Source organism: Castor canadensis, chromosome 3 (assembly GCF_047511655.1).
Source record: "Castor canadensis chromosome 3, mCasCan1.hap1v2, whole genome shotgun sequence".
Taxonomy (NCBI): Eukaryota; Metazoa; Chordata; class Mammalia; order Rodentia; family Castoridae; genus Castor; species Castor canadensis.
The window spans coordinates 33,361,783-33,430,139 of record NC_133388.1 but is presented as its reverse complement, the minus strand read 5'-3'; the positions used below and the strand labels follow the sequence as shown (position 1 = coordinate 33,430,139).

Genomic DNA, 68,357 nt, shown 5'->3' with positions numbered 1-68,357 from the left:
GATGCTATCTGTTCAGAGCCACTTGAGCAAGACCAGGATGACAGGTATAGTAAGGGCAAGAACAACCTTTATAAATTCCGGTTAAAAATAAACCCCAATTAAGTGGAAAATATTGAGCTGTGTCAGGCTTGGTGGTGCATACCTATAATACCAACACATGGGAGGTTGAGGCAGGAGGATCATGAGTTTGATGCCAGCTTGGGCTACATATTGAAACCCTGTCAAAAAAAAGAAAAAGAAAGGGAAGGAAGGAAGGAGAAAAAGAAAGGAAAGAGAGAGAAAGAAAGAGAAAAGGAGAAAAAGAAGAGGACTTAGAGTGATGTCTGGATATCTGAGGAATTAAAACATGATATGTCTTGGGCTTTTGTAAGTACTAATACTACTTTTTTGATAGTCATTTTTCAAAGAAGTAGCATTCAAGTTTCCTTTCATGTTTCTTTTAGTCCAGAGGGGCAAGATCCCACCAGAGAAAGCTCTATTTCTTGGTTTTGGAATCCTCCACCCCCTCACACACATCATTCTATACACAATTCCAATTCCAACTGGATTAGAGAAACAAACAACTGGAAGAGAAGAAAATCACTCAGAAAGCAGACAAGGGCTAGAGCTGCCTGCCACTGGCAGTTGGAGGCAAGCCAAAACAATTGATAAGAGGTGGTTTCCTGAGTTAGGGATCCCAGAGGGTGGAGGCTGACAAGGATAAAGGCGTTAGAGAGAAGGGAAGGGGAAGAAGAAGAGAAGAGGAGGAGGAAGGGGGATGGAGGAGGAGGAGAGAGATAAAGGAAGGGAGGGAGGGAGGTAGAGAGAGAAAGAAAGAAAGAGAAGCAAGAGAAGACGAGGAAAAGGAGGAAATAGAAGAAGAAGGGAGAGAAAGAGAGCAAGAGAGCAGGCCAGGTGAGAAAAAGGTAAGGAAAACTAGAACTAGAACAGAGTCTAGAAGCCCATCAGAGTGTTGAGCCAGCTCAGAGTCCCGCCCCTGCCCCTCCCTGGCTGTGGACTTTACACCGGGTTGCATAATTGCACCAGCAAAGTGCAGTATCTGCTGCTGGTTAAAGGGGAATGGTGCCAGGGCTCCACCCTATGGGACTCTTGTTCCACTGTCACCTAGAAATTCTCCCTGCGTTCAAAGTCTGGTTCTCTGGCATCAAGGCAAAGCTGACAAGAAAGGACAGATTCATGCAGCCAGCCAAGAAGTATGTATCTTCGTAAAGGTGACCACTGGAAAAAAGTTCTGGTTGAGCAAAGGGAGACTGCCTGGCAAAAGACGTTTTTACAGTTCCAACCTAGAAGTTTCCAATACAGGGACATAACAAGCAGCTTTCCACTCAGGAACAAGACACTGTGGTTTCAAAGTTCAAGACTCTGTTTGATAAGTAGGAAGAAGAAGAAAAATAAAATCAATCAAAGAACTGTTCTGTCATGCAGAATCATTTGCTTTCTAATTCCAGGGCTCATGTGATTTTTAAATATCACACCATGCGTTGAGGATGTCTGCATTCACTTTTTTTTTTTTTTTGCAGTGCTAGAGTTTGAACTCAAGGCCTACACCTTGAGCCACTCCACCAGCTCTTTTTTGTGATAAGTTTTTTCAAGATAGGATCTCATGAACTATTTGCCTGGGCTGGTTTTGAACCGCCATCCTCCTGATATCTGCTTCCTGCGTAGCTAGGATTACAGGCATGAGCCACTGGCGCCCGGCTTGTATTCACTTTTATCCTTAAGCAAAGCTATGTCAGGCTAGTGGGGTGACTTAAATGGTAGAGCACCTGCCTAGTTAAGCCTAGCAAGTGTTGAGGCCCTGAGTTCAAGCCCTAGTACTGCAAATAAAAAAGTTAGCTCTCAGTTTGTTTTGTTTTTTAAAAAGAAGAAGAAGAGTTATGCTTGGGTTGGGGACTTGGCTCAGACTCTTGAACCTAATATTAAAAAACTAAAAATCCTGGCTCTGCCATTCACTAACTGTGTGACTTTGAGAAACTTGATTCAGCTCCCTAAGATTCAGTTTCTCATATACAAAATGGGATGTGTATTAGCTATCTTTGCTGCATAACAAATCATTTATTATTTCACCATTTCTGTGGGTTCAAAATCTTGCAACAGCTTAGCTGGTTCTGAGTTATCATAAGGCTGCATCAGCTCAAGGCTTGGTTGGGATGGATCTGCTTCCTAGCTCACCAACATGGTCATTGTCAGGATTCAGTTCCTCACAGGCTAATTTAAATTAAGACTTTAGTCCCTCAGGGGCTGGTGGATGCAATCCCCCTCAGTGCCTTGCCTCCTGGGCCTTTTTATAGAGCTTGACATTACATGGCAGCTTAATTCATCAGAGCAAGTAAACCAACCGCAAGAAAGAAGGACAGCCAGCCAGAGAGTGCTAGCAAGACAGAAGTCACAGTTATTTGTAATCCAATCAAAGAAGTGATATCCCATCATTTTTGCTACATTCTCTTACTTAGAAGTAAGCCATTGGGTCCAGCCTATGTTCCAAAGGAGGGGAATATACAAGAATGTAAATACCAGCAGGAGAATCATGGGCAGGTACAATTTTAGAAGCACCCTACTTTAGGATAATAACACCTACTTGTAAGGCTCATTTAAAAACTAAATGAGAGGGCTGGAGGTGTGGCTCAAGTAGTAGAGTACCTGCCTAGCAAGTGGCAGTACCAGGGGAAAATAAATAAATAAATGTGTATTTCTAAAAACTAAATGAGAGTCAGGCCCAGTGGCTCACACCTATAATCCTACCTACCTGGGAAGCTGAGATCAGGAGGATGGCCATTTGAGGTCACCCCAGGCAAATAATTCTTGAGAGCCGATCTACAAAATAACCAGAGCAAAATAACCAGGCTGGAGGTGTGGCTCAAGTGGTAGAGCACCTGCCTGGCAAGTGTGAGGCCCTGAGTTCAAACCCAGTTTTTTGGGACCCACCCCCCCCAAAAAAAGAGAGTGGGCTTAAGTGGTAGCAAAGACTGTGGATGTAGGCTCAATGTAGAGTGCTTGACTGGATTTGCAATGCCTTGGAATTTATCCCCAGTACTGAAATAATAATAATAAATGTTTTAAAACTAAATGAGAGGAATGGGAGACATGGTTCTGGTGGAAGAGCGCCTGCCTAGCAAGTGCAAAAGTCCTGAGTTCAAACTCAAGTATCACAAAAACAATAACAAAAAACCTCAATGAAACAATATGTTCAATTTGGGGCCAGCATATATAATGCAGTATGTAACTGATATGTATGGCCACTGTTACTACTAATGTTTTTATTAAGTATATATAATGGCTGTTTTTTCCTCCTAACTACTAGGAGAAAACCTTTTATGAGGAGTACATGAGATAACACATAATTCAGGACCTAACACATGTAATAACACAATAACCATTACTGATCATTGACATAATTAATGTGGGATAGCTGGTTGCCTTTCCAAGCTATTGGAAATACCAACAATTCTGGTAACTTTTCAAGATTGATCTTATTTCCGCTTTCCCTGCAAACACCCGATCTTGCCAGAATACAATTCCGAATTTGAGGTTCATAAAATATGCCTAACAAAGCCATGTCCCAGTCTAATTTCCTGCCTGCCCTATACCAACAATGATATGCTCAGCTGATCACTGGTGGTCACACCTGTAATCCCAGCTACTTGGGGAAGCTGTAATTGGGAGGACTGCAGTTCGAGGCCAGCCCAAGCAAATAGTTCTCAAGACCCATCTCCAAAATAATTACAGCAAAAATGGACTGGAGGTGTGGCTCAAGCAGTAGAGTGCCTGCTTTGCAAGCACTAAGCCCTGAGTTCAAACTCCAGTCCCACAAAAAGAAGAAGAAGAAGAAGAAGAAGAATGGTATGTTCAAAACCTGAAAAACAGGCTAATTATGGCAGCACCTCCTATTTTCAGAAAAGTACAAAGTTGGTTCATCCAGGTTCCAAAGGAGGGGAGTGTACCCAAAAGAATGAGCAGGGACTTGGCTGTGTGACTTTTGTCCCTTTCAAAAGTTGCTGGTAGAGCTGGGGGCATGGCTCAATTGGTACAGCGCCTGAGGTCCTGAGTTCAGATCCCAGTACCACCAAATTTAAAAAGCTATGCTGGGCGCTGGTGGCTCACACCTATAATCCTAGCTACACAGGAGGCAGAGATTAGAAGGATCGTGGTTCAAAGCCAGCCTGGGCAAATAGTTCGAGAGACTCTATCTCAAAAATACCCATCACAAAAAAGGGCTGGTAGAGTGGCTCAAGGTGTAGATCCTGAGTTTAAACCCCAGTACCACACACACACACACACACACACACACACACATACACACACACACACACACAAAGCTAACTGTGTAGTCTGCTGAGTCACTCTTGCTGAGGAAGAGAGAATGCAGAAGGTTGCACAGCTTCTACCCTACAGGAGAATAAGGGCACTTCCACACCCAGGTGGGAAGCAGTAAGAACCATGAGACTGAATAACTGATGGCAATTTTATCATTTGAAAGTTGGAAAAAGAAAGTCTTGCAGCATGATCACTAAGAGGTTGGAATGACCCAGCATGACTGGGACGAAGCTGGCTTCCTTATAAGGCAGGAAGACATTGAAGGTTGGCCTGTGGCCAGGGAAAATGAGGAACTATAATTAAGAAAACCCCATTATTTTGACTTTGAGTCATTTCTCAAGGCTTACCCATGATTATTATACAAGAAAGGTTGGGGAGGGAAACGCTTGAAATATAAACGATTCTTAAATCAAAACTCTGTAAAAAGACAAAGGTCTAAGTCTTTGCAAGGCCATAGGAATCTATCAACTTCCCCACCCAACACACACACACACACATCACAACTGTCTTCCCTCTCTCCCCCTCTCCTTTTCCATATCTGTACACATTCTTTCCTTCCGTGTTCCATGCGGAAGAAAACTGTCATTTCAAGGAAATGGCTCAGGAATCTTAAGGTTGAAACTATTTCTAGATCCAGAGCTATCTTCTCTAGCAGCACTTGCTTAGAACCTCAATAAACAGTCACAGGTAATGATGGTTTACACCTCCACTTCCAAATTAAGTCACTTGTGCAGCTATGATTTAAAGAAACCCACTGGTTTTTTTTTTTTTTTTTTTTTTTAAGGTACTGGGGATTGAAGAAGCTCTGAGTTTGCTTGAGCCATGCCCTCAGCCCTTTTATTTATGTTTTGTTTTGCTTAGGCTGTTCTCAATCTTGAGATCTACCTCGCCTCCATCTCCAAGGTAGCTGAGATTACAGGTATGCTCCAACACACTCGGCTCCCACTGACCTTCCGAGATATATTAACCCTGACCCTTTCTCCTCCTGACACATTCCCAAACATTACCACATTTGTGCACAAAAAGATTCAAAGCAGAAGTTGCTGGGAAAGTTCCAGAAGGGTAAAGGGAAGGTATGTGCCAATATTGAGTTCCTCTTCTGATGACTCTTTCTTCTCTCCTTCCCATCCTGCGTTTCCTCTGTGTAAGTTTCAATACCTCTTAATAACCCAAGAGGCCCTGTGTCTGCCCCTGGACGAGTTGGCTAGTTTTAGAAGAAAAGGTCTGACTACACAATAGGGATAGCATGTTTATTTATTCAGCCTTTTCCTATGCTGCAGCCAGAGCAGCAGCCACTTCATTTTGCCCTCAGGAAGTGTATTTAGTGGAAGGCTTTCTTTCTTTTCCTGTTAGTTTCCTGCAAAAGGACATCAGTGTCTCAGTCAGTCCAGCAACTGATAAAAAGGATGTTGTCAGTCAAGTGGAACCAGACAAACATATTTTCCAATATACATCCAGATCATCCCAAGAAAGAGCTTGGAGAATGAGGTCTGGATATGGAAAGAGCAGAAGAAACTTATTTTCATACTTATTCACAAAATGCTATCCTCCTTTCCTGAGATACTTTCTCTAGTGGGATATAATAATTACAACTTCCACTTGAGTGGTACTATGGCTGTTGTATAGAGCAGAGTTGGATGCACGGTAGTTGGCATAGCTTGGTAGTTACATTGAAGGATTAACACAAGGAGGCAGCTCAGGGTTTATGTTACCTGGAGCTCTTACAAATCATATAGGTTTGCCCAAAGTTGGATTTCATTTTCTAGCTCTCATTCATCCTACACTACACCTTCAAGGTTAGTTTCAGGGGGACCTCCTAACATCCTCTTTCCCAACCACCATTGGGTTGTGTATCCCTCTAATACCCACTGCATTTCCACTTTGGATACCCATGTCCCATGGGTAAACTTGTTCAGGGCCTCTCCATCCTGCAGTGTGTCAGCCCTGTAATACCAAGGAGCACATCCTTCCTGTTCCTGGCTGCCTAGCACAGGGCCTGGCCAGCAGTAGATCATTAAATATTTACTGAATGAATGAATGAGTCAGGAATTGTCTCTAGGAGCAGCCTTTGCCACAATCATTAATTTTAGGGTGGTGCTCCGCAAGTTATTTAAAAAGAGGCATGTGTTAATTATCATATTGTGATCACTAGTGGTTACAGTAATTAGTAGGTAAAAGCATAGTAGAGAAGCATGACTAGATACAGCTCTTCACTAGTATGTGCGGGGCTATCTCTGCAGTCTAACTTTGGAATCCTACTGCCCATCTCTGTGGGACTCCTGTAGACAGGGCCATTCCTGTTGCCTGCCTGTTGCTCTCTCCCTGTTGCCAATGCTGGGAACAGGGAAAGCTCAATTTCCCTTGACTCAGTGAAATCTTTCTGGTTTGAAATTAAAGACCAGACTCTGTTGCTTTCCCTTCAGGCTGTAAGACAGATTTCTTCACCAAGGGTCTGTGCTGAATCACCCCTCCTCAGAGAAAACAAGTCCACTCCCTCAGGGTGGGTGAGGGAAGCAAAGACATTCTGCTAATCTCCTCCTCCACCCTTTGAAGCAGAGGTTCACAGCCTTGGCCCTGGGTCTGGGAACTAGAGGGTAGCCGGAGTAAAAAGAAAAGACTCTTTGGTCCTATTCCTTTCTCCTTCTCAAACTCATGATCGTTTTCTTTTGCCATGGGGAAGTGGATGGAAAGAGAGAAAAAGGAAGAATAAGGCAGATGGTATAGTACTTTGATGGATGGGAGAGGGTGAATTGGGATGAAGGATAACAAGACATGAAGAATCCCTGGAGCTGGGCGCCGGGGGCTCATGCCTATAATCCTAGCTACTCAGGAAGCAGAGATCAGAAGGATCACAGTTTGAAGCCAGTATGGGCAAATAGTACTGGAGACCCTATCTTGAAAATACTCAAATACTCAACACAAAACAAGGCTGGTGGAGTGGCTCAAGCATAAAGCCCTGAGTTCAAGCCTCAGTACCACCTGAAGATTTTTTTTTTTTTTTTTTTGTGTAATTGGGTTTTAAACTCAGGGCTTCACATTTGCAAAGCAGGCACTCAACTGCTTGAACCACACCTCCAGTATATTTTGCTCTGGTTATTTTGGAGATGAGGTCTCATGAACTATTTGCCAGGGTCTGGTCTAGAATGGAGATCCTCACAATTTCAACCTCCCAAGTAACTAGGATTACAGGTGTGCACCATTGGCGCCAGGTTCTTGGAGATTCTTCAACAATTCTCACATCTAGGACAGCTAAGGCACAGCTCAGTTGCCAGGACACTGGGGAACCCAGAAATGCAGTCAGTGGGAGGTGATGACAGCAAAGAAGCAGACATACCTGATAAATGGGCCCCTATAAAGAGCTATGCCCCGTGGAAGCCCCATAAACTGCTTAAGATTGGATAGGAAACACAGGGAGTGGGTGTTCAGTGTGAGACCTTGAATCAGGAGGCCTGCACTCTATTTCCAGCTCACTGGACAATTTATGGGCAGGACCCTGAGCAAAAGATGAATGTCAGAGATGTGGCTTAATCAGCTGCCTAAGGGATGAGCAAATGTTTTCAGGATGCTTTGAAATCTCAAGATGAAAGGAAAGGCCAGAAAAAGCTATCATTACTTTGAGTACTGATCCTAGAGGAGCCGGAGCATCTTTGAGTCCCTGGATTAGAATCCAAGGCTACAGTACTTTTACCTAAGGTCGACCAGTTCCTGGAGACCTGTTTTCTAATAACACCAGTTGAGAGCAGGATCAGCGGAGAGGCCCCTAAAGAATACAACCAGAAATTTCATCACTGGAGTATAGCAATTTCCAACCAAGCTCAAACAAGTTTCTATGTAGACTGATTTTGACCAGAGCTAACTAGCCTAGGGGGATGATGTACAGGCTATGATCTATAACACTTCCCCCCCCCCCTCTTTCTCTCTCTCTCTCTCTTTTACATGAGCACAAAACTACTTAAAAACTTGCACTTGGTTTGGCCTGGTAAGGCAGCACACAGCACTGTGAGGTTGAGGCAGGAATATCTCTTAATTGTAGGAGTTTGAGGGCAGCCTTAGCAACATAGTGAGGTCCCCTCTCAAAACAAAAACTTCGACTTACTGAAGGATGCTTTAAAATTACAAATGCTCATCCCAATTGCAGCATTATGGTTCTCCATCTCCAAATACAGCCTCCCAAAAAAGGAACAAGATGTACTGTCTTTCTGTTTGGCAGATACATTACCTGGTGTTTTCCTTTGCTATTCATCCTCTTGTATACTTTACCATAAATACTCCTGTCCCACTCCCTCTTCTTTTCTTTGTTCCACGAACCATTCAGGTTGTCATTCCAAAGGAACACATTTATCATTAAGCTCTCAAGTAAAGGTACACATCCCTTCCTGGTCTCTCCAAAGCTAACAGGCTGACTAGACTAAGAACAGACCTTTAATCCAAACCTGTGACAAGCTCTTACCTGTCTGGAACAACCTAAGCTGCGGTCACCCTAGGTCACAATTAGAGAAACAAATGACTTCTTGCTCTTCCATGAAGTGGACAAAGGTTGTCTAGCTCATGCAGGGTGAATCACTTGATAAAGCCAGAGCTGCATTTAAACCAAAAAATAAATAAATGAATACATCTCAAGAACAGACATGTCTTCTAGGCCAGGTCTTGGGGTAGAAGTGAGCCAAGTCTATAGTATCATAAATGGCATGGGTAAAATCATGGTCTCATCTTTTAAATCTCCAATCCTAGGATTTCAGTGTCACAAGGTTCCAATAAAATTAAGTTTAGGACTTATAAAAAAGGAATGCTTCTTTAGACTATAGGTAATAACCACACAGAGATCATTGCCCAGGGAGGGAATGTAGCAGATACAGAATATATCTAAACAAATACATAAATCACAAAACCATGAATAAATAAGGCTATGTGCACCTTGAACTAGCCCTCATTCTATGTGAGAATCCCAGGTTCCTCTTCTAGTTCCAGGGATTCCAGTTTAGTAAGTTAGGATAGAGTCCAGGGATCTGCATTGTATTTTGGTAAAGCTCTCCAGTGATTTGGATTATAACTGGGTTACTAGAATAACCTTTTCCCCAAAGTAAGAGACTGTTGGATGGATCACAGGTCTGACCCATCTGGTAATCCCTATAGTCCTAATTATCAAACTGCTTAGGTGGTGAATGATAACCCAGAGACAGATACAGCGGTAGTCTTGTGACATGGGAACAAACTCCAAAGCAGCCATTAAATTCTGAATTCATGGATCCAATAAGGCAATATAGTAGTCCTCTGCTATGTGGTTCATTTAGAGCCTTCTCCAAGATCTGTGAGGTCTTTCCCACCTCAGGGATAAATCAGCTGGGGCTTTTAGAACAAGGAACTATTTGGGGGAGGAAATAGATTTGCTTATCAGGATAAGCTGCTGACTTCTTTATACATTTCCTTCATGACTTTTTACATGGTTTCTAACACAGTAGTCAGCATTTATTTATTCAGTAAATATTCACTAATTAAAAATTAGATACACACACTAGACCAAAAGTTGGTTGCCACGGATATAAATAAGCAAGACAGTGGTAAAACACCAGTCTAAAAAGTACCTAGTCTCTTAGTTGTCTATTGGACTTTCAAAACCTTATTTTGAAACCTTATTTTGTGGTGGCTATAGACAGTGGAACAGCCATCATAGAAAACTTTTTAAGAGTTATTTTACCCTCTTATGAACACAGCATTTAAGTGCTTCAGAGATTGCACTAATCTGAGGCCAAGAACAACTGTAAAAGGAGGAGCTCAACTTTTCTTCTCAAATGTACCTATAAGTGAAGGACAAAAATGAACTTCCAGGGGATAAGAATTATGTGCACAGTGCTCACTTGTCCTAAATAACCTAAGCAGCAGGCATCCAACATCTCATCATAGGAACAGATAGGATTCTTCTGCTATCGCACAGTACCTTGCGCAGAGTTAAGTGTTCAATATTTTTGAGTGAGGGAATAAATGAGGCTTGAATTCTAGTTCTGTCACTTCCTGTATGTCCTTGTACAAGTCATGATTTTTTTTTTCTTTTAGAGAAAGGGTCTCGGGGCTGGCAGAGTGGCTCAAGTGGTAAAAGTACCTGCCTAGCAAGCACTGAAGCCCTGAGTTCAAGCCCCAGTACCGCAAAAAAAAAAAAAAAAAAAAATTGTTAGCGACAAGTTCTCACTACATAGCCCAGACTGGCCTTGACTTTGCTATGCAGCATGGGCTGGTCTCTGACTCATGATCCTCCTGCCTCAGTCTTCGAATGCTGGGATTTCAGAAGTTCATCATCCCATCTGGCACATCACAGAGTCTTTGACCCTACCCTTCATGACTGAGACAATAGCTACTTTGTCCACTTGTAATATGAATAGAAATGACATGCTTTAATTGGCACTATTTCTGCCATACTGCAGGTAAAAACCGACAAATGGCTGATATGGTACATGGTTGTTCTGAGAACAGGTAACCAAAAGCTACCAGAAACTAACTTGTATGGCCAAACTGACACCTAGTGGCACACTTTTAGAAGATATACCAAAAGTGTATTTCAAACCATTGATGGTTTGAAATTTAAATTGGGGTATAATTAATAATTAACAGAGGACCTATTTTACGTAAGTAATAGTATTAATTCTCACTAGTGATTGCCAAGCTTGGAAGCATATTTGAATGACTTCATAAGTCTCACACTCAGAGATTCTGATTTAACTTGCAGGAGGTGCAGCTCAGGCTGTGACATTTTTAAAAAGTGATTTTAATATGCAACTGGATTGAGAACAGACACATGAGATAATTATTATTCTTATCATTTTACAAATGATAGAAGTAAAACTTTAAAGTCACATAGTAGCAGGAAAGAATTTGAACTTGAGTCTAACATTTTCCCACTACATCATATTGTCTTTGCAGAGGCTTTTGGAGATCTGACATACCTACACTTAGACCTTCTGCTGCAGGAGTTTCAACACAGGGACACTGGAGAATTGCCTGGCCCTATGAGCTGAAACTCTGAAAACAACAGCTTGGTGTTGGTAGGGTAGCATGGCTCAATGAAGGCACTTTTTGACTAGCTGCTTCATTCAATGATTAATTAGCCCTGCGAGATTTTTTTAGTCTGAATTGGATAGTTGCAAGATAAATTTAAAACCATTTTTTCTTTCATAAGATCATAGATGTGTTAAAGACAACACAGATTAAACTAATCACCAATTATTGAGGTACCAGAAAGAGCTGATGATACTGCTGCTACACACTTACCTGTTTGGTCAAAAGCAGAGTTGCTGGGCATTGGCAGGTAAAGGAAAATGAAAGGATTCAAATACTAACACCTGAGACTTTGTCCTAAGTTGAACTGTCAAAAATATCCTCAGAGGACAGATGATCTTGGAAGGCCAAAGAAGCCCGTCTGTTCTAACCCATCCTGTAGAAACTACTGCAGGGGCTCCCTGGGGCAGTGAGGAAGGCAGCATTCTAGAGATGGACAGGAAGGATGCCAATGTCTGCCAGGGTCTGGCTCAATTACTTGCTAGGACAATTTACCTAAATTTTATGGGGAATGTTTTTTGATGAATGTTGGGGAGCATGTGAGAGCAGATTGAGGATGCTAAGGTTCAGCCAAGTAGCAACATTCTAGAAATTCATTTGAAAATCCTACATTTGGGGTCACAAACTGTTAGTTTGATGGCTAAATTTGGCTTATAGATGTTTTTGGCACAGTGTTAGCTTATAGTGTTTTTAATATTTTTTAATTAATTGCCAATGCTTAACACTGGGGAGATTTCACATAAAAATCCACATTTTGATTATGAGATATAACGAAGATAAATTTCTTTTTTTGGTGGGACTGGAGTTTGAACTCAGGACGTCACACTTGCAAAGCAGATGCTGTAACGCTTGAGCCACACCCCCAGCCCATTTTCCTCTGGTAATTTTGGAGACAGGGGTCTCAAGAGCTATTAGCCTCGAACTGCAATCCTCCCAGTCTCAGTTTCCCAAGTTGCTAGTATTATAGGTGTGAGCCACCAGTCGGGCTCTTTATAAAGGATTGTGGAACTTCTGGAGTATTTTGTCATTATAATATTTTGTTAGTATGAATAGATTAGCAAAACCATGAAGGTGAGGTCATTCTTGTCCTCACTCTAGAGGTGACTAGCTTTTAAGTCTGAGCCACTCCATCAGCCCTATCTTTGTGATGAGTTTTTTTCGAGATAGGGTCTCATGAACTATTTGCCTGGGCTGGCTTCAAGCCGCGATCCTCCTGATCGCTGCCTCCTGAGTAGCTAGGATTACAAACATGAGCCACCAGCACCCACCTAATAAATCACTTACTATGATCGTACTTTCTTTGGCTGCACCTGTGGCAGCGTCCTAATCTTAAGCTTTATACCCAAGAACCCAGAAACATCTGGAACATCTGCAACCACTAGTGACACTTGGATACTCAGAATGGCAGCTGCCAACTCCATGATACCAGCAAGATTGCTTTTTACCCTTTGACAACTTTTGCCTAATTTACATTTTTATATTAAATTCTTTCATTATTGTTGTTTTTGGTGGTATGGGGTTTGAATTCAGGGGCTCATCCTTGCTAGGCAGGTACTCTACTATTTGAGCCACATCACTAGCCCTTTTTTGTGTTGGGTATTTTTGAGATAGGGTCTCGCAAACTATTTGCCTAGGCTGGCTTCCAAATGTGATCCTCCTGATTACTGCCTCCCAAGTAGCTAGGATTACAGGTGTGAGTCACTGGTGCCCAGCAACATTTTTATATTTAATTCTTAAAAGAAAAACAAAACAAACAACAACAACAACAAAAAACCCTTGAGGGTGAGAAGGGTAGCAGCTTCTTTATTGTGAAGACACTGAGTGAACCATACTGGCAACAGGAGAGGAGAAAGCAGCTGTCATGGACCTCTCCAATCCTATTCTTTCTTCTAACACTTTCTCCTGTCCTTCCCTCACCTGGAAGGTCCTCCTACCTCTCCTCTGCCTATCTAAGTCTTGCGCAGTCTCAGATCCAATGAAAGCACACAATCTTGCAAGAGGACTCCCATGCCCTTCTCCCCTGAACTCCTTCAGCACATCTGCTGTGTGGCACACAATTCCCACTAGATTAAGCATATTGTCTTGAAAGGTTCTTGTATGTGTGTATTATAAAACTCCTTGTAAACTCCTCCAGGACAAGGGCCATTTCTTCTGCTGTTGCTATGTCTCCCACAGTGCTAATGGCCTAACAGACCCTCTGTATGGCCTTGCTGGCTCACTGACTGGAGAATTCAGTGCAGCTCTCTTAAGCTCTTGCCAGCAATGCAAAGAGTGCACAATACAGTTCTTTCACTATTAAATGACAAATTCAAAGATAGAAGGGCTGAGAAAGTTCTCATACAGAATTCATCATTGTCTCAAATGCCTCATGGGAGCCAAAGCCCAGAATCCTCAGGTTAGAGGTGGAAATAACTTTGACAGACTGAATGTGATGGTGCTTTTTAGATTAGTATTTCACTTAGATGAAGTGTATAAAGTAGTAAATAAAAGCATGAGTCAAGGAAAGGGAAGATTTTCTGTGAACTGATATTCTCCAATGCTCTCCCATACTATGTTTCATAGCTGGTAGTTTATGGGGGGAAATAGTACTTTTTATAGTTCAGTGATAACAGAAGAGAGGATGTGATTAGGGGGAAGAAAAGGAGAGAGGGGTTCACACTGCCATTATTTTCCTCATTGAATATTTCAGTGTTTTTTAGGGTCACACTACTTGGAATTCTCTTTGGATCTCCTCTTTTCCATGGCTATTTTTGGAGTCTCAAGTGTTCTAAGTGAATCCCATCTTATGATACAAATATAGTTTGCAGCTGCTCCACAACACCTAAATCTTTTAAGCATTACTTACACTGAAGTTCATGAGAATTGCTAACCCACCTAGAGAAACAGCAGAGTTATTTCCTAGGGATTTAAATGTGCTCATGCCCACTCATACAGTATGAAGAGGGAAATGATTGTGTTGGCTTGGTTTTTTGTTTGGTTGGTTGGGTTTTGTTTTTTCTTTCTTTTGATGTAATAGTTCTGTGACTTGACTTCCACACTGCCCTGTAGGTTGAAGTTAAAAGAGCTTCCTCTAGAATAAGACTAGACTTGCAGATTTAAAAAACAAAAAAAGTCACTTGAGCTGTTTCTTTCCTAGACAAAAGGAATTCTAGTTTGGATTTCAGAGGGCAATTTGTACAGCTTGCAAAATACACTGAGTCTTTCAACATTGATATTCTATTAAAATCTGTAGCTCTGACCCAGATTTCGTAGTGACCTTTCAGGGGTATGGGAAAATATACTCAGTCACCTAACATGATACCAGCCTTCTGGTTTTCTTTTCTTTCTTTGTTTTTAGCAGCACTGGGATCTGAACTCAGGGCCTACATGCTTGCTAGGCAGGCACTCTTAACTGCTTGAGTCACTCTGCCAGACCTTTTTTTGAGATAGGGTCTCACAAACTATTTGCCTGGGACTGGCTTCTAACCATGATCCTCCTGATCTGTGCCTCCTGAACATCAAGGATTACAGATTGAAGCCACCGGTGCTCAGCTGTCAGGCTTCTTTAAAACTGTATAAATGACCTGGGTGCTGGTGGCTTACGCCTGTAATTCTAGGTACTCATGGTTTGAGTACCTAGAGGATCATGGTTTGAAGCCAGTCTGGGCAAACAGTTTGCAAGGCCCTATTTTGGAAAAAAACATCACAAAAAAGAGCTGGTGGAGTGGCTCAGGATTTAGGCCCTGAGTTCAAGCCCCAGTTCTGCAAAAACAAAACAAAACAAAACAAAAAACCTGTGTAAATGGTGCACATCAAGAGATCAAGTCGACTGTTAAAATTTTTTCTTTATAAACATAGTGACAACAAGATTGTACAATGTCAATGAAAGAGACAGAGGGTGACCCAGTCCACTGCTGCCTGTGTCTTGAAGCAAGAGAAGCATTCAGCCTCCCACAGAGAGAAGACTTGACACTAGGAAAAATATCTTCTGAATATTTACCCAGCTAGGGACCTGGGCTGGGAGATCCAAATGGTCCCATGTCAATCCTTTTTTCCCTAATGGTGCGTAGATCTTTGACAAGTGGAGACCGACTTCTTCGTGTGGTTAGGTCTACTACTGGACTTTGTAACCAGGGATTCGGTGATCGAGGCAACATGGGCTGTAAAGAAATATTAACCTATGAGCAAGTATGTCAAAGATGATGTCATGAGACGGTAGGCCCAAAGTGACAATCTCTTTACCTATGGTTTGTTAGGATAACTCTATGAATTACTAAACCTAGTAAGAATGCAGAACTTACGGGTTGGTTTGATGCCAGTCACCCTTGACTCTGGTCAGAAACCTAAGTGGCAACAGGCCTGAACTGCTCACCTGGGAAGATCTGGTCACTTGCATGGTGATCTTTGTTTGGGACTAGCTTATGTTTTTTTGTTTTGTTTTGGTTTTTGAGACAGAGTCTCACTTTATAGCCCAGGCTGGCCTCTCTGACTCATGATCTTCCTGTCTCTGCCTCCCTAGTGCTGGGCTTACAGATGGGCACCATTATGCTTATGTTTTATATATCTTTATCGAAAGAGGCAGAAGCAGCAGCAATTATGGGACACTTCCATTCAATTTTGCCCATTTTCTTCTTTCTTCGTCTTTTTGTTTTTCAACATGTAGCTCAGACTGACCTCAAATTCATGATCCCTCTGCCTCATGAGTGATGGGATTACAAGTGAGTGCCACCATGACCATCTCCCTTTCTTTCTTTGTTCTTGTTTTATTTTGACATGAGACACTTTGTATCTCTGAGTAAAGACCCTTATTCTTGGGATGTACTGAGGAGATGGATTTGTTCAACATCAGCCCACCGCTCTATTTTAATCCATAAACCATGTAGTCATCACCAGGGTTGGTCTTTTATCTGGGTTACAGCTTCTTCAGAGTACATGTACTTCTAATATCAATCCAGGTGTCCACTAGTCCGTGGAATAATGAGGGAGATGTCTTCCTTGCTCCCAAATTAATTCTCAGGTTGGGGCAAAAGTACAAAGGGAAACCAACTGCCATATGAATAAATGTTTAAGTGTTATATGTGTAAGAATTTAAGTGTTATAAATTAAACTAACAAACAGTTGGGTAAAATATGTTGTTACCTACCTTGACAAGGAGAGCAGGTGTGAATTTAGAGTTCTTGGACTCTTTGGAGTTACTTGCCAGAACAGGTTGGTGCAGGAATGCTGACCCGCAACCCCTCCACCCCCATTTCTTTCCATTCCCAGCTCCATTCCACACTCTGCCGACCTTCAACTGCACCTGTGGACACTCCAGGCTGCATGTCCAAGTTCTGTTCTTATGCTCCTGCCAACAACCACCTGCTGACCCCTCCTGGAGTTCAAGTGTACATATGAGCAATGCTGCCCACTCTGGGGAAGACAGCCCAGGCTACAGGCTTAAGAGTAGGTGGGACATTCCGGAGTGTGTGTCCAGAGTATGCGGTCTGTAAGGCCAACTGTGGGCTCTGGTAGGACATACCCACAGACCGCTTGCCCTAGGGGCGGGGGTGGGGGGCATGTGACCAGAAGTAAGAGCTGAGGCCTCAGGGCAAAGGCCTCACTTGCTCCAGGGGGTTATTGGCTAAGTGACTGCTAGCCATCTTGATATAAGTTTGCCTTTCAAGGAAGTCTACTATCCAGAGTGCTGGTAAACTGCTGATGTGACAGGAAAGTATAGGACCACAGGCTAACAATGTGCCCTATGGCCCAACACTGAAGAGTGTTGTCATAGAAGAAAAATAAGGTTTAAAATGTGTAGGACCAGAAGCTAGCTTACGGAAAATTCTCCTAATTGTCATATGTTTAAAATCATAGGCTGGTCAAGGCTCAGGCTTATAATCCAGTCACTCAGGAGGTGGAGGTGTGGAGGATAGCAGCTTGAGGCCCAGCAAAAAGTTAGTGAAGTCCCATCTCAATCAATAAACTGGGCATGCATGGTGTTTGTATGCCTGTGTTCCCAGCTACACTGTAAGAGGATTGAGGTCTGAGACTGGGCTGGACAAAAACTCAAGAGCCTATCTGAAAAATAACTAAAGCATAGAAGAGGGCTGGGGATGTGGCTCAAGTAGTAGAGTCCTTTCCTGTAAAGTGTTGAGGCCCTGAGTTCAAATTCCCACACTGCTAAAAAATGATAAAAGAAGGGTTTAGTTCTTGATATCTAGTCAAGAAGTTCTCTCCTGACAATGCAGCATTGTAAATGTACCTTTCCTTTTGCTCGTTTGGTAGAATTTATTAGTATTTGTATGCTCATAAAACAAACTGGTAGTGGTATTACAGTGAGTTTGTCTTTGTGTATCTACAGCTTCCTCTCCATTAAATAATGGGAACATTTTTTGTTTGATGGGACTGGGGTTTGAACTTAGGGTTTCATGATTGCAAAGCAGGTGCTCTACCACTTGAGGCATGCCTCCAATCCATTTTGTTCTGGTTTTTTTTTGGAGATGAGCTTGAGCTTTCACAATCTACTTGCCCAAGCTGGGCTCAAACCATAATCCTCCTTATTTCAGCCTCCCAAGTAGCTAGGATTATAGGTATGAGCCACCAGCTCTTAGCAATAAGAACATTTTTATTATGGTACCTTATGAATTTGACGGAATTATTTCTGACTTTTATGCTTGGTTATTCTTATGATTGATTAATCTCAAAAACCTAATACCCTAGATAGGTGCCAGTGGCTCATGCCTGTAATCCTAGCTACTCAGGAGGCAGAGATCAGGAGGATCTCAATTCAAAGCCAGCCCTGACAAATAGTTCCCAAGACCCTATCTTGAAAAAACCCTTCACAAAAATAGGGCTAGTGGAGTGGCTCAAGGTGTAGGCCCTGAGTTCAAGCCCCAGTACCGCAAAAAAATAAAAATAAAAAGCCTGAGTTTTCTCCAAACATTTTTGAAGGTTTTTAAAATTGTTTCATATCTGGTCAAGTTAGCATTTTAAGTTTATTTTTGATTTGTAATAAAAGTTACAACTTAATTTTTTTCTTTGAAAAAAAAAAGTCAAACTGCAAGTGCCTATTAATAAAGATCTTTAAAGTTAGACCAGGTTCCAGTGGCTCACGCTTGTAATCCTAGCTACTTAGGAGGCAGAGATCAGGAAGATCTCCGTTTGAAGCCAGTCCTGGCAGATAGTTCGTGAGACCTTATCTAGAAAAAACTCATCACAAAAAAGGACTGGTGGAGTGGCTCAATGAGTTCAAACCTCAGTACCAAAAAAAAAAATAAAAAAAAAAGACTGTTAGCTGGAGGTGACTCAAGTGGTTAAGCATCAACACAAAGCCCTGAGTTTATACCCTAGTACCACACACACACACACACATACACACACACACACACACACAGAGTAAACTGTAATCTGTCTCCTGTTTGCCAAACCCAAGGCTTATATCCCTAAGTCCTTAAGAAAAACATAAATGTATAAAGTCTATTGTGAAAGTTCTATAACCAGTAAAGTCAGTGCACAGAAGGAATTTCTATGTTGTTTGTCATACATATCTTTCCAGATGAAATTCAACTGTGCAAACATGCTCACATGCAACACATAGTGTTTTATTTATTTATTTTTATTTTGTATTTTTGTTTTTGAGACACGGTTTGCCATGTTGTCCAGACTGGCCTAGAACTTGTGATCTTCCTGCCTCAGCCTTCTGAGTGCTAGGATTACAGGTATGTGCCACCATACTCATACATAACACACAAGGTTTTAAAGAAAAAGATATAAATGCGTAATTTGTGACTTTTTTTTTGGAGTACTGGGGTTTGAACTCAGGGTCTCCAATTTCAGCCACTCCCTTTTTGTGATGGATATGTTCAAGATGGGGTCTCCAAAACTGTCCGGGCTGGCTTCAAACCATGATCCTCCTGATCTCTGTCTCCTGAGTAGCTAGGATTACAGGCATGAACCACTGGTGCCCAGCAGTTGTGACTTTTTTAAACAAAAAATAGAACAGCATACTATTCTCCAATTTGTTGGTTTTTGTCACTTTACGATACATTTTATACATCATTCATTGTCACTCTTTTAGTGGTATGGGGGTGGGGGTGCTGAACTCAGAGCATCTGTCTCTCTAGGCAGGCACTTTAGCACTTGAACCCCTGCCAGCCCAATTGTCATTCTTTTCAATAACTGCCTATTAATAGGCATTTGAGTCATTTCCAAATTGAAATATACAAGTAATGATGTATATTTATATATTATATGTATAATTATATATATATGAATTTTGGGTTTTTTTGTTTTGCAGTACTGGGGTTTGAACTCAGGGCCTTGCACTTGCTAGTAAATTTTTTTTTTTTGAGACAGAGCTTTACTACATTGCCCAGACTGGTCAATGTAGATTAATTGATCCTTCTGTCTCAGTCTCCCCAGTAACTGGATTACAGGTGAGTACCATCACACCCAGCTTATGGGTGAATTTTTTTTTTTTTTTGCATTACTGGCGCTTGAACTCTGGACCTTCACCTTGAGCCACTCCACCAGCTCTATTTTTGTGAACAGTTTTTCGAGATAGGGTCTTGAGGAACTATTTGTCCAGGCTGGCTTCAAACCACAATCCTCCTGATCTCTGCCTCCTGAATAAAGGTTAGATTCCTAGGAGTAGAACCACTGGGTGAAACATCTAACAGTTTGATATTGATCACTTGTTCTCAAAAATTTATGCCAGGTTTCTCAATAATAATCACTGTTAAATATTGTGACATAAAGATTCCCAAAATTGTTCCAACAGGACGGGTGGAGATATATATATTTATATATATGCCTCCAAAAGGATGCTAATGTAAATCTCATCTTGATTTTTCTCCCATTCAACAACATTTTAAGGACATTATTCCAAATCATTAATATATATTAAAATATATGTATGTATATATATATATATATATATATATATATATATATATATATACATATATGAAAATTGCTATTAATAGCTGTTGCTTTTGTAGTGAGGACTAAGTAAAGCCACAGGAAAAGTGATGAAATTAAAGATAAGTCAGATTCCAAAAGGCAACTCCTCATTACATGGGAAACTAGAGGAGAGAGATATCAACAAGACTCTTTGAGGAAACCACAAGATGTTGAATAAAGAAAAGGATGAGGTCACAGGAAAGCCTGGGAGGATGAGATAATTTGTATAGCATGTGGAAATGACCCACTTATAGCCCTCTTAGTAGCTGAGTACAGCCAGCTTTTCATGCAGAGAAGCATAGTACATTCCCCTAGCTCACTGTAGGATATGTCCTTTGTCAACTGAAAACCACTCTTTTAGAAAGGGTTAGTCAATTCCCAGTGACAAATGTAACTTGTCCTCCCAAGGGATCCCATATCAGGGTTCTATCAGCAAACACTGTTGTTGTATCAACTGGGAAGAGGGCTCCCCCTCCTGCTGCCCCTGCTTCATGACCCCTTAGCCCTGTACTAGGACACAGGACTTGGGAGAGCACTGGTTGATTTAAATCCCTTCTGTGATCCTCTGCCAGGTACCTTTGTGCAGAGCAGTACCTACACAATTTCACACAATGACCTCAACTGATATGGTTCCTACCAATTTGCTGAAATTTCCATGTGGGCATGTGCAGAAATAATTGTAAACTCCTAATCCCCCACTGCCACCCGTCCCAATCAAGAACTCTTCCCCACCTGTAATCCCAGTGCTCAGGAGACTGAGACAGAAAGATCCAAAGTTTGAGATGAGCCTGGGCTACATATTGAGATCCTGTCAAACAAACAAACAAGAAACTCCGTCTTGCCTAATCCTACCCTCCCATCCTTCCAACTAGGCCAGTGGCAGATAAACCACCATCCTATTGAGCTTTGCTCCATAATAAAAAATTATTATTATAGCTACCATTTTAAGTGTTTAGCTCTGTATTAGGTTAAGTGCTCACATGCCTTATTTTATCCTTACAACAACTCCATGAAGAAGTAGGTGAATTATTACCTCCATTTCACATATATGATAACTGAGACCTGAAAGAGTAACGTGTGTGAACTAATGCCAGAAATGCCAATGCTGGTTGATCTGTTTCCCACAAACATCTCCTGTGTATCTTCTGTGAGAAAAACAGGGTGCTAAGTACAAGAAAGGCTAGAAAAAGGCATAAGGAAGTTCTTTTCTTGAAGGAGTTTACAGTTTAGGAAGGCTCAATGTGCTAAACTCGTGAAAGGGTCAAAATTCTCAAGGCAGACGGTAGAAACTTTGGGGAGGAGATGGAATGTGAAATGACCTTTATTGAGGGCCTTAAGAGAAGATGATTGGAAGACTGCATTTAGAGGGACTCCCACCAGAAAACATATGGAGGATGACACAGGTAAGGAACAGCAAATAGCCAGCTTGTAGCAGTAGAGTTTAGCCAGATAAGACATTTCTGACACTGGCTCTACCACTTGAGCCACACCTCCAGCCCACGTGATGTGATTTTTAATATCTAGTGCAGAAGCTTGAATTGAGCAATGCGGCACATGGATAGGTTTTTGACTAGGGTGATGACAAGTTTTAGGATATACCCCGAGAAAATCTTGTAGCTACTTGTGGTAGCACGGGAGAGAGCAAAGGTAAAGAGACTAGTTGGGAGGCTTCCAGGGTTTTTAAGCCTTAGCACTATGGATATTTTGGGTTGTATAATATTAATTGTGTGTGTGTGAGGGGGTGTCCTCTGCATTGTGGGATATTTGGCAGTATCTCTAGCTTCTACCTATCAGATGCTAGAAACTCCCCTTCCCACATAAGACATTGCTAAATGTCACTATGGAGGCAAAATTATCCTCATTGAGAACCATGTAACAAACTATGTGGGATATAAAGAAGAGAGGGTGGATGCTACACATGGGTAGCATGTAAAAGCTTTGGCAAATGTTTGGATAGGGGTGTGATGAAGGAGCATTGTAAACTCAAACAGAATCACAGAAAAGATCCTAGAGGCTATGTAGTCCGAAATGCTTATAATTGCCTACAACATTCTAAACCTCTTTGGAGGGTAATTTGGTATAGCCATTTGCCAAACAATTTACCAAAACCTATTCATAATCACAAACATTATCTTGCCCTTTGAGTTAAAATTCTGTTTCTGGGATTTTATCTTAAATGATTCAAATAAAGATTAGTAATCTTTATATACAAATCAATAATAGAGGGTTGGGTGAGGTGGTACGTGCCTGTAATCTCAGCCTCCCCAGCTGAGACAGGAGAATAATGAGTTTGAGGACAGTCTGGGCTACATAGCAAGACCCTGTCTCAAAACCAACAACAAACATAAACAAAAACAACAATAGGTGCATGAAGACAGTGAACATGTTTTTAAAAATTACACTGTCATGCCTGTTAGGGTGGATATAGGGCAACCACATTAGGACCAGAGCCCTTCCCCCTTGCAGATGGCTTACTGGGTAAACTCTTCACCCAGCCCTAAAGCATAACAAACATCCATCTTTAGCCATTTACCAGAAACTCCTCACCCAACCTGGAAGAATGACCCATCCTTAAACCATTATCTTGGGAGGGTCAGAGGGCCAACTGAGGATTTTCCCACTCAGGGTTCTTCCTGAGACTTCTCCACCAACCTCCTATATCTACCTGCAGTCTGTAAGCGGCCTTTTGGGCTTCAGCTCTCTTGTTGGGAACCCCCTCCACAAGTTTCTTCTCCCCAATAAAGCCTCTGATGACATAGTGTGCCATCTCCCATCTATCCTTCCATGCCTTTTTTCAGTCTAACAATGCCTACCATATTGCCTGTTAAAAGAGAAATAAAGAAACAGAGGAGAGGGCTGGGTGCATGGCTCAAGCAGTAGAGCACTTTCCTAAAAAGTACAAGGCCCTGAGATCAAACCCCAGTACTGCGAAAAGCAATAAATAAAATAAAAACAATCAAATGAAATGAAAAGATAATTGATATTTAATAAAAAACAGAATCAGAGGAGGTAGAAGATTCTCAAGAGAAGTTGTAGCTAATGAACAAAACCTCAGATGGGTGGGAAAGGCAGACATCAAGAATGCATGCACTGAAATTCCTAATTTCTCTTTTAGAGAGGATAATGACTGCAAGGATTTGTATGGGAGAAAGGAAGAAGGAAGTTAGGGGAGGAACTCTTCAGAGCTTCAATCAGTGAGTGCAGAGCAGGAAGGACTGATTGAACCTGGGATTCTTGTGGAATCTCCAACTTTGCCTTATGTCATTCCTTGAAAACAAGTATTTTCTGGTGTGAAGCTGCCAGAGGAATACTCAGGAGGTAGACTAGAAGGAAAAAGAAATTAAGTGGCCAATTGTCTTTCTCTTGGAGTTCCTAGAAACTTTTTAAATTGCTCTCTGAGGGTTTTGGGGGTGAAAATGATCAAAATGCTGCATACTAGAATATGAAAACATAATAAAACCCATAAAAACGTTTAAAAAGGGGAAGTAGGGATAAGAAAGTAATAAGAGGTGGTGAATTTGATCAAAGTACATTATAAGCATGTACGGGAATATAACAATGAAATTCCTTTGTACAATTAACATATGGCAATAAAAAAGGGAAAAAATAAATTGCTCTCTGAATACGTAATCTATGATTTGTTGGCAGGGATTCTGCCTCTAGTGTGAGCCACGTGTTCAAATGAACGTAAACTTTACTCACAAACCCAGCGGGCGGAGCCGGGTGGAACAGTGGGCGTGGCCATCCCAGAGGACGCAGGAAGTCCCTCCCCTTCCCAGAGTGCACCGCGGCCTCCGCCAGGTTGAGTTTTTTTTTTTTTCTCGTGTGCGCTCACCGGACTCAGAAGGCCGTCCCACCATGAATGGGCTGCGGGCTACTGCTGGGCTGTTGAAGCGCGGGCGTGGAAGGCGCCGGCGCCAGCCTCAGCCACACAGCGGGTCGGTCTTGGCCCTGCCCTTGAGGCCCAGGAAGATCCGTAGGCAGCTGAGGAGAAGCGTTGCGTCCCGCTTGGCCGCACGCAGGGCTCCGGCGCTGCTAAGCGAGGACTCCGAGGACTCGAGAGTGGAGTCGACGGCCGACGGTCTAGGGGACGCGCTACCCGGTGGCTTCGGGCCTACAGAGCTGCTGGAGGCCACGACAGCCGTGCGCCTGGTGCCGACTGCGGCGCCCCCTCCGCGCTTGGTGGAGGTGCGCGCCTCGGAGGACACCGCCCGGCTGTGCGCTGCCCAGCATTTGGGGGCCGCCGCATCGCCGGGGATTCCGTCTACGCTGTCAGAACCGGCGGATGACGCGGGTCAGGAGCTGCCCTGGGACTCGCCGCTACAGCGCGTCTTGGCCGAGCTGAACCGCATCCCGAGCAGCCGGCGGCGGGCTGCGCGCCTCTTTGAGTGGCTCATCGCGCCATTGCCGCCCGACCACTTCTACCGGCGCCTTTGGGAGCGGGAGGCGGTGCTAGTGCGGCGGCAGGACCATACCTACTACCAGGGACTTTTCTCTACCGCCGACTTGGACTCCACGCTGCGCCACGAGGAAGTGCAGTTCGGACAGCACCTGGACGCCGCGCGCTACGTCAACGGGCGGCGCGAGACCCTGAACCCGCCAGGCCGCGCCCTGCCCGCCGCCGCGTGGTCCCTGTACCAGGCCGGTTGCTCCTTGCGCCTCCTCTGCCCTCAGGCGTTCTCCACCACCGTGTGGCAGTTTTTGGCTGTGCTCCAGGAGCAGTTTGGAAGCATGGCAGGCTCCAACGTTTACCTTACGCCCCCCAACTCTCAGGGCTTTGCCCCTCACTACGACGACATCGAGGCTTTCGTGCTGCAACTGGAAGGCAGAAAACTCTGGCGGGTCTACCGACCCCGGGTCCCAACTGAGGAACTGGCTCTGACATCCAGCCCCAACTTCAGCCAGGAGGACCTTGGGGAGCCAGTGCTGCAGACAGTGCTGGAACCTGGAGATTTGCTCTATTTTCCTCGGGGCTTCATTCACCAAGCCGAATGCCAGGACGGAGTCCACTCTCTGCACCTCACTTTGTCCACGTACCAGCGCAATACCTGGGGCGACTTCCTGGAGGCCGTCTTGCCTCTGGCAGTGCAGGCTGCAATGGAGGAAAACGTGGAATTCCGGAGGGGTCTGCCCCGAGACTTCATGGATTACATGGGGGCCCAGCATTCGGATTCTAAGGATCCGCGAAGAACCGCTTTTATGGAGAAGGTGCGGGTCTTGGTTGCCCGCCTGGGACACTTTGCTCCTGTGGATGCTGTGGCGGACCAGCGAGCCAAAGACTTCATCCACGACTCTCTGCCCCCTGTGTTGACTGACAGAGAGAGGGCACTAAGCATTTACGGGCTCCCAATTCGCTGGGAGGCTGGAGAACCTGTAAACGTGGGGGCTCAGTTAACAACAGAAACAGAAGTCCACATGCTTCAGGATGGCATAGCTCGGCTGGTGGGTGAGGGAGGCCATTTGTTCCTCTATTACACGGTGGAAAACTCTCGTGTTTATCATCTGGAGGAACCCAAGTGCTTGGAAATTTACCCCCAGCAAGCTGATGCCATGGAACTCTTGCTTCACTCCTACCCAGAATTCGTGAGAGTAGGAGATCTGCCTTGTGATACTGTGGAAGACCAGCTTTCCTTGGCAACCATGTTGTATGATAAAGGGCTGTTGATCACCAAGATACCTCTGACTCTAAACTAGTTTCTTATTGATTGTTGGAAAGAAAGCAGTAGTGATTCTCTACTACCACTGCCACTTTTTTTTTTTTTAAACTGTTCTTACCTTGATAATTGTCAGTGTGATCATATTTACCTTTATGGCTTCTTCCGTGTCACAAATCTCAGACGGTGTTCTATGAAGAACCTCTTCATCTAGGTACAAAAGTAAAGGCAGAAATTGGAGGAGGACAAAAAAGGAGCTGTTTCTACAGATGTAACTGTGACCCCTGATCATTTCAGAGCACCAGCTGCACTCCCTTTAGGCTTCAGTGTACTGTTGTAGTACTGGCCACAGCCAGTGTCTCACTGCTTGAGACATTAGAAGTTTTTACTTGGAAGTTGCATCTTTCATTTGAGTCCTCTTTCATCAGTTTGGGGGGGAGGGCTGGGGTCAGTATTTTGTTACTAAGTTTGTATGAACTGTTAGAAGAGTTATTAAAGTGCCAAAGAGTACTTCCTTTTTCTAAGCCTAGATTATTAATCCGTTGGTTTGAAGAAATGCAGGAGAGGGAGGAAGATGAGAAAAATCTATGATGACTGAGATGCAAGCCAACTTGAAGTGGTTGCAGTATGTAAAAGGAGCATGCTAAACAACTTTTTAGAGGAGAGTGCTTTGCCTAACATGTCCCAAGGCTCTGGGTTTAATTCCAAGTACTGCAAAAAAAAAAAAAAAGGTGGGGCGGGGGGAGGGAGGGACTGGTTATAGCTCAGTGGGAGAGCAAATACCTCCAAACACTTAGCATTTGCAAGACCCTGGGTTTGATTCCCCTTTCTATACACATACACTAAAGAAGAGAAACTCATTTGGTTGGGCCATTTTGTCAACTTTGAGGGTAATTTACTCATTTCAGTTCTGGTACTTGAAACCAAACAGCACGATCCTAGTAAAAAAGTTATCTTCCACTTACAGTGTCACGTTTAAGAAGATGTTTTTGCCCAGTGCTTGCTTGAGTCACTGGCTGGCACCACTCTCCAGAAGGCAGTGTGTTACCTAATTGTGCTCTCATTGACCTTAATCAACCAAATTGTAGGAAGCTGGTTGTGAGGGAAGGGTTTTCAAGTTACTTTCCCTCTTATTTTTTTTTCTAGCAGTTGGAAGAAACTCCCCCAAATCTGGCAAATGAATATTCCCATGGTTGGTGGAAAAGAGCCTGGTGTACTTAGAAAGAGACTGGACTTGGAACCAGAAGACCTTGGTTTGGGGTGGTGGCTGGTAGGCATCTGACAGTGACCTGAGGCTGCTGCTGTGCTTATGCACACAGATTTTGTAAGTATATTTTGACTTGATTTCTGCACCTTTATTTAGGTTATATCTGGGATCTAAGATCCTATCACCATAACTGATAAGTTCAGTTTTTAAAGTTGAAAACTTTTATATAGTTTTTTGTTCTAAAAGCATAGATGTACATAAAAATGATAGCATTCCCACCAGCCCCACTTCCCATAGGTAACCACTATTAAAGGCTAATTGTATGAGCCTTTGGGGTGCTTAATCAAACATACACTAGTTTTTTATTTTGTTTTTATGAAGACTCACTTTTCTAATATGTTCTTCTTTGACCTTTTAAGTCAGTTCTAATAGAGCTACCCTTTTTTGTTGTTTTTAAGGACAAAATAGCAAAGTAATAAAAACTTAGTAGCCAAAGGAGAAAAAAACCTAAACACAACAATAAAACACCAAGCGAGCCTGAGCATGTGGTGATCAAGAAGGAAAAGAAGTAGCCTTTCCTGATTTTTGTCCTATAGGGTTTCCTAGTATATCCCCAAACATCTAGATTCTAAAATAGGCTTATTTAAGAAGTCAAGGTATAGGATTCACCCCTAGGAAACCTACTCTGAAAAGTTTCTTGGAGAAAAGTAGGGAGTTCCAATGGTTTTTGCCCTTCCTTGGGTTGTAAGTAAACACGTTTTGCTTCTTCCTTCATTTTTAATATGGCCATCTCCAGGTTGAGTATTTTCTGAGTCAGCACCTCCTTTTGGTTTAGTGTTTCAATCTAGATTAGAAAAAAAAATGGTGTTAAAGAAAAAACTACTGGGCAGCAAATCATCAAAAATCATGCTTGTTAGTATCAGGTAGTACTTGAATGCCTAAGAACATTATTCTCGTGTGATATTGATTGCAGGTTTTTTACATCTTTTAATGAAAATTTTACTTTTTGCTATTTGGGCATGAGGAAAGAAACATGCTAAGAAATACCTGCTTGGTGTGAAGTTGGTTTTGTGAATTACCTTTTTAAAGTCCTTCATCTCATCTGATGGCTTTGAAAAGTTAGAACAACTGTTTGAACTATAGAGTTCTTTTGGGAAAAGAGCACAGATTAGGAATTAAGGAAAATTCAGAGGGAAAAAGAAAATTTAGGGGGCCAACCCTAACCTCTCATTCCTTCTTTATGCCCATACGCAAAAAACAAGTTAGATTTAAGGGAGGGTGGAGACACAGGAGGTATGAGGATAGGTAAGAAACCCAAAAAATGGGTGCTGGTGGAGTGGCTCAAGTGGTAAGAGTGCCTGCCTAGCACACAGGAGGCCCTGAGTTCAACCCCAGTGCTGCAAAAAAAAAAAAAAAAAAGAAAGAAAAACCCAAAAAACATGATAGTATTTGATGTCCTCAATGCAGAGGAACTAATGCAGAAACTTTAAAGCGATAGAGGTCAGTAGGAGAAGGGGATCAGGAACTACAGAAAAGGTCAGTTTGAGAAGAATCAACTTAGAATGTAACACATTTGTACATAGAAGCAATGCTAGGAATTTCCCTGTGTAGCTATCCTTATTTCAACTAGCAAAAATGCTTTGTCTTTCTTATTATTGTTTATACTCTCTCTTCAACAAAATTAGAGATAAGGGCAGAACAGTTTCTGCCTGGAAGGGAGGGAGTGGGGGGGGGGCGGGGAGGGCGTGTAGGGGAGAAATGGCTTAAACATTGTATGTACGTATGAATAAACGGGAAAAAAAAGGCGGGTGGAGAGAAAATGGGAAGGAAGTGAAATAGTATTTTAGTGTTTTATTTTTTTGGCAGTACTGGGGTTTAAGTTCAAGGCTTCATGCTTGCTAGGCAGGTGCTCTACCACTTGAGCCACAATTCTAGCTCAGTAAACCCTGATTTTGAGTGCTACTTAATAGAACAATAGGATTTTTTGTTTTTTAACTAATAGGATTTAATTTAATTTATTTATTTTTGTGGTACTAGGGTTTGAACTCAGATCTTCATGCTTGCTAGGCAGATGCTCTACCCCTTGAGCCACTCTGCCAGCCATTACTAATAGGCTCTAAACTAAATCTTACTCTTTGAAGGTGTTTTGCATCTTCAAATGATGTATGTGTTTGGAGTTGTTGAAAGTATTTCTGTGGTGGAGAAAAGGGTATGTACATGCTTAGGGGAAAAAAGGTCTTTGGAACTCTTGTGAGTCCCGAATTTTTTTTTTTTTTTTAAACAGTTTGCACTTACCCTGTTCTTGATCTCCTGAAGCATTTCTTGATTTCCTTCATTTTCTAAGTTGAGTATCTTCATTGCCTGGTAAATTTCCCTGAAAGATACAAGCAATAATCCTAAATTCTAACTGCAGGGTTTTGTTTGGTTTTTTTTGCAGTACTAGAGTTTGAACTCAGGACCTCATGCTTGAGTCACTCTACCAGCCCTGTGTTGGGTATTTTTAGTGTGGTCTTGTTTTTGAGACAAGGTCTCATTGTGTAGCCCAGGCTGGTCTGGAACTTGAGGTCCTCCTGCCTCAGCCTCCTGAGTGCTAGAATTACAAGCGCACACCCATGCCCAACTCTAAAGGTGGATTCTTTTAGTTGATTTTGTGGTTTGATGATATCTGGGCAAGGAAAGAGCTGTGCACACATGGCAGTAAATAGCATTGAGTCCCTTGGTGAACAATCTGTGCTGAGGTCATTTTTGGGTCTCCTTTAATCCTTTGGGTTTTTTTCTTTTTCTGTTTTTTTTTTTTTTGGCAGTACTGGGTTTTGAACTTAGGGTCTTATGCTTGCTAGGCAGGCACTCTTCCATTGAGACACTCCGTCAGCCCCTGTGTTGGGTATTTTTAAGCTAGGGTCTCCCTTTTTCCCTGGGCTGTCCTTGAACCGCAATCCTCCTGATCTCTGCCTCCTGAGAAGCTAGGATTGTAGGCATGAGCTCTTGGTGCCTGGCCTAACTGCAGTTTTGCTGAGCCTTCTCCGTGAAAATGGTAATCACATTTAGCTTATTCAGATATTGTGCAGTTTGGGAAGTGATATATTTGAAGGTATTAATAGGTAACTATTTATTGAACACCTTTATGATGGGTAGTAAATGTCATCTCCTTGATTGCCACTATAGCCCTGTAATGTAGACTATCACCTGCATTTGAAAAAAATGAGCTCAGAGAGATTGACTGCCTTCCCAAGGCTAACATAGCTATTGCGTGACAGAGCTGGAATTCAAACCAGTCTTTTTTACTCTTAAAACCTCTTGTCACAATAGGCGCTTAATAAATCTTAGTTGACTGTCTGAATAACTTAAAAACCATCCACCTATTCAGGAGGCACAGATCAGGATGATTGTGGTCTGAGGCCAGCCCAGGCAAAAAAGTTAGCCAGATCCCATCTCATACAACCCAGGCATAATGGCATACAAATGTAATCCCAGAATTGCAGGAAGCATAGTAGGAGGATCACACAGTCCATGACTAGCACAAGACTCTATCTAAAAACAGTAATAATAACTAAAGCAATAAAGGGCTGAAGGTGTGGCTCAAGTGGTAAAATGCCTGCTTAGCAAGCACAAATTCCTGAGTTCAAATCCAAGTACCTTTAAAAAAGAAAAAAAAAAACTGGCTGAAAGAAACAGCACATGCACTACATGAGTTTGGCAATCTTAATTTAAGCTGGATTTTCTGTCACCTAGTTGAGTAAATAGGTGAATGGCATAGGGAGCCTGGAAAGACGGCATATTCAGGGGACAAGGATGAGAGAGTTGGCAGTCCAGGAGGTAGTGGCAGGGAGCAGAGGTTTAGCACTTACTTGAGAACAGCCTCATGGTCCTCCAGGAGCAGTACGTCTAGGAATGTGTCCCTGACCTGCTCCCCTTGAAGTTTGAGGGCTAGGATGCTACGGCAAGCTTCCAGTCGTACACCTGGTGACTCTTCGTAGTGGATAGCCCAGAGCAGGAGATCTGTCAGCTGGGGACTCACTTGCCCAATCTGTCCCAAAGCTGCAAAGGTGAGAGGACAGCATATTCCACTGTCACTGAAAAACTGCTTGTATCCTAGCATCCAGAAATAAATTCAGTGTTGCAAACAATATCTTCCTTTTTGAATGGCAGTTAATTACAATTAGAATTATAGGGCTAAAATTTTTTTAAATTTAAAAATGTAAGCTGAACACCAGTGGCTTTTTATGCCTGTAATTCTAGCTACTGAGGAGGTAGAGATCAGGAGGATTGAGGTTCAAATCCATCCCCGGGCAAATAGTTTGTGAGACCCTATCTTGAAACAACCCATCACAAAAAAGGGCTGGTGGTGGCTCAAGTGGCCAGAGCACCTGCCTAACAAATGTGAGGCCTTGAATCCAAGCCCCAGTGCTGCCAAAACAAACCTTTAAGGATAGGTTATAGTGAAATACTACTTCCAAAAATCATTTCCAAGAGGGGGGTGTCTTATCCCATCCTTGTCCATTAGGATGTAAACATGGGTAATTTGCCTATTTAGGGATGAGCTATGGGACAGATAACTTGGAAGATTAGCATGGTCACGGGTTTACCTAGCTGTGATTCTGCTAGGCATCTACCAAAGACCATATCAAAAAGAGAAGCAGTACCAAAGATCCTAAAAAGAAACTAGGAAAGTCAGAGATCAGGTTCTTAATCCTAAGCAGTGTTGAATCTGGTCTGACTTTTAGAAAGTGCTATAGTTGAAACCTCTGGCAAAAGCAAGGTGTAACCAGTAGTGGGTGCCTCCTTGGAATTTACCCTTAATTCTTTTGGCAGGACTGTCTCATCTGCCCTTTGCCTTAACATGTTTGACCTAGATTTAGATTCAGGATGCTAACCAAAAATTAAAAAGCAAGTCTTTCCCCTCCCAGGCAAGGACCTTCTGAGAAATTCCCACCCCCTTACTAGAGAGTTTCTGGGCCTTGTGTGTATTAGCATAGGGAAGATATTTAAAGTTGAGGCTTTGGAGCCATTATCCTGCTGAAATACCTCGAATGGCAAAAGCTTTGATTTTCCAGTAAGGATCTCTGTGCATCAGATTCAGGAGGCATTCAAGTACCTGGGATGAGCAAAAAAGTGTTAAGTGAGGAGAGCCAGCACTAGAATGAACTAGAAATAGGGACCCCACTTGTCAAGTGCTATAACTGAAAATGACCTATCACTTCTGCCTGAAGTACCAGCTTATACCTGCTCTCTGTGGATTTTTCTGAGCACATATATGGCCATACAGACTTCGGTGTGTGTATGTGTTGTGTTGTGTTGTGTTTCTGGGATGAAACTCAGAGCCTTGCTCATGCTGTGCATGTACTCTACTGATGAGCTACACCCCCAGTCCTAGAATTCTTTTGAATACTTCAATCAGGTTTTCCTTTAATAACTAGAGATTATGACTCCATTCCCTGGAGTTGACCCAAAAGCTTGTCAGCACCCAGGTAATGAGAAGCTAGTTAACTAAGGTGAGAACAAGATTTAGAGGAATACTACAGCATGAGGTTTAGCTGGTAGCTAAATGGCCCTTACTGATCGATGTGGCTCTGATCTCTTTCATTCTATGTCCTCAGAGAATGTTGAGTGTACTGTGCACAACATGGGAAGGTGATGCTCCCTTGTGGTCAGTCAGGAAAAATGAGAACATGTTTCCTTGACTCACCATTTTGTTCTGGATCTTCAGGGCACCTGCTGCCAAACAGGCTGCCTGCCGAACTGCTACGAAGTCATCAGAGAAGCAGTGCAGAAAGTTGGGGAGAAGTTTGGCGGTCATGAGCTTGAGTCCAGCTATTAGGGTGAGAGCCTCTACACGTTCCTGGGAATTTCCTTGACACAACTTAATCCTGTAAGGCACAAAAGGCTTTTATTTTCTCTCCTTAAACTTTCATGCCTATCAAATTCCCCCTCCTCAGGATAAAATTCTAGTTCTGTAGGCTCTCTACTATCTAGCCCCATCCTTTCCTATTGCCTTCTGCCCATTAAAGTAAATTTCATTTGGTAGAAACCACAGCTGTCTTATATACTTGAATCCTTAGTACCTTGCATATGCTAGGCACTCAACTGTGTTGAATGACTGAATAAAAGTAAGTGTCAGTTTTACCCTTTGTGACAGTCAAGTCTCTTCTCCACTGTTCTTCCATGTGTGATCCTTTTTTGGGCAATTATCTCCCAGTCTAAAATGACTTTTCAGTCTCTGAAACTTGGCCCTCTCCTCAACCCACGTTGTACTCAATTTTTCGATAGCAGTTGTATATGCCATTTGTTTTAATATGATTTGGTATTTTTAATAAATCACTTTTGTATCTTGCCCGTGTTCATCGGAATTGTGCCATACTTTTAATCTTTCACAAATACCCAAAACATTGCCTTGCACCTAGTGGGCATTCAAGGTTTCTTTCCCTAGCCATATCATTAATTTCTGTAGGGAATGAACTGTTTGCAGTGGGATGTAGTACAATGCTGAACATACAAAGGAGCTCAACAAGTGCTGGCTGGCTGGATCCTATATCCCCTAAATGTTTCTCAGAAGAGTTTTTTTCATGCTGACCGCTCCTAGGTCTTACCTGATTGTGTCATGCACCTCTTTCCCAAGACTCATTTGCCCAAGTGCTTGGGCAGCTGCTTGCCTTACTTCCTTATTCCAGTCATTCCACATTAGCTGGATCAGCTTACTTTTCATATCCTATAAACAGGTATAATAATTAGCTGTCATTTTTTGAATGTTAATTTTGTCTTGGTATTGGGCTGGTTTTTTTTCTCTCCTTAATCTCCCAAACAACCCAGTAAGGCAGTTGTTAGTACTGTTTTCAATTCACACAGTGGAGGCTTTGACACTGGTGAGTACTAGAGCCAGGACTGGAACCAGGTGTTTCCCAAGCTCATCCTTTAAACTTTTTAATAGTGTCGGGGCCAACATAATCTATGTGAGAGACTTAAAATTTGAAAGTGATACTTAAGGGGGTGACCAGTTCCTTCCAGTTTGACTTTTTTATTTTAGTACTGAAAGTCCCATGTCCTGGACAAACCAGGACAGTTGGTCACCCTATCAGTGTACTTCTTTTATGGGAGGAGGGGGAAGATGTTACTACAGTTGTAGTTAATGACGGTGTAAATGTATACAAGCAATTCTCCCTGTCTGAAACCTCTCTCTTTTCACCCCTACCTGATATCAGATTATGCTGAGCATTCAGAGAATCAGCAGAGGCACTTACTTAGTTGGGTTGTTGGGTCATTCAAGTCAGTGCTTCTCAAACTGTGATGAAGGACAATTTTAGGGCTGGGGTTGGATGGAACTATGTTACTGATATTTTTATAAAGTGTGTTAAAATTGAAGTAATGTCAAATTACTAAAAACAAATCTATGAGCTCTTTCTCTTTAGTTTTTGTGCTTATTTCATTGTGACTTCCTTACAGTTGATGGATTGTCACCACACTGAGATGCACCTGGCTTAAGTCACAGAGGGACATGTTGATATTTGAAAATAGTTCTGGGTTATGAGTAGGAGGTAACAAGGTGGCATCAGAGATCTATCTGGTGAGAATGAGATACTAGATAGCAGCAAAAAGTAAAAGATTTCCTAACCAGCCTTGCTGAGGCTTTCTATTCTGGAAGCAAAGCAAGAGGCTTACCAAGCAGACATTTCCATTGATCTGAGCAAAAGCCTGACAGGCCACAATCCGGTCCTTCCATTGACAGCTATTCAGCTCCACAGCAAGCATGGTATGTATCAGGGTCTGGAAATGGAAGATTGTATGGATGTTTATGATCACTTTTTAGAGACACGGGAACCTTGAAGAAGTTACATCCTAACATGACATCCAAACATAATTAATGTCCCAAGGTCATGAGATATACATGTCCCTATAAGGGACAGAGTAGGTTTATAAGAGGTGGGGCATGCCTTCCTCTAAGCCAACTGACTCTGGGATCATAAATCGAAAACAAAATACAGATTTAATAATCTGAACAGAAAACAAAGGCTTTCAAACTTCCTGACTTTTAACTATTTTTATCCCTAAAATGATTTGTATATGCCTCAAACCTTGTGAGTTTCACATTTCTATGTGAGTAAACACATAATTTAGGTCTTGGATGGTTTTCAATGGTAAACCTTCTATCAAGAAGCAAATTCTATGGTTAAAGGCATGGCTCAAATGGTAGAGCACCTACCTAGCAAGTGCAAAGCCCTGAATTCAAATCCTAGTATTGCCGAAAAAAAAAAAGCAATTTCCAAATTTCACAACTCTTCTTTCATATTGTTAGAAACCATTTGCAACCTACTACTCACTTTCCTCAGCCATCTGGTGTCACATCTCCCTGTATATACCTCTAAGCCACCTCAGTGAATTTTTACCTATCTTGAGATTATCCTACCCAACCACCTGCATTTTGGATTCCTTACATTCACTGACTGCAAAGACCCAATTAGTTCTCAAAATGTAGTTTTCTTTTCTGACCCTATAATGGATACATACTGTCTTCCCACTGAGATATCTCAGGAGGATACAAGACTGCTGCTTGGTGTCTTCATTATTCTTGTTAAACAACTGGTAGAGGATCCTCTTAATCACTGGGTAAGTGGCAACACCTTCCAGAGCCAAGCACTGGGCTGCAGCCCAGCTGTCCACACTATTACCTGCCACAGGTAGGTTGAAAAAATGAGTCCAAAATAATCTGTTTTCTCCCAGAGAGAACAGCCTTTGCATTGTACCCAAGATTGCTATCTTCCCTGTGACCCACTCAATCTATAAATCCAATCCATATTTAAACCACATTTAAATGGAACATACCAAGGTTTTGTTTTCAGTAGTGGGGTTTGAACTCTGCCGAAATCCAATTCCATATTTAAACCACATTTAAATAGGACATACCAAGGTTTTGTTTTCAGTAGTGGGGTTTGAACTCTGCCTCATGCTTGTTAGACAGGCACTCTACCACTTGTGCCACTCCACCAGCCCGTTTTTGTGCTGGGTGTTTTTGGGATAGGGTCTTGTTTTTTCCCTGGGCTAGCCTTTTACTGTAATCATTCTGATCTCTGCCTCCCTACTAGCTAGGATTATAGGCATGAGCTGCTGGCACTGGGCGCATATCAAAATACCAACTGAAAGGCTTAACCTGAAAAATGAAATCCTAAAAGTTATTGTTAAGTAACAGAGCCATAAGGCACTTCTGACCAAGCTAAGAGTTGCATTTGTTTCTCCCCTAGTGATTGGGGAGGTCAGAGTGGGAGGTATTCCTAAGACAGGAATTAAGCAGAAGGCCAAACTAGTTAGCCAGTCAGCTTCTCTGTCTTCTACCTGCCCAAAGGCAGGGATAGCCCATCTCTCAGCAGTTAGGTACCTTGGGCTTCTCAGCTGACAGCCTTTTTGATTGCATAATTCTGACGGTGCCTGGCCATTACTGTGTGCAATGGAGAAAGTGGAAGCATGATGTGTTCAGAATGTTTTTATTGTTACATCATCTTTTCAACAAAAAAACTAGACTTAGACTGGTGGAGTGGCTCAAGCAATAAGAGTGCCTGCCTAACAAGTGTGAGGCCCTGAACTCAAATCACAGTGCTGTAATAAAAAAAAAAAAAGTAGGTTAAATAAGAGGCATTTTGAGATGCAGTGCTAGGGATTAAAGCCAGGCCCTTGTACATGTTAAGCAAGCTCTCTACAATGGAGCTATATCCTCACCTCCCAAATTTTTGATTAATATGGTTTTTTTGGCTTGCTTGCTTTTTTTTTTTTGGTAGTACTGGGGTTTGAATTCAGGGCTTGCTAGGCAGGCCCTCTACCACTTGAGCCACTCCATCAACTCTATTTTTATATTGGGTTTTTTTCAAAATAGTGTCTCGAGAACTATTTGCCTTGGGCTGGCTTCAAACTGCAATCTTCCTGATCTTTGCCTCCTGGGTAGCTAGGAATACAGGCGTGAGCCACCAGTGCTTGGCAACATGTATTAATGGGGTTCAGTGTGATATTTCAGTACATGCTTATAACATGCACAGATCAAATCTAGCCTTCCTTTATCCTCTGCCTTCCTCCCCCCACACACACCTCTGCTAATCAATATTCTACATTCAGATCAACTTTTTTTTTTTAACTTCTATATATGAGAGAACATGCAGTACTTGTCTTTCTGTTTCTGGCTTATTTCACTTAACAGGTTGTCCAGTTTTATTATAAATTTTAGGGCATGGTTTCTAATCAAATGCATTTATGAAAAGCTTAGCCCAAGTACCTGTTTTCATGGTACCTGTTTTGTAAAAGAATGGGCGAGGAACTAAATTCTGAATGTTCTAATATAAACCCGAATCCAATGCAACACAGAGCATGATAGTGAAAAAGAAAAGACTAGGAAAGCTGATGTGAGATATCCCCTAGCACATAGCCCCAGGTCAGAAGTAACAGTGTTACTCACCCTTCACAAGGGCAGTCTTCATGATGTCCTGGGCAAGGGGATTATGTGACTGTATTGCATATTGACATATTGCTGCTGCCATCCTCACGTTGGCATTTTTGTCACAAAGAGCAGCTTCCAAGGTAGGCTGTAGAGCCTTTGGCAAGTCCTGGATAAGTGGGACTTTTATAGTCCCCTTGTCTGTGATCAAAAGAAGGCCAGGTAAGAGTATTATTAGCCTTCTGCTTTTCTCTCAAACACAGCTTCCTTCCCAAGGCTACATGGTGACCTGCTCAGTCTCAAGTTGCAGGTGTTTACTGTTTCTTAATATAATCACAGTTCAGCTGAGCCCCTATGATGGGCAGGATTTTATGCACAAGGGATTAGAGTTCATGTCTGTGCTGCTATGCCAGTTCTTGATCCTTTGTCATCAGGCCTCTGGTATTGAAGCCAAAGACAGATGTTTCCAGCTAGGCTATGATGACCTTCACTATTAATTTTAGTGACAAAAATCAAACTGTTTAGCTTTATATTGTTACAATAATAGAGTTATATTTAGGTGGTGCTCTGCCATTTTCGTATTGGCTCATTCAGTCTTTCAACCCTGGTTAAATTAGACAAGGTAGGTATTCTTCCAGAACTTACCAAGGAATCTTTTAGGTTTACTATAAACCTTCAGATTCCCAGGACTCTAGGCTACACATTCTTCAGGAGGCTATAGGACAGAAGCACAATTTGTCAATAGGGCAAAGTGTCAGGCATTCTTTTTGGCCAGAGTTCTTGAGGCTGCCTAGCATTTCAGTGTTCTTGGACAGCTCAGGAGCATGGAGTTTACTGTAGGTAAACTTAAGCTCAGTAGGTGCTAGTGTCTGTTGTAGCAACTCCATATAGTTTTAGGATCCACAAAGGGCATGCCTATGATAAACTGCAGCATTTAGGGAGGCCTAAAGTATGGTGTCTGTCAGCTATTTATATTTCATTTATAATTCTTTCCAGTCCCATGTGTTTTATCAGGGGTTTTTATTGTTGTTATTGGATTAGGTTTGAACTCATGGCCTTATGCTTGAAAAGCAGGCACTCTACTGCTTGAGGCATACCTCCAGTGTGTTTTTGCTCTGGTTATTTTGGAGAAGGGGTCTCGCAACGTATTTGCCCAGACTGGCCTCAAATCATGATCCTCCCTATCTCAGTAGCTAGTATTATCACTGTGATAATACTAGGATTATCAAGTAGCTAGGATTATCCAAGTAGCTAGGATTATCACTGTGAGCCACCAGCACATGGCCATTTTTGTCATAAGTTTTTTTTGGTGGTACTAGTGTTTGAACTCAGGGCCTTGTGCTTCCTAGGCAGGCATTCTTCCACTTGAGTCACACCCTCTGCTCAGAAATCAGAAATTGTCATCTCATCTGCATTGCTGATAAGCTGTGGGTATTCAGGCCATTCTCTGGGCCTTTTCCACATTTGTAAAATGGTCTTGGATAAGATAAGTTCCATGGTCCTTGCCAGTTCAGATGTTCTGCGGTTTTGTGAAATTTCAGATGTTCCCAAGCAGCTCAGCCCTAGCTCTCACCTGAGTCCCTCTGGTCAGTGGTAAACCGGGGCCTTTCCAGAGCAGCTGTGGCACATGTGATGATGGCTTGGATCCGAATGTCATCATACAAGGCTACCAAACCCTGCATAAGGTTCTCCAGTGTCTCATGGCGCCACTCAATGACTATGTCACAGTGAGGGAAATAAGAAGAGAACCACTTGGTGAGGGTTAGATATTGTGCTATGAGCTGGTGACAAGAAATCCCCTTTCCCCAGGATAATTCAAGCAAAACATTAGTTCAGAAGAATAAAGGATTCAGAGAAGGGCTCCTTGAAGTTATTTCTTTGATGATCCATGTACCTCTCAGGTAGTTGCCCCTAATCTCATCCTATATCCTATTGCTCTTTGCTTAAATAATTTTTCATTGTAATCACTTGAAAAATAAAAAGTCAAAAACGGTGGTTGAGCCAGGTGCTGGCTTACACCTGTAATCCTAGCTACTCTGGAGGCAGAGATCAGGAAGATTGTGGTTCAGAACCAGCCAGGCAAATAGTTTGCAAGACACTATCTCAAAAAAACCTACAACAAAACAGGGCTGGTGGAGTGGCTCAAGGTGTAGGCCCTGAATTCAAACCCCAGTACTGAAAAAAAAAAAAGTGGTTGACTAGACATAATGGCATACATCTATAGTTACAGCTATCTGGGAGCCTGAGGCAGAAGGATCACTTGAGCCTCTGAGTTCAGGACCAGCCAGAGCAACATAGCGAATCTCTCATTTATATTGAGTTACTTTGATGTTTAAAAGTGTTAACTAGACAGAGTGGTTTACAAAATGCCTAACAAGATAACAGAGGTTCAGAGGGCTAGTAGAGGGTTTGTCTAGCAAGATCCAGGCCCTGTGTTTAATCCTCAGTATAATGAATGAATGAATAGAAAGTTTGGAGCTGGTGGAATGGCTCAAGTGGTAGAATGCCTGCCTAGCAAGCATGAGGTACTGAGTTCAAACTTCAGTACCACCCCCCCAAAAAAATTAAGTTTGTATACCAAAGCATATTGAAAAATAAAAAAGATAAAATTCAACAATTGTTAACACCCCTCCACCCATGGAGCCCAGAGCCTTGTGCATGCCAGGCAAGTGCTCTGCCACTCTGCTCCATCTGCAGCACAACAAATGTTAACTATGTGGTTATCATTTTCCAGGTGTGATACTTTTTTTTGGCGGGTGGGCATACTGAACTAGTTTCTTTTGATCTCTATATGTCCAGTGCTTAGGCACCATATTTTGACTTTTCCTTCATGCATCATTTATTGAGCATAATGTTTCAGAAATCCGTAAGACAGGATTCTACTGCCTAGGAAGATTTCTCAGTATAGTGAATTTCTACAAATTATTGAACTAATACTTGTCCAAGCAAAAAAGAATATAGGTGGGTGTAACCTACTATATGAAAGGCTCTATCTAGTCCAGCCTTAATGAGGCAACCAGATTTTTATATTTCACAAGAGAAGGATGGATTTTTTTTTATAGTACTGGAGCTTGAACTCAGGGCCTTGAGCCACTGCACCAGCTCTTTTTTTGATAGGTTTTTTGAGCTAGGGTCTCTTGAATTATTTGCCCAGACTGGCTTTGAACCGAGATCCTCCTGATCTCTGCCTCTGGAGTACCTAGGTTTACAGGTATGAGCCTTTGGCACCTGTCTAGAAGGATGGATTTTCAAAGGTTGGGAAACAGTAGTCCAAGGTGAGATCCTCAGAAATATGCACTGTTATCTCAGGCCCTCCCTTAACTTACTTAGTGCCCAGTCAGTCTTCCACTCCTTTAGCATCCTCTGTAGAACTGCCAGTTCCCAAGTCACATCCTCCTTCAGTGGACTTGCCTGCTTCTTCAGTTTCCTGGTCCTGATGGTCATGTCCTCCTCACCCACCTGCAGCAGCAGGTCTTTGACCGGTGTGGGCAAAGCAGTCCAGCGCAGGGCTCCTTTCACAGGCTTACAAGCTGTGCAACCAGGCAGCATGAGTTCTCACCTGATTGTACCAGGCCTGCTACATAGTTGTCCCAGCCAGCATCCCCCCCGTTCCTATTAACACCAAACCAAAGTTCTTTGTTTTGAGACATATACAAACCTTTTTCTAAGTGTAATAAATCCTCAGAAACATAAATATGTTTATAAGGTTTGCTTATGAAATTCGGTATTTGCAATTTAGAGTGTAATTGACAATTTATTAAGTTTTCTTTTTTGTTGGTGGTACTAGGGTTTGAACTCAGGGCCACATGCTTGAGGTACTTTCACTGCTTGAGCCATTCTGCCAATCATGAATTTTCTTTTTACTATTTTTCACTTGAGGGAAGGAATTTTAAAGATTTTTAACATCCCTTGAGTTTTTCTAGTTATGCTAAATAGCAGTTAGAAATTTGAAACTTAATCCCAGCACTTGAGAGCCTAAAGCAAGATTTCAACTTAAGGGGCCTGTATGGATTTCATTGTGAGTTTGAGACCAGCCTGGGCTATATGGAGAGATGCTGACTCAGACAACAACAACAACAAATTGAGAACAGAAAAAAAATTTTTTTAAAATATATAGAGAGTTTATATGTAGAAATATAAAAATGGTAATAGTTGTTATGCTTTCTGGATTTTAATGTTCTCTGTGGTGCTGAACAGATTCAGAAATTCTCTTAGAAGCTGTGTGTTAAACTGGTCATGGTGGTACATGCCTGTAATCCTAGAATTCAGGAGGCAGAGATAGGAGGATCTTGAGTTTAAGGCCAGCCTGGGTTACATGGTACTGTCTTTTTTTTTTTTTTTCTATTTTTTATTTTTACACAACTGGTGCTTGAACTCAGGGCCTCATGCTTGCTAGGCAGGCCCTCTACCACTTGAGCTACCCCACCAGCCCATGATACTATCTTAAAAACAAAAAATTAAAAGTAGAAAGAAAACAGAACAGGAAGGGAAGATAGATCAAACATTTCTAGAATTATTAAACTTGTTATTTGCCACATTTACTATCAGTCTCAGGTTCTAATTTTGTCACTGTCAGCCATTTCTCTTTTTTCCAAAATTTCATTCCAACTGTTAACATCTTTAGATTTGCTCTGAATCAGTTCTTTCCTTTGAGGAAGAAGGGCAATAACATTTCTTTCTTCTAATGTAAAGAGTCCTGTGAGATTCCCAGGTAGTTTAGCAAACATGCCTATACAGCACATATTCTCCAAGTGGTCCTACCCCCATGAAATCATGAGGGCTGAGTCTCTCTGCTGAGCCACTCCACCAGCCCTGGAAAACTCTAGATACTGTGATGAATTAAAGGCTTTCTAATAACAAGTACACTTATCTTGAGAATTTTCATCATTTTAAAGAGATTGTCACCTAAGTTTTTCAATTCAACCAAAATGGGGAGGGAAAAGAAAAAATCTGCCCTCATATTTATTCTCAGGAATTTTTTTGTTTCCTCCAACCAGGTTCTTTCATACTTAACTCCATTCCCTGAGATTTCCTTGAGATGACCAATAGAATGGTTATAAGAAGGTATGTTTGTATATATTACTATTCTGACTTTATTTCCCCCAACTCAATCTCAAATACTTTGTGTGTGTGAGTGTGTGTTTGTGTATGTGATATTGGGGTTTGAACTCAGGGTCTCTTGCTTGCGAGGTAGGTGCTCTACCACTTGAGTCATGTCCCCAGTCCCTCAAATACTATTTTAAAAGGTTTGATGTGAAATTCCTATAGCATCAACTCATTAAATGACCTATCCTGGGAAGGAGGGCAAGTATCCAACACTACTGGGGAGGAGTGTCTGTAGGCAAGCCAGGTGGGCAGGAGAAGCCTCTATGAATTCAGAAGGAACCATGGACAATTTTTGTTGTTGTTGTTGAGACAGGATCTCACTGTATAGCCCAGGCTGGCCTCACACCTGACTGGATTGTGTGTGTGTGTGTGTGTGTGTGTATGGTGGAAGGGAGAGGTTGGGGTTTGAACTCAGGGCTTTGCACTTACAAAGAAGGTGCTCTGCCACTTGAGCCACATTCCGGTCCATTTTGCTCTGGTTATTTTGAAGGTGGGTTCTCACAGAACCTCTTGCTTGGGCTGGCCTCAAATGGCTTGGGCTGGCTGTTCTCCTGATTTTAGCATCCCACATAGCTAGGATTACAGGCATGAGCCACCAGTGCCTGGCTAGATTTTTTTTTTTTTTTTTAGAGCTTTACTGAGGTAGAATTCACATATGATAAAATTCATCCTATTCAAGTGTGAAATGTAAGATGAGGGGCCTGGCCCAAGCCATAGAGTGCTTGCAAGTTCAAGGCACTGTGTTCAATCCCCAGTATCACAAAACTAAAATAAAATGTACAGTATGATAGGTATAGTCAACTGCAACTATAATCACTATTTAGTTTTAGAATATTTTCCTCATCCTCAAAAGAAGCCGCATTCCTTCATCTCTTCAGCTCCTGGCAACTATTAGTCTACTTTCTGTCTGTACAGATTTGCCTGTTCTCTGCTTGAGGCCAAGCAGAATGGAGTTTGCTTTTGTGGGAGGTAGCAGAGTAATAATAAGGTTTGGGTTTGTACAGCAGTTAAGGTTTATGAAATATATTCACAAAATCACAAAATTATCTAAGCATGGCAAAAGTGTCCTACTATAGGAACGATTAGTGTCTCTCTCTTTTTTTTTTTTTTTTTTGTGGTACTGGGGTTTGAACTTAGGGTCTTCACCTTGAGCCATTCCACCAGCCCTATTTTTGTGATTGTTTTTTTTCAAGATAGGGTCTCGAGAGCTTTTTGCTGGGGCTGGCTTCAAGCTGGGATCCTCCTAATCTCTGCCTCCTGAGTAGCTAGGATTACAGGCATGAGCCACCAGCACCTGGCTAGTGTCTCTCTTAATGAAGGCAGCTGAAGCTCCAGAAGTTACTTACCAAGATGCAACTTGAGGCTTTGCTGGGTACTTTCTCTATTGCATTATTGCTGTGATCCTCAACAAAGGAAATGAATGTGTATTGGAGAAGCTGCCTATAGCTGCCTTTGTCAGCAGCTCCTTTATCCTAGTAGCCATTGCCTATCCAGGCAGCACTAGAGACAGAGGTTTGGGGCTGGTGTGAAAAAGAATGTCTCACTACTGCTGTTAGTGTCTATACTCCAGAGGACTCATCTGAACAGGGACTGCAGCAAAGAAAAGAAAGAGTCATGGGGAATGGAGACATCATCTGTTTGAGGATGGGCACATTTTGTTTCACAAGCTTATTTCTTGGTCACCTTCTTTCCCACTACCATCTTTGTCTTACAGATGAAGAATAATATACTTAGGAATCAGAAACTTAAAGGAAGATCCTAGGGCTTGAGGCACAAATGAGCTTGAGTGTGGAGTGGGAGCATAGAGCTCCCTCTCCCCAAAAGGAATAGGGCACAGTAAGAAGTTTGGTGTACTTCACCTGAAGCATTAAGATGAGACCTGTGTTATTGGTCCTAAACTACTTGGTGACACCCAAGTTATATCTAATTCCAACTGAATGTATGGTCCACTTCCTACTTACAAGGCTCCTTCCACATACAGTTAGTATTTTATAATTTTATGAGATGATTTTTAGTTGGGAGTTTCCTCATTGCTGGTAGTGCCCCCAGCCCATGAGCTAGGAACCTTAAAGTAGTAGTCACATTTCCATCATTACTTCACTCCCACTCCCCATTATTGGCTTCCTGCTTACGTGCTTCAGGAACAGGCTGGGAACTCCACTTTTCTGGTGTTTCAGGGAAGACCTTAGATAGCTGCTTATTGTACTGATTCAAGTTTTCCAGGAGAATCTGGTCCCTCTTTACACCAGTCTGGTGGATGATCTGTACTTCATCTGTGAACAAAGAAACATTGAGTCTCTTTTTCCCTAATCTAGGCCCCTAGGATCCTTGTTGCTCAAAAAATTCACAGATGGTGGCCTCATAGAGAAACTTCATAGAGGCCTAGAAGCCAAGGATGACATTTTCCATCAGTAAGGTAGAACTTGTCTAACTTAATAGGTATTGTCTCCCATGAAAAGCTAGATACTGAAGAAGGGGTACTTAATTAATCATGAATACCTTCGAATAGTTTTTTTTTGGTGAGACTGGGTTTGAACTCAGGACTTGTAAACTATTTGCCCAGGCTGGCCTCGAACCATGATCTTCCTATCTCAGCCTCCCAGGTAGGCATGAGCCTCACAGGCGTAAGCCACCAGTGCCTGGCTTTGTTAAACCCATTTAGAAGACCCATATGATCCATAAGAAGACCATATGATCCATATTCATATTTGGGAAAAGAAAAAAAGAAGACCCAACTGATCCAGGCTTGTAATTCTAGCTACTTGGGAGGCAGAAATCAGGAGGATCATGGTTCAAAGCCAGCCTCAGGCAAATAGTTCTTAAGACCCTATCAAAAAAAAAAAATCACATAAAGGGCTGTCTAGCAAGTGTGAGGCCTAGAGTTCATACCCCAGTACCAAAAAAAAAAGACCAAGCTGACAGCAGTTTAGAAACAAGATGGGGTGTCAAAGAAGAACAGATCTAGATCATGTACCTTGGAAGCACAAGCATCTAAAGTAGATTGCAAGGTGGAAGGGGAAGATAATGGGCATTTATTGAACACCTCATGTGCCAGCCATTGGGCAAGAAACACTATAATTGTGTACTCAAAGTGCATTTTTGTTAACATTGTTTTACAAATAAGGTTTCCAACACTAGGGGATTATGTAGTTTGCTGAAGGTTACTAAAAAGGGGCTTGGCCAAGACTTAAGCCCAAAGCTTTGACTCCAAAGCTTGTGATTTTTTTTTTCCAACATAGCACCTCAGCACCCAAGTGAGGGAAGGGAAGAGAGTGGACAGAGAAGAGCTAGAGTGTTCCCAAAGTTAACTCTTGTCAACATTACAGCCTCATCCTCCACTCCCTCCTTAATGGGATGAAGGGGAAAGAGAGAACTATTTGCTCTCCACCAGATAATCAATGCTGCCCAACCCCCTGTAACTCCTATGCTAGTGCCCGGAGGATGTACCATGAACACCCTGGGCATCCAGGGCCTCTCATCCCCAACCATGCCTGTTCCTATCTCCAGCTGCCCCCACCTCCTTGGTCCATGCCCGCCTCTGCCCCCAAACAGGACTCAGTGCTATTATTACCAAAGTAAATCTCCTGCTCAAAGGTGTTGTCTGTAGAGTAAGCAAATTCTCCAGCTTTAGGATTCACCTGTCGGAAGTAACTCTGCTTTGGGGATTCCACGGTGCTTCTCTTTTCCCTGATATCCTCAGCTGTCATATTGTTGTCAGGAATGATTTCAGATGTCTGTGCTTCTGGGGAGTAACCAGGCAATCTTGGCAGGGATAGAGAGGGGAAAAGGAAGGGTAGGCGTTGCCTCCCCCCTTTCCATTATATCTGTAGCTTACTACAGCCCACTAAAGCTCAGCTCCTACACATGAGCATCTGAAGAACACCTGTCCCCAAGGTGTCAGTTGAATATGGACCTATGGAAGGGCCTGTCTTCAGCTATCCCTCTGTCCCCACTGATGGAGCCACACCACAGCAGCCACTGAACAGCACAACCCTTTTTTAACACTGGTTCCATTAAAGGTTGCATAGACTCGGGAAGGGAAACTACCTCCTACATTACCTCATTCTATTTAGTATGTGTGTGATTACTTAACATCTGTCCACCCAGTGAACTGGCCATAAGCTCCTTAAAGAGGTACATGTGTCCTTTTATGTTGTATTTCCAGTACTTTGAAGTCTACTTGAAAATAGCAATCTGTATTTGTTCAGTAAATGAATAAATAAATAGTTCCACTTCTTTTTAGTTCCCTTTGGGAAATCAGGGATATTATAATAGCTCTATTCTTCACTCAGGCTACAAATGAGAAGGAAGAAATCTGAGAAATGTGGAGTCATCTTCTCCTCTTGGGTTGCATAGTTCTCTGTCCTGTAGCTGGTCTGGTTTGAAGTCAGTGACATAGTCTCCTTACTCAAAGTATGGCAGGACCAAACCTCAGTGCCATGAGGCGTACACTTTCTTCCCTCTCAGCATACATCCATTTCTGGGAGCTCTTAGGAGGTAACTGGATCAGCACTCTGAGAACTCAATTTGCTTTCTGGGGATGGCTGGGGATTGAACCTTTTAAGGCAGCGGTTCTCAGCTGAGGTTGATTGTGTCCTTTAGAGACATTGGCAGTATCTTTGTCATAAACTAGGGGGAGGGTTGCTTTTGGGCATCTAGTGAGTAGAAGCTACCAGATGGTGCTAACATCTTATAACGCATAGGGCAGCCCCCTGCAACAAAAAATTGTCAACTCAGCATGTCAGTAATGCAGAGGCTGAGAATTTTTTTTTTTTTTTTTTGGAGACAGGGTCTCACTATATAGTCCAGGTTGACCTTGAACTCATTATGTAGCCCAAACTGGCCTCAAACTCATGATCCTCCAGCTTCTGCCTCCCAAATGCTAGGATTACAGGCATGAATCACCACTCCTGACTGAGAAACATTATTTTGAGAAGCTCTCAACAGGTTGGTGATGGAGAAAGCATGATGGGAAAGTACATTCTGAAGAACGGAATGTGGGCTTGGGATGTAGCACTTGCCTAGTGTGAGGCCCTGGATTCAATCCCTGGTAGTGCAAAAAATAAGGAGTTTGAACCCACCTGGGAGTCCTTGAAGGGGAGCCATGGGTTCTCAAAGGCACACCTGAGGCCTGGGCAGCCTACCTGTAGTAAACAGGAAGCAGCAGCTCGGGCTTCTTTTCCTCCTGAGGGGGTGTGATGATTTTTTGATCCTCAAACTCTGCAGTTTCTTCTGCTTCCAACTGTTTCAGAAGCTCCAGATCACTGGCAGAGGAGAGCTCATCCCGAATGTGGCTCCAGTCATATTGCTGGCGCAAGAAGCTCTGCCACTTGTTGGGCAACACGCCAGATCTCACAGGTTGCTTACTCTGGATCCATCGGGCCGTGCGCTTGTTCAGCTTTCCCAGCACAATGGCCTCCCATGCTCTGACTTCCTTCTCACAAGGTGGAAGCCAAGCTTCCCTTTCCTCCAGGTTCACATCTGGAGATAGTGGCAGCTCTAGCTCATCTGAAGCCCTGCAGGGACGCCGGATTCGGGGGAGAGATGCTTCCTGGACCACATTTGCTGGCTTTGATTTCTTCAGCTTTTTTTTAGTCTTGGCAAAACTTTCTGTCTTCACAGCCTGGGAAGTGTTCCCTTCTGAGGGACCTGAGGAACGCAGGAACTTGAAGCAGACAGGTTTCTCAGGTTGGGCCTTCCTCATCTGGTGAGACTGGATGATGTTATCTGTGTTGTAGATGTGGTTAAAGCTGTACTGGCTGTAAGGCATGTTGGGCAGCCCCCGCTGCCATCCCACCTCCTGAGAGAAGGAAAGGTTGGCAGCAGCCTTTTTCAGATACTGGTTCTTGAGATATGCATAATGCTGTGGGCTGAAGTGGAAGACTGGCGGCACACTGGAGACCGAGGCACACTCCTTGTTCCTCTGTTTTGAGTAGTGGAAGGTCATGCCCCATCCTAGCTGATCGGGTAATGACTGAGTGCCACAATTGGAGGCAAAGGTCTTCCTTTTCTGGGTTCTGGTCATGTTTTCCATCAAATACCCACTTCCACACAGTTGGTCCAGAGGCAGTGACCAGGCACCTGTAAAGGGGATAGGATAACCAGAGAGAGCTCAAGCCAGCAGAAAGTAGAAGCCCATAGCAATAACTTGAAAGACAGCTGGGAAGAGGGAGTGAGGTGGGGTGGGAAAGCCATAGGATTTAGAAGAGCAAAAGAAATGGCACAACATTCTAAATTCTCAATATTTCTTGCATCAGACCCTTGCTTCTCATTCCCACATTTGTCCCCAAAGGTCAGGCCTCATCAAAGAGCATAGCTTTTCAACAGTACCCCATATTGCCAATTTTTCTTCAAAAAGTTCTTTTTCTCTGTTCCAAAGGCTTACAGATACCTAGTGGACCCATTGTCCTAGCTAAAGAAAAGCTGAAGCCACCTTGGGCAACATAATGAGAGTCCCATCTCAAAAAAAGAGTTCATGGCATAAAGTTCAAACAACCCAGCCTAATATGCAGGTTTCTCCATGAGCAGGACCCCAGCTTGACTTTGTCCTGACGTATAACCTCTGCTTGAGCCAGCCAGACCTTCTAGTTATTCTCTAAATATTCTTCCTTCTACATAGTGAGCTTCTGTACCTTCTACATGAAATGGCCTTTCTTCCATACTTGACACAAATTTTACCCATTCTTTCAGGCCCAGCTCAATTTCTTCCTAGCCTGTAACTCTTTCTTGACCTTTCCAGACCGCCTCATCATATCTGAATTTATAAGTCACTCCTACCTAGTGCATACCATTATTTTAACTGTTAATCCTGTGACAACTCACATTGTTAAATATTTGGTTCTCTAACTGTAGTGCCTAATGATGGTCTCCCATCTCTGCTGTACTTCAGACCATCTCGCACTTTTCCATATTGCTACATAGCCTTCACTGTTAAAGCTCTAGTATATTTTATCAAGTAGGTAAATCACTTTGGCTCTTCCTTAATTATTGGGCAGACTGTTTCCAGGTTTTAGCCAACATGGAAAACACTGTAGAGAGCAAATACTTTGATTTAACAGTTTGTTTTTTCCTTTGGAAGCACTCTCCTGGCTTTCATAATAATTGACAATTATGGATTACTTTGCTAAGGGCTCTATTGAAGGCGAGATTATGATCTTTGAAGAAGCTGAGGCTCAGAGAGGTAAGTAAATTGCTTCTGGTCACATGGCCCATAAATTGGGGAGTCAGGTTTCAAATCCAGACTGCAGAACTGTAACTCAGGAGCATTTAACCTCTGTGCCACTCTGGCCTTGAGTCAAGTTCTACTCCCACCCCTCAGTATGCTGGCCTTGCCACTCCCAGAGGCAGCTACCATTATTCCACATCCTTCTATCTCTATCATACCAACTTCTGCCCTTCCTGCACTGCACTAGGATACCCCCCACCCCAGATCTGGTTCTTTATCTTTCCTCGGTAACATGCTATACATACATACTTTCTCTCTAGTGTCTGATTTATCCCTCTTTTCAAGAGTGAGATCTGACCTCAAGAGTGATTTTTTTCTGTTAAGGGTCAGTTCCATCTAGATGCTTCTTAAAGTCATATGGGATTATTTAGATATCTCTCCAGGATTTTTTGCACCTATAATTTAATTTGTCTCATAGCTTGACAACCATGAAGGCAGTGTGACCACAAGTATTTAAATAGTCGGTCTAGAAAAATTAGGGCAAAGGTAAAGGCCAGTCATGAGATACTTTTCCTGAAACAGTGCCTACTCACTGGTTGAAAATGAATTGTCAGATAAGAACACAATTAATGTTCTGACAAACATACATTGCTTTAATAAGACATCTCACATTCTTGCACATCAGTGTATAACTTGCTCCTAAGGCAGATGGCATTTTGATTCTAAACAGGACCAGGACCAGGTGCTGGTGGCTCACACCTGTAATGCTAAGTACTTGGGAGGCAGGGATCAGGAGGATTGCAGTTCCAAACCAGTCCAGACAAATAGTTCAAGAGACTGTCTCAAAAATAACTAACACAAAACAGGGCTGGTGAAGTGGCGCAAGAAATAGAGTGCCTGCCTAGGAAGCATGAAGCCTGAGTTCAAACACCAGTACCACAAAAAAAAAAAAAAAAAAAGAAAAAGAAAAAACAGGATGTGGATAGGTTTCATTCTAAGATGATTACCTGTTCTCAGATATATGCCTTTTAACCTGTGACATAAGAAACCTTTGTAACAATGCAAACAACAACATATTATCAGTTATCATAAATTCTCAAGGGGTAGTTGGTATCTGATACAGTAGTTAATTAAGAAGGAAGGGAATTCATGATAGGTTTGTTTATCAAGACTGTCTCATTATGTAGCCAAGGCTGGCCTGGAACTTCTGCAAAAAGGCTTCCAAAGTGCTGGAATTACAAGCGTGTACCACCATACCCATCTATAGGTATATTTTAAAAGGAAGAAGAAAAGAGACGTGTCCTTCTGTGTCTAAGAGTCAGAAGACAGAGATGAGGCTAGGTTTTGCACTTCCCGGTCATGATACCTTGGGCCAATGATTTAATATTCCTGGTTTGCCCACCTGAATATAGAGATTCTGATATCTGTTCTGATTTAGTGTTGATAGGAAGCTCAAAACTGAAAACATGTGAATTTATTTATTTATTTATTTTTGGTGGGACTCGAGTTTGAACTCGGCTTTAGGCACACCTCCAGTCCATTTCTTTCTGGTTATTTTGGGGACAGAGATCTCAGGAACTGCTTGCCCGAGCTGGTCTTGAACCTTGAACCTCCCAATCTCAGACTCCCAAGTAGTTAGGATTACAGGCATGAGCCACCAGCGCCTGGCCAAAACTATTGTGTTTGTTGTGGTTTTTTTGGAAGTACTGGAGTTTGAACTCAGGGCCTTGTGCTTGCTAGGTAGGTGTTCTACCACTTGAGCTATGCTTCCAGCTCCTCAAAGTTCTTTACAATCTGCAAAGTATTACACAAATGTGAGGAATTACTATTGTTGGATAAAGGATGGACTATATTCCTTAGGAGGCAGGTCTCTGAGTTAGATGCACTGGGGAAGAATTTAGGGAAATTAGGGCACTAGAGATGCTTAGAGAGGAAGAAAGGATCTTTATAAAGTTCGGAGGGTCCAGTTAGCCATAACTAGAAGTTACCTGGACTAACATTGTGAGGCAAGACCATCACTTCCCACAGACAGTCCTCTGAAACCAAAGACAAAATGGCAGATCTCCGGTCCTTTTGTATACTAACAGCATAAGAAGAAAAAATAAAATCAATCCTAGTATAAGTGCAGACTAGGCCCCGTCATCCCAGTAAGCAGCATTGTATCTCTGCACTTCTAGAACTTCAGCTGGAAGGGCAGTCCACATGCTTCTAATTAAAACCTGGTGAACTATGTAGATCCTAACTGTAAAACATGAAAATCAAACTGAAGTTTCCTCTTGCTTTTGATATTTCATGGATATAAGAATCCAACTCAAGATGGGTCATACCTCAGAACTTCCAAATTTAGTTCCACTCTTCTGTTTACTTTCCAAATACAAATTTACTTACCCTCTCCACTCATCTGCTACCTTTACTGTTGCAAGTGGTTGAGGTAGGTTGAATAATGTGTTTCTCTGTTACTAAAACAGAAGAATGTGCCTTGGAGGAAAAGGATAAACAGTTATCTTCATGCATCATTTCCACCTATAGATTCTAATTCTGAAGATGTGAGGTGGGGTCCTAGAGCTGGTGGTCAGCTTCTGAGGTAGTTTCTTAGATATGGCTAAGGAACCTCCTGCATCAAGGTCATCTGAGGAGCTTGTCTCCTGTGTCCCACCTCCGGAACATTGCTTCAGTAAGCTGCAAGTGAGGCCTAAAAAAATCTGTATTTTAACAAGTTCTTGGAGGGTAGTATACACATTAAATTTATAGAAGCCATGGCCCCAAAGGGTATCAGTGGAGAAGTGAAATGCAGTTCTCTTCAGATCCTGTTTGACCTTGGTTGGGTAGAGTATCATGATTATGGAAGGAAGGAATGTTGTAGATCAAGCCAAAGTTATCTTGGACTGCCGTTAGCCCTTTCTCATAGCTATTTGTAATCATCCTCTGTATCTGACCTAAAATCCTGTGATTTCTAGATATATCTCTTGGAATATGTCACCAAGCTTGACATACCTCTAGCTTCTACCAGTCTTAAAGGTGAGAATGTGATAAAATAACATCTGGATCCTATAGATTTTTCTCTCTGCTGTAGTTCATCCACCTGATGCTCCTACCAATGTAATTGGTAAGTGTACTAACTTAAAACTTTCTTTTGTTCTGCAACTACAAAAGCTGGGTGTGGTGGTGCACATCTGTAATCCCAGCACTTGGGAGCTGAGGTAGCTTCCTGCCTCACAAGTTTGAGGTCTGCCTAGGCTATGTAACAAGACCGTGTGTAAAAACAAAACAAAAACCTCATGTAACCTCTTTTACAGTAGTACATGTCATTCAGGGTAACCTGAATCCACGTTCCCAGGCCATGATCACTCATATTTGGCTCAGAATAAACTATTTTCTTATTTCCTTTATTTATTTATTTATTTATTTTTGAGATAGGGTCTTGCAAACTGTTTGCCCAGGTTGACTTTGAACCACGACCCTTCTGATCTGTGCCTTCTGAGTAGCTAGGATTACAGGCCTGAGCCACTGACACCTGGCTCTTATTTCCTTTAAAGCAGAGTTGTGATTTTACAGTGGCAGTGCTCAGGAGGTTGAGGAAGGAGGGCCTCAAAGCTTGGTTAATGAGGAGAGCAGGGTGAAGGAATGAAGCCTCTTAACCTGGCTTGTTTTAAATCCCCTTCTGCCTCCAGTCTCTCCTCCAAAAGTTCCCATTTGTCCCCTTACTTTGTAGTTTCCATTTCTTACCAAGCATTCACCTGGCTATTCAGCTGCCTCCAGAGATGACTCTGGAAACACCATAATGATGATCTAACGTTTTCATCTCAGAGAGTTCCAAAACTGGGACCCAGATGAAGAGACTTGATAAGATCACAGTCCTGGTAGGTTTCTGAATACTGACCCTTTTGACACTGACTGAATCCAAAGTCTTTTTCAGCTACCTCAAGCTGCCCCTTACTGGTCAGCTGATGCTAATGAACGCCTTTCAGATCAGGGTAACACTGCAGTGTTTTGAAATTACCTTCAAAATGGCCTCTCAAAGCACAGTCCTTTACTAAAGGGAAGCAAGATTCCATGTCTTAAACCTTCATTGGTTTCTTAGGTTCCAAAGCTGTTTATATTGATCACCAAGCAACCAATTCTTCAGAATTCCAAAAATCCACTCACAGAAACTATGGGTTCAACTGGAGGCATCTTTAACTATTTAATAAAAGTGTTCTTAGTATCCTTTTTGGTGTTTATTCTTTCCTGGTTATTTGACAAAATCCCTGAGAAGGGATTTAAACCAAGTGCATTTTTTTTTCCCCCTGAGTGCTAGGGATTACACCCAGGGCCTAATGCTTGCTAGGCAAGTACTCTACCACTGAACTACATGCTCAGCCTCCAACTACATCTCTTTTGTTAAAAAAAAAAAAAAAAATTGGTGTTCTGAGATTTGAACTCAGGGCCTCATGCTTACTAGGCAGGCATTGTACCACTTGAGCCAAACCTCCAAGCCAAACCTTTTTTTTTTTTAAGGCATATTATAGTTGTACCAGGGGTACATTGTGACATTTACAAAAGTGCTTACAACGTATCTTAGTTAAATCCACCCTCCCCCCATGTTTCTCCTTTACTCCCGCTCTCCCCCTTCTTAGAACAATTGCAACAGGTTTCATTGTTCCATTTTCATACATGAATACAGAGTACTTCCATCATATTCACAACTATATTTCTTTTGGAAGAAATTTCCTCAGATAAGGGAGAAGGTCCCTCCTTGCTCTGAGTTAGGGGAGAAACAAGGGAGAGTTAGAAAGACCTTGCTTCTAAGGCAGCTTCTAAGACCTTCCAGTTCCCTTCCTGGCCATCTCTCTTCATTATATGAGGGCATCACGGTTCATCATGTCCAAGCATCATATGAGATACTCTTTTCTGAGCTGCAGCAAAGACACCATGCTAGGTGAAATAAGCAAGACATAAAAAAGCCAGTACTGCATAATTCCACTTACATGAAGCACTTGGAGCAAGTAATTCATACAAATAGAAAGTGGAATGTAGGTGGCTAGGAGCTGAGGGGAGGGAGAAATGGGGAGCGGGTACATAGTTTCACTTTGGGATGATGGAAGAGTTCTGGAGATGGATGGTGGTGATAGGCGTACAGGAGTGTGAGTGCACTTAATGCTACTGAATTGTTCACTTAGAGTTAAAGAGGTACATTTTATGTTTGTATTGTCAATGTGAAATAATGGCTGTGCTTTAAAGGATATAAGAAAGTTTGTTCTGAGCAGTGACCATGACCTGGGAACATGGATTCAGGTTACTCTGAATGACATGTTCCACTGTGGAAGAGGTTACATGAGATTTTCTAGTTATGGGACAAAAGAAAGGTATAATTCATTTACCAACTATATTTACCAACTATATTGGTGGGAGCATTGAGTAGGAGGGCTATAGCAAAGTGAGGAAATATCTTCTATAGGTTTCTGATAATGGCATTCTTAGCATTGGAAGAGGCTAGAGTTTTGTCAAACTTAGTAGTATATTCTGAAAAGTTTAGTTATTGAAAATGTTCAGTCAGATAGAAAAGTTAAAGTAAATGGCTATTAAATGGCCTAAAATAGCCCAGGATAATTTTGGCTCATGACTTACAATCTTTCCACGATAACAACGTTCTAGTCAAGGCCAAGCAATCTGCAGGATTTTCAGTATAGATACAGCTTCTTCAGAGAACTTCACTTCACGGTATATTTTACCACAATTAAAAGAAAGCCAAACTCAGGGCCAGGGGTGTGGCTCAAGAGGTAGAGTATCTGCAAGCAGAAGGCCCTGCGATCAAATCCCAGTACTGTCAAAAAAATAAATGAAGAACGAGCAAGCCAAACTCTTTAATTATTATAGAAGTCATTTAGGTTTTCTGGTAGAAATTCTGGACAAAAAAATTAAAACTATAATACTCCAAAGGCCTAAGAAATAACAGATTGGGGTAGTTTTTCACTAGCCTTTTTATTTTTTTTGGCAGGGGGACAGTACTGGGGGTTTGAACTCAGGACCTTATGCTTGCATAGGCAGGCACCCTACCACTTGAGCCTTTCTGTCACACCTAGTCGTTTTTTAAATCTTTAAAAAATTTTATGCTATTCTCTAACCTGGTTTTTTCACTCATGAAAATTTCCTCATCACATATTCTTTTGCTATATCATTTTAAATGGCTGTATCTCTTCATTATGTGATGGCATCATAGCTAAGTAAGTTGCTTAAACCAAACTTATATTTCTAATTTGTTTCTAACTTTTTCTTTATTAAAACAATATGAATGATCCGGGTGTGGTGATAAAATGTCTTTAATCCCAGCAGAGGCAGGAAGATCTCGTGTTTGAGACCAGCCTTGGCCAAAGTTAGACCCTATCTCAAAAACAAAATATAAGCAAAAGGGCTGAGGGCATAGCTCAAGTGGTAGGGCACGTGCCTAGCAAGTGCAAAGCCCTGACTTCACATCCCAGTACTGTGAAAAATAAATAAATAATAAAACTGATGACTGGGGATGTAGCTCAGTGGTAGAGCTCTTTCCTAGCATGTATAAGGCCCCTGGGTTTGATCCCTAGCACCACAAAGAAGAAAAAAGTTTTCTAGTAGCCAAATACTTACACACATTCATGAATATTTGCCTAGGAGATATTAGTAGAAGTGGGACTGTGAATCAGCTACTGCATCTTTCAAGTATTTTTACACAGATTGCTCTGAAAAGAGCATACAGATTTATGCAGTCACCAGCATGGTGTACTTTCCAAATCTTCAACATAGGCTATTATTAGGTGAGCTGCAATTAAAGCACAGTGGTTCAGAGCATAGACTGGGGAATCAGTTTGCAAAAGTAAGAACCACAGCACTTCCATTTTCTACCTGTATGATCTTCAAATCATTTACCTCTCTGGTGCTTAATTTTCACATACAGTTCTTGTAAGGATTAAGAATTAGCTATTATTATTTGTTTCTTTCCTGAGACTGCACAAAATGCACTTGAAGTAGAACCAGTACAAAAATAATTAGGGCTGCAGGGAGTTGTGTGATTCACCACCAGTGAAACCTGGGAGCATTTGGAACTAGGTAGAAGGGTTTGTATGGGAAAGCCCTTGAGGATGGTCTTACTTGGAACAGAGACAAACAGCTTACACAGTTTCAGTTTTCTCTAAGATGAAGTTATGTGGATATGAAATTATCCTTGTTAAGCCTAAAGCTTGAGTTTGATGAAAAATCCACCCCTGGATGGAACTGATAGCCTATGAAAAAGTGGGAAAAGTTGAGAAGTCCAGGATGAATAGGAGATAACATTTGCCTAGAGGAGCAGAGTGCAGTGTAACAAATGGTGACGTCATTTGGTTATTTTTACACTTGTTTGGCATGCAGCTCTGGGGTCACACAAGCTAGTGAGATGCCAAGAACCTTGGATGTGAGACTAGTGTGGAAGATAAGCACATAAAACACAAGCAAAAACCATGGTTCACATTTCGAAAGGAAAGGCCTAGGATTAGTGTGAATTACTGCACTAAGTACTGCATTCGTCTTCCTTTGGTGACTGAGGAGGCTTTGCTATGTGCCAGGATCCTTAAGAGCTAACCTTGGTCCAGCCCACTCTTCATGGGCCAAACAGCACCCGAAAAGCAGAACTACGAAGTTGTTTCCTGACCTAGTTTCTGTAGGGAGGCTTTGAGAAGTCCTTGAGTAACTATTTGAGCTTTTGTTGATTAGCCAGACTGCCCTTCCCAGCGAGGAGCTGACGGCTCGACTGCAGTAGGCGCTTAGGCTGCAGCCAAGGCAGCGGCCACTAGAGGATCTCTACCAAGTTTCTTCGCTCAAGTTCAGTTCCGAGGTCTGAAGTTGAGGCACAAGATGGCCTCGTCTTATGCTGTCCTGCGAGCCAGCGGTCTGTGCCAATGGGGCTTTAAGAGTTGGGCGCGGCTGTCACGGACTCCACAGCTCCGGCCGGGTGGTCAGATCTCTTGGGCCCCTGCGAGGACAACGGCGACGCTGACTGTGGAGCCCGCGGGCCGCTGCTGCTGGGACGAGCCCGTGCGCATCGCCGTGCGCGGCCTGGCCCCCGAGCAGCCCGTCACGCTGCGCGCGTCCCTGCGCGACGAGAAGGGCGCGCGCTTCCGGGCCCACGCGCGCTACCGCGCAGACGCCGCCGGCCACCTCGACCTGGCGCGCGCGCCCGCGCTGGGCGGCAGCTTCGCGGGGCTCGAGCCCATGGGGCTCCTCTGGGCCCTGGAGCCCGACAGGCCGTTCTGGCGCCTGGTCAAGCGGGACGTGCAGACGCCCTTCGTCGTGGAGCTGGAGGTGCTGGACGGCCACGAGCCCGACGGCGGGCGGCTGCTGGCCCGGGCGGAGCACGAGCGCCACTTCATGTCGCCAGGGGTGCGGCGGGTGCCGGTGCGCGCGGGCCGGGTGCGGGCCACGCTCTTCCTGCCGCCCGGTGAGCCACCTGCTGGCCTTGTTCTTCTCTCTGATGGTCCCTTACCTGCGCTTTTGCCTTTAGGAAAGAGGTAGCTTCCAACATTCTAAAAGTCAATGTCAAGGAGACAGAATGGAAGGAAGGCTATCAAGGAAGGTAGCGCTGCTGCTGCAAAACAGACTGGTCCTTCAAATCCTTTGCTCAGTTAAAAGATCTCCTTATGAGACCTTTTTAGTGGTACTTTCAGTTTTTCAATGTTCTTTTAAAAGTTTCTCAGTTTGACAGCATTTCTTTATATGTTTAGTTATGTGTAAATTAGGTACAATAAGCGTGCTGTGTGAACGGTTTTCTAAAATTGGGATTGCTACGTTATATAAGTTTATGTTTGTAAGAAACCGCCAACTGTTTTCTACACACTTTTCTGCACATTTTGCATGACTACCAGCTTTGTCAGTGCATCCTCACTGACACTTGCATTGTCTAGTTCTGGGGCAGGGGAGGGGGCAGTATTTTTATTGTTGTTACTCATTTGTAAAATTCTTCCCCCTCACAGTATCAGCATTTTTAATTGTTTCTAGAAAACTTAATCATACCAGGTAAGCAAAAAATGGCTCCGGATGCCACTGCAGAGGGTTTCAGGAATTGTTTAGTTTTGTGTTTTGTGTTCTTTCTTCCCAAGAACCTGGACCCTTTCCTGGGATTGTGGACCTTTTCGGAGTTGGAGGGGGCCTCATGGAGTATCGAGCAAGTCTGCTAGCGGGGAAGGGTTTTGCTGTGATGGCTCTGGCTTATTACAACCATGAAGACCTCCCCAAGACCTTTGAGGCCATGCACATTGAGTACTTTGAAGAAGCAGTGAACTTCCTGCTCGATCATCCTGAGGTTAGAGTTTCTCTAACTTCTCTGGGCTACTTATCTGCTCTCCTCCTCATGCACGCTCTTGGTTTCACAAAATTATCTCATTTGTGATGACAGCCCTTGTCTACCATTGCTTTTTATAGTCACTTCTCATAGACATTTTTATACAATTCTATATTTGTGAAGTATTTCCTGTTAGTAAAGATGTTGTTAGTTGGTATTCTGGAATTTTGAGTTCCAGTATGTTACAGTATTTCCAAATGAGCCCAAACACAGTTGAGAGCCCTGGCTTTGACAGGGAAAGAAGAAGGGCATGACTGTCCCCATTTAAATGATTGTGTTCAACACCCCTCTCCCCTTTCTCTGTGTGAAAGCACAGTTTAAAGAAGGAGCATGAGGGCGAGGGCTGTAGCTCAGTGGTTTAAGATTTGCCTCACATGCAGAAGGCCCTGGGGTTGATCTTCAAAACCAAAAAATAAGAAAAAATAAAAAATAAGAAAAAATAAGGGACATGACAGCCAGTGCCTTGGTATCAGGAATGTTTTGAGGTTTCTAGACTCAGCATATCAGATCTTGCATATTTTTTAATTATATCAGAGCTCTTAGATAAAGTGATAGGGTATAGTGGAGCCAGCATCAAGTTTCTATAGGGAAAAAGTAAATTTGGAATTTGATTTTGCCACCTCTGTTTCTTCTTTTAAAAAACTGTCGGGATTAAAATACCACTTAATTTCTAGGACTTCAGTGAGGAACAATAGTAGACAACCAGTAAAGGGTGTTGTTGCAAAAACAATAAAGGGGGGAAAAAAGACTGCTCCAATAGGTCAACCTATGGGCCATTTGTTTACAAAATACAGGACAAAGGGGTCCAGGACAAGGGCAGTAATTGTGGGACAGTGCAAACCCACACTAATTGGAAGCCACTGAGTACGGCATGGAAGGGAAAGAGCACCTGCAGTGAACAGGAGTAGCATCAGGGTGGGAACTAGTGGGGCTAGGATCACAAGATTGTCAGTAAATGGAAGAGTCAAGAACAGGAAGTCCCTGAGGGGAATGAGCAGATAGAGGGAATGTTATAATGAAGGAGAGGAAGCTGGAAGTAACTACAGAAGGTCAGTCCTCGACAAAGAGAGTGCATGGTAACCCAAGCACAGATAGAGGGAGGCCTTGGAGAAGATCAGGAGAGAAATCTGAGAGCTTGAGTTCATGTGGCAGTAGGTAGAAGTTCCCACCTGATCACTTCTGTTTTCTCACTGGAGCATGAAGAGCTGAAAATGAATGGGAGTGGGGGGACCAAAATGGCTAGAGGTGGAAATGTGAGGTGGTGCTCGGGATAAGTGCAAAGCACATTTTCAGTGACACGTGGCATCGTGGAGGTAAGATGTGAAGTGAAGGTAAGATGAGTTGGCACCCCTCTGTGTGCAGGCCTGGAGAAGTGAATAGGTGGACTTAACCAGGAGAAGCCCTTTTCCAGGGCAGTATGACCAAAAGAAGGCGGGTAATAAGAGAGATGAGAGTGTTCCCAAGGGAGGGATTTCACGGATGAAGCATGAAATCTAAGCTGGAGGAAGTGGGAAGTGAGAATATGAAGGATGTTGATAGTGAGGAAGTGAAGAAGGGGTAGCCTCATGTCTGAAAGAGGTGGAAATGGTGTAACTAGAAGGGCTAAACTAAAAGGGTTAAAGATGATGAGAGGCCAATGCTTGAAGCTGAGATCTTCAGTGATGATGACTCGTTTAGGTTTTAACAATGGAAATGGCTGGCTCAGATGAAACAGAGAAACAGATTCCAGGAGTTATGGAGGGCTAGGAACTCCATGTGATAGATCATCAAGTGGTTGTTGAAATCTCCATAAAAGGACAAATTGTGGAAAAGAAGAAAAGGAGGAAGGGTATAGGTTGTAACTAAAGAACAGCTTGAGCTCAGATCTAGGCTCAGGCCCACCTGACTTCCAGGGTGGCACTACTCACTCTGCTACACTGATGGTGAACTCCTTCCTCATTGGTCTGTTCCTTTTTCAGGTAAAGGGTCCAGGAATTGGGCTGCTTGGAATTTCCAAAGGGGGTGAACTCGGCCTTGCTATAACTTCTTTCCTGAAGGGTGTCACGGCTGCTGTCATAATCAATGGCTCTGTGGCTGCTGTTGGGGGCACCATACACTACAAGGATGAGTCTGTGCCCCCTGTGAGCATACTCAGAAATCGAGTCAAGATGACCAATGATGGCCTCATGGATGTTGTGGATGCCCTGCAAAGTCCCTTGGTAGAAAAGAAGAGTTTCATTCCTGTGGAAAGGTCTGACACCACCTTCCTGTTCCTTGTAGGACAGGATGACCACAACTGGAAGAGTGAGTTCTATGCTGATGAGGTCTCTAGGCGCTTACAGGCCCATGGGAAGGAAAAGCCCCAGATCATCTGTTACCCCGAGGCGGGGCACTATATTGAACCCCCTTACTTCCCCTTGTGCAGGGCTGGCGTGCACCTCTTGGTGGGCAGTAATATCTTGTTTGGAGGAGAGCCCAGGGCTCATGCCATGGCCCAGGTGGATGTGTGGAAGCAGCTCCAGACTTTCTTGCACAAACACTTGGGTGGTCAAAGTTAGGGAGTTCTTCTATAAACAGAGCCCATACTTGAAGGTTGGGAATAAAGACTCAAATGTATTTTTAGAACATCAGTTAAGATTAGTTCACCTGAATGTATTATTATAAATCTTTTTTTTTCCACTTTAATTATTGATATTAAAAATAGGGCCTAGCCTAGTGTGCTGGTGCTTGCCTGTAATCCCAGCATTTTGAAGTCTTAGACAGGGGGATTAGGAGTTCAGGGCCAGCCTTGGCTACCTAGTGAGTTCAAGGTCAGCCTGGCCTACCTAGTAAGACCCTGTTTCAAAAAACAAAGCAACAGAAGTGCCTGTCCAAAAAATGATGTCATGAATGAATGAAAAGGGAGCCATAAGCATAAAAACTTCTGTTTAATTAAATATTAGACTATTACAGACAAAGTTATTGTCTCCTTCAGTTCTTGGGCTAATGTTACCACTATGATCCTTTTTCCTAGAAGTGACCTTTAGGATGATTTTGATGTGTATCCTTTCAGAGGGCGTGTGTTAAGGTGCATATATGTCACAATAAAAGACAAACTTTTTTTGCATAAGTGTCATTTGAAGGATAATACTGATTTTATAAAACAAGCAAATTTTGGGAAAAGAGCACCTTTTACCTGACACAACTCTATGCCAGGTCAACACATGGGACTGACAAACATTTTAGTACAGGCAGGAAACGAGCAGTTGGGGAAAGAAACAATGCTTCTAGGAACTCTGTGTTGTGCCAAACATTAATCTCCACAACAGTCCTGTAGGCAAGTACACTAATGTGTACAAGCAAAGATCTTTTTCACGCATCTGAAGGCCATAGTCATCTGCCAGAGGCAGTGGTTGGTATTAAGAGTGTAGGGGAGGATAGATTTCTTGTCTTCATCCATCGATAGTTTCATGGCTGAGGCCTCTATGACAAATGACAGGTTATGAAGGGGAAAACCATAGAAATTTATTCAGGATAAATTTCATAAGACAGAAGCCTTCAGAAATGAAGGCCCAAAGGAACAGGGAAGCCTATGGTTGTGTCTGTTTTAAACCTGTATTTTTATGCTCAGTTTGTTGAGGAAGTGTACAGTTGTAGAGAAATATATTTAGAGAAAGGGGATATGATCTGGTAATTAACTGGGGGGAAATTTAGCAATGCATGTCCAGATTCTTCTGTGTCTCTGTCTTTAGAGATAAGGCTGTTCCCTTCTTTTCTTTTTTTTTTTTTTAAGACAGGGTCTGTCTATGTAGCCCAGGCTGTACTTGAACTCACTCAACCTGCCACATGCTGTGATTACAGGTGTGCTCCACCATGCCTGGAAGCATGTTCCTTTCTTCCTTTTTTGCTTTATTTGGTGGTGCTGGGGATTGAACAAGGCCTTGCATGTGCCAGGCAAGTGTTCAAGTGTTTTACCCCTGAGCCACCTCTCCAGCCCAGAATGTTCCTTTCTTAAGGTTGTTTTTTCTTAAGGATATTCCTTTCATAAAGAGAGGATCTTTTTTTTTTTTTTGGTGTTGGGGGGGTGGTTCTGGGGTTTGAACTCAGGGCCTCACACTTACTAGGCAGGCACTCTACTACCTGAGTTACTCTGCCTGCTTGAGAAGATATTTCTTTTTTTGCAGTACTAGGGCCTGAATTCAGGTCTTTCACTTTGAGTCACTCCACCAGCCCTATTTTTGTGAAGGGTTTTTCAAGATAGGGTCTTGTGGAACTATTTGCCCAGGCTGGCTTCGAACTGCGATCCTCCTGATCTCTGCCTCCTGAGTAGCTAGGATTACAGGCGTGAGCCACCAGAGCCCAGTGAGAAGGTATTTTTTGTTTTTGTTTTTTTCCTGTGCTGAGGACCAAACTCAGGGCCTTGCACTTGCCATGCAAGCGCTCTTCCACTGAGCTAAATCCCCAACCCCAAGAAGGTATTTCTTGAATGAAGGTTTTATGGCCTACTTCAGGGGAAAAGTGTGAGAAAAGGTCATGGAGTAACCTTTCTAGGTTTTATGACCTGTATCTGCTGTTTTCTCAAATGTGAAGGTACTATTTTTTATAGTAGGATGCCCTAACTGTCATCATTCCTCCATCTGTATCTTCCCCTAGGGTTCCCAGTCCAGAAACAGGGTTGGTGCATTGCTCCATAAGCCAATGAAGCAGCCTGTCATTCCTCGGAGTAGGTCAGGCCAGTTAAACCATTACGTCTTATTTCAGAAGGTGGTGCTATAGGTGGGCTCCCTCTAAACTTAGGCTTCTATATGATTTAGGCAAGCTGATATTTAATCAAAGGCACTTGTATGCAAAGAAAGGAAAAAACAAAGATTAACGGCTAGAGAAAAACTATACATTCAGCTTTTGAGTCCAGTGGGTAGTCAGTTGAGAAGGTTTCTAGATGCTGGGGTCTAAAGAGCTTTAGGTGGTGAAACAAGGCAGTGGCTTGTGGCAGCTTTTCTTCCCTTGTAGTTTGCATCCGGTGTCTGCTGTATTTTGAGTGGCCTGTACAGTAACAGTTACAAAGATTTTCCATACATGAACTGTCGTGGTGATCTCTCTAATGTCTTTCAAGCTGTCCAGCTTTAGCTTGCAGGGCTTTGGGGAAAAGGGCAGATTTTGTTTTTAGATTTTTAACCAGAGGGTGGGAGAAAAAAAACTGAAATACTAAAGAGTGGTAGCTAGATTTTGGAGGAGACCAGAATTCATAATCCAGTCCATTTTACAGATAGACCTAAAATCTGATAGCTATGAGGGTGTGCTAGAGGTTTCTATTGAAACAAATATTCTCACACCCATTTCTGTTAAAGATGGTCTAAGTAAAACTAATTTGTTTGCAAAATAGGTGTATTCTGTTTCTTTCTTTTTTTTTGCAGTACTGGGCTTGAACACCAGCCCTTTTCTGCTAAGGGTTTTTTCGAGATAGGGTCTCCCAGAACTGTTTGCCCAGGGTTGGCCTGGAACTGCAGTCTTCCTGAATAGCTAGGATTATAGGTGTGAGCCCCCACTGGCGCCCTGCATCTGTACTGTATTTCTTATTTTGGTGCAACCAGGTCTTCACACATGCTGAGTACATGCTGCACCACTGAGCTACACCCTCAGCCCCTAATTAGAATTTTTAATCCTTAGTAACTTGAATTTCTAATGAAAACTATGACATAAGCCATTGGACCGTGCTGATAGTAAGGAATACAATGACTGCTAGTGCAGTTTGGTGCCTTTGTTCATTGCTTTTTCAACGTCAGTGCTAATGTCAACAAAATAGAAAAAGGCAAATTACACCTTAGAATTATGATGAAAATAGTTTTTGATCTTTACCCAGGAATCTGTAGTAAATGAACATTTATTCTAGAGAAACTCTTCATTGATACACCAAGAGACAAAACAGGAACGTTCATAGCGTGCTGTAGCAGTGAAAAAGTGGAAGTGCTCAGTATGTCTATTGGTAGTAGAATGGATAAACAAATTGTGGACTATTAACACAATGTGATAAGATAAAGCAGTGAAAATGAATGGACTCCAACAACCCAAAATGTAAAAGACACAAATCTTAAGAACATATTGAGCAAAATAAACAAACTGTAGAAAAATTAATAAAGTATGTTTTCATTAGATATGATACCCAAAACACAAGCAAAAAATAAGTTGGACTTCATCAAAAGGAAACATTTTTGGTACTTCAAAGGACACAATTAACAAAGTGAAAAAACAACACACCGAATGGGAAAAATTATTTGTAAAAGGACAGAGAATATATAAATCTGATGGTATAGATGAAAACCCAAGACAACTCAGCTGCTTCTACTATACTTTCACAACACAGCTCACTGTATCTGATGTGGAGGAGTTTCCACATTTGCGGCAGACACCAGCTGGGTATCTATCCTCTGATTCAATTCAATTCTGTCACTATCAAGTGTCTGATCCCACAGGCTGAGGGCTCAGACCCCAAGACTGCCCTCCCCACCCCACTTTAGATGTCAGTGGCAAGCCCAGTTCTTTTTACCTGTGCTTCTGATCAATCTGGTATAAATGGGTTCCCATAACATCCTCCTTGAGTTCAATTAATTTGCTTGAGTGGTCCATAGAAGTCAAGGAAGCTCTTGTGCTTAATGGTTCATTATAAAGGATACAGATGAGAGGCAGAGAATGAGGGCAAAGATTGAAGTAAGAGACATGCTTCCATGCCCTATCCAAGAGAGCCAGCCTTCAGGAACCTCTACATATTCAACTATCTAGAAGCTCTCCAAACCTTGTGGGGTTTGCCCTTGTGGGGTCTGATCACAACCTCATTGCATAAGCATGAGTGAAACATGGACAGTTGTGTTGAAATGTAATTGAGCAAAAAAGGCATGATAATAGACTGAGTGGAAGACCCAGCAAGAATCTGTCTACCAGATTCTTTTTGGCATCTCTATGCAGCATTGCTTCTTCCTGGGTATGGGAAAAATACTTTTCTGAAATGAGGGATTTATGATCTACTGTGAGACAAAGTGGGTTGCAGAATGTCAATATGGCCAGTTCCAAGATAGAAAGTCAGGGAAGATTAGAATTTCTGTGACATACCATAGGGAGGAGAAATTCTAGCTTCTGATGGGAGCAATGTAACAAATGTACAATATAAGTCTAATCAGAATTGCCATTATGAATCCCCCCCTATAACAAATATATCCTAATAAAAATTTATTTAAAAAATTCTAATTTCTATAGCTTTTCTTGGAGAGGAAGTTATGAACCAACAACTGTTGATAAAAACCAAAACATACATGTAATAGCACAATACAGAATTCTTACACCACAATAATGAAAAGACAATCCTCCTTAGTGCTGATGAGTAGTCTGGCATTATCCTCACAGATTAAACATTGTGTTGACACATGACCCAGCAATTCTAGTCTTAGGTATAAATCAAAGAGAAGTGAGAACATGATGACACAAAAACTTGTACGCAGACGTCCATAGCTGCATTATTCATAACAGCCAAGAAGTGAACACAACCCAAATGTCCAACAACCAATGGATGAATAACTAAAAGTGACATATCCAAACAATGGAATACTATTTGGCAATAAAAAGAGAATGCAGTACTCATACATAGATCTATCACGTAACACAGATGGCCCTTGAACAAATTATGGTAGGATGGAAAAGCCAGACACAAAAGACTACATGGTGTATGATTACATTTACAAGAAATGTTCAGAAAAAAACTAATTTATGGAAACAGAAAATAACAGTTGCCTAGGGCTGGGCAGAGAGAGAAATGGAGAGAATGGGAATTGACTACTGATGAACTCAATGTTTCTGGGGTGATGAAAATGTGGCAGAATTAGATAATGGTTGGTGATGGTTGTCTAGCCTTGGGACTATGCTTTGAAACACTGAATTGTACACTTTAAGTGAATTATATGGCATAAGTCATGCCATATAAAGATCTGTTTATTTTCATTTTGTTTTCTGAGACAGTGACTCAATTATGTAGCCAGGATTGTCCTGGAACCCATTACATAGTCCAGGCTGGTCTTGAATTCCCAAGTAGTATGATTCAGGCATGCTCCATGATTCCCAGCCCAAGATGTTATTCTTAAAAATTAGACACACTCTTCACAAGAGTTGAATTCAGCTAAATAAAAACTCTGATCAAGTGAAAAAGGAATGTTTCCATTTTATGTATGGTTCAAAATTGGCAAAACTAGAAAAAAGTTTAAAGATATGAGCATGATAAAACCAGAGAAAACTAAGGGATTGATAAGCACAAATCAAAGATGGTGATTACATCTGGGTGGGACTAGAATGGAGTACATGGAGCAGGGCTCAGAAGAAAAGGTAATGTTCTAATTCTAATAGGTGTTGGTGTTTAAAGCATCACATATTTTACAATTATTTGTCTAACTGATTCAATATTTAATTTTTAAGAGTAATTTAAGAGAAGGGAGGAAAGAAGGAAAGAGAGAGAGAGATCCAGCAAAGCTGTCTGTCTTAGGTTAGAATTCTCTGTTCCCTAAATGTCTTAATTGCCAAAAACCATTTGGAACTGGTGACTCATAAAAAGGGAACAGTGGGTGAAGGTCTGCTTCAAGGGGATGTGTGGAAGTACCTATCCATATTATATTTTTACCACATCTCTCCACTTCACCCTTTTAATGAGAGAAATCTGTGATACTGACTTCAAGGAGAACCATCTGTCTCTGTGCTGCCTTTCTGAGCTTTTACCCAGCTTTTCAAATCTATTTCTGGGAAGATAATGGCTACACTGACTTTGTCTGACCATCCTTAACCAACATATGACATAGTTCATGTCTCAAATTTGTCTTAAGATACAGGACTAGAGGGTATAGCTGAAGAGGTAGAGTGCTTGTGTAGTTAGGGTAAGGCTAGCTACACACACACAAAAGATACTTACGTATCAAGCAGCAACAACCTATAAATATAAGAACATTTTAATTTCTAAAACAGCAGTAGGTATATTAGACATCTCTGTTACTATAACAAATACATGATTTAATAAACTTATAAAGAGAAAAAGGTCTATTTTGGCTTATAGTTTCAAGGGTTCCAGTCCATGATTGATTGGCCCTATTATTTTTAGGCCTGTTGTGAAACAGCACATCATAGTGCAAGAATGTGGAGGAGCAAACCTGTTCACCTCATGGTGAGCCAGAGAGCAAAAGAAAGAAGATACCGAGTTCTATAATTCTCCCTGACACTTTGTT

The 68,357-nt window shown here is 42.4% G+C and overlaps 3 protein-coding genes across 6 annotated transcripts; 2 read left to right on the top strand and 1 right to left on the bottom strand.

Moving 5' to 3' along the window:
* Positions 1–10,086: 10,086 nt before the first annotated feature.
* On the bottom strand, positions 10,087–48,680 carry Heatr4 (HEAT repeat containing 4). Its single transcript, XM_074066960.1, is given in 17 exon segments — positions 10,087–10,109; positions 15,341–15,500; positions 26,086–26,144; positions 27,826–27,985; positions 29,437–29,515; positions 30,990–31,179; positions 32,167–32,236; positions 32,828–33,008; positions 33,729–33,847; positions 34,795–34,899; positions 35,641–35,801; positions 37,571–37,750; positions 39,123–39,266; positions 40,876–41,079; positions 44,788–44,928; positions 46,227–46,417; positions 47,800–48,680. Coding segments are annotated over 17 exon segments (3,048 nt in total).
* On the top strand, positions 24,088–59,043 carry Riox1 (ribosomal oxygenase 1). 3 transcript variants are annotated; one of them, XM_074067588.1, is made up of 4 exons: positions 24,088–26,381; positions 27,081–27,258; positions 42,547–42,613; positions 58,907–59,043. In XM_074067588.1, exon 1 carries the CDS (start codon positions 24,139–24,141, stop codon positions 25,972–25,974), a length of 1,836 nt encoding a protein of 611 aa, XP_073923689.1. In that variant the 5' UTR covers positions 24,088–24,138; the 3' UTR covers positions 25,975–26,381; positions 27,081–27,258; positions 42,547–42,613; positions 58,907–59,043. The 3 variants fall into 3 exon arrangements, with proteins under 3 accessions (XP_073923689.1, XP_073923688.1, XP_020026892.2); XM_074067587.1 differs by lacking the exons at positions 42,547–42,613; positions 58,907–59,043 and adding an exon at positions 32,849–33,472; XM_020171303.2 differs by lacking the exons at positions 42,547–42,613; positions 58,907–59,043 and adding an exon at positions 32,849–32,960 and having other exon boundaries at positions 24,109–26,148.
* LOC109691363 (acyl-coenzyme A thioesterase 1-like) lies at positions 57,521–62,236 on the top strand. Of its 2 annotated transcripts, XM_074067591.1 has the most exons (4): positions 57,521–58,248; positions 58,907–59,109; positions 61,107–61,297; positions 61,410–62,236. In XM_074067591.1, the coding sequence occupies exons 1-4, from the start codon at positions 57,666–57,668 to the stop codon at positions 61,789–61,791; spliced, it is 1,359 nt and encodes a 452-aa protein (XP_073923692.1). In that variant the 5' UTR covers positions 57,521–57,665; the 3' UTR covers positions 61,792–62,236. The 2 variants fall into 2 exon arrangements, with proteins under 2 accessions (XP_073923692.1, XP_020026898.2); XM_020171309.2 differs by having other exon boundaries at positions 61,107–62,236.
* Positions 62,237–68,357: the final 6,121 nt, after the last annotated feature.

Bases quoted from the DNA above. Each gene is read 5' to 3' on its own strand.
- LOC109691363 (XM_020171309.2), top strand. From the start codon at position 57,666: ATGGCCTCGTCTTATGCTGTCCTGCGAGCCAGCGGTCTGTGCCAATGG. The intron at 58,249-58,906 runs GTGAGCCACCTG...TTTCTTCCCAAG, and splicing joins CACGCTCTTCCTGCCGCCCG to AACCTGGACCCTTTCCTGGG. The intron at 59,110-61,106 runs GTTAGAGTTTCT...TTCCTTTTTCAG, and splicing joins TCCTGCTCGATCATCCTGAG to GTAAAGGGTCCAGGAATTGG.
- Riox1 (XM_074067588.1), top strand. From the start codon at position 24,139: ATGAATGGGCTGCGGGCTACTGCTGGGCTGTTGAAGCGCGGGCGTGGA.